This window comes from Emys orbicularis, chromosome 13, assembly GCF_028017835.1.
Source record: "Emys orbicularis isolate rEmyOrb1 chromosome 13, rEmyOrb1.hap1, whole genome shotgun sequence".
Taxonomy (NCBI): domain Eukaryota; kingdom Metazoa; phylum Chordata; order Testudines; family Emydidae; genus Emys; species Emys orbicularis.
In genome coordinates this window covers 22,231,697-22,303,090 of record NC_088695.1, presented here as the reverse complement: position 1 = coordinate 22,303,090, position 71,394 = coordinate 22,231,697, and the positions used below count along the sequence as shown (strand labels likewise).

General features: G+C 49.6%; 1 protein-coding gene and 2 pseudogenes across 1 annotated transcript; 2 read left to right on the top strand and 1 right to left on the bottom strand.

The window, feature by feature from the left end:
* LOC135887699 (E3 ubiquitin-protein ligase TRIM7-like) overlaps window positions 1–2,114 on the top strand; it is a 7,424-nt pseudogene extending 5,310 nt beyond the window's left edge.
* A 15,654-nt stretch (window positions 2,115–17,768) lies between these two features.
* On the top strand, window positions 17,769–38,167 carry LOC135887582 (myelin-oligodendrocyte glycoprotein-like). Its single transcript, XM_065415306.1, has 2 exons — window positions 17,769–17,934; window positions 38,088–38,167. The coding sequence occupies exons 1-2, from the start codon at window positions 17,769–17,771 to the stop codon at window positions 38,165–38,167; spliced, it is 246 nt and encodes an 81-aa protein (XP_065271378.1).
* A 3,052-nt stretch (window positions 38,168–41,219) lies between these two features.
* LOC135887581 (zinc finger protein 75A-like) lies at window positions 41,220–45,055 on the bottom strand (annotated as a pseudogene).
* Between the last annotated feature and the right edge of the window lie 26,339 nt (window positions 45,056–71,394).

The following is a 71,394-nucleotide window of genomic DNA, read 5'->3' as shown; positions in this document are numbered from 1 at the left end:
AAGGGTATAAAACAGAACACAGGGGGCCCTATGTTTGGCCTGTTCTCCTGCCCCCACTGGCAAGCAACAAGGACACTCAGAAGACTGAAGACTCCAACAGAGGTCCAGGTTTCAAGGGTGAAACCTGTTTACTATGAACTGCACTATCCAGTGGGGTGAGAAAAACTGCTTAAATAGATGTTGCCCAGTCTAATAGGGTGGAGAGTTTAGACTGCGTGCTTATATTTTCTTTTCTTTTGGTAACCACTCTGACTTTTTGGCCTATCACTTATAATCACTTAAAATCTATCTTTTGTAGTCAGTAAATTTGTTTAACTATTTATCTTTACCTGTGAGTTTGCCTGAAGTGTTTGCTAAATCTGCTCAGGTTTACAAAGGCTGATGTATAGCCACTTTCCATTGATGAAGTGGTGACCCAATTAATAAACTTGCACTGCTCATCTTGAGCAGCGCAAGATGGTATATTCCTGAAGTGCAAGGCTGGGAGCTGGGGGGATTCAGCTGGTGCCTTTCTCTGTGTGATTCACAAGTGGCTCTGGGAGCATTCATGCAATCTAGCTGGGTGTGGGGCTCCACATGAAGTTCTGCTGAGTGATAACAGCGCCCAGAGGGGTTTGCTGCTTGTCACTAGCAAAGCATCATGAGAGAGAGCCCAGGCTGGAGAGTTAAGGAGGCACAGCAGTCCCATAGTCCCAGGCTAAACCCAGGGGATCCCATCACAGTGAGATTGTACATGGAGATTGTTTTTAAATTTTGAGAAAATTCCAGTGAAAGCATCTTCATGAGATTGTAGGTAAAGTTACCAACCAAACCAACAGCGACCATGACACACACAGCCCTAAAAATACACACATTAAACAGTGAGGCGATCCCAAGCTGAAGTCACACAAACAATCCTGACACCAGCCTTGGTGCTGAGTTCATGCCCACGCTAATGAACATAAACACTCCCACTGAGCAGCACTTAAACAGAGCTCTCTGCCCTGAGAGCTGACACATCCCCTGCTTTACCCCGGTGGAGGGTGTCTCCCCATCGCTCTTCTCCAATATCCTACCTTCCCTTTGGTCAGGGCTGGGCTCTCCCATATTTAGAGCTGCTCACTACTTCCTGGATTGGGGAGATGCTCTCCTGCTGATGGCCCCCCTCCCCCAACTTCCTCTCTGGGCTGTAGATGGGGCTTCCCCACCCAATGCCTTCTCCTACTCTCTGATCTTAAGTGGCTCTTCCCCCATGCTGCATCTTCCTCTCTATTCCCTAATCTGGGAGTGGAGGATGCATTTAGGAAGCTTCCCTCTGGGGTTTAAAGCTGGTACCTGCCTCCTCCACTCCCTCCTCATGAAAAGCTTCTTTGCTGTTTCTCTGCCACTGGGAATGGAGCAGACCCATTGAGGCTCAAGTGAAGACTGCAAACAAATGAGAAACTAACACAGTGTCTCTCATTGCACAGAGTGAGGAACTGCAGTGAAACCTCTGCTCAGTCTCAGGTGCCCAGCCTAAACAGGGCTGCTGGGGTGTGTGAAAAATGGTCCCAGCCTCCCCTAGGGCTGAGATCTGCTCCTAATACTCTGATTCTCTCTCTCTCTCTCTCTCTCAGTGAATGTGACTCTGGATCCAGACACGGCTCATCCTGAACTCGTCCTGTCGGAGGATCAGAAAAGTGTGAGATGGGGACACACACGGCAGGATCTGCCCAACAATCCTGAGAGATTTGACTCTGAGCTCTGTCTTCTGGGATGTGAGGGATTCACCTCGGGGAGACATTGCTGGGAGGTGGAGGTGAAAGTGCAGGATGGGGGACACTGGGATGTGGGGGTGGCCAGAGAGTCTGTGAGGAGGAAGGGATGGATCCATCCTAACCCTAAGGAGGGGATCTGGGCTGTGGAGTGGTGTTGGGGTCAGTACCAGGCTCTTACATCCCCTGTGACCCCCCTGTCCATGCGCCGGGGCCTCAGCAGGATCCGGGTTTGTCTGGACTGCGAACGGGGGCAGGTGACATTTTTTCAATGCTGGTGATGAGGCCCTGATCTTCACTTTCCCGCTGGCCTCTGTCCCTGGGGAGAGAATCCGCCCCTGGCTGTGTGTGGGGGGATCCCAGCTCAGACTGTGTCCCTGAGACACGGGGGGGGGGGATATCCCACTGGGGACCCCGAAATCAGCCTCTCTAGGCTGAGGTTTCCTAGTGTCTTTGACTCTGGATGACGCCTGTCTTCCTACAAACTTTGTACCCTGCAGTCTCTATGACACTGCAGGCTCTGTGGAGTCTCTGGACTGTCAAACCATAGACAGCAGGGAGCGATGGAGCTAGAGAAGCCAACTTCATTGCCCCAAGGATTTTGTAGCCTGTTTGCCACTGTTCTGTATGGACCAGGATGACTCTGCCCATCCAGGCTCAGACAGTGTCATTGATAAATGGGCAGGGGGATGGGTAAATAAGAATGAAAAAATGGGCTTCTCTAGCTACTGTCATTCCACTCTCTGTGACCCTGGAGGAATCCCATCTACCCAGCCCCTGGCTCCTCATCTCTATGACCCCTGGAGGCTCCTCCCCCATCCCTCCCCGCAGCACCAGGGATGGGAGGGGGAGGAGAGTGAAGAACCCCTGGAGCTACAGGAGGAGCAGAGGGGCCCTGAGGAGCAGATGTGGGGGCTGGGCAGAATTAATAACCAGGCTTGGGACAGGCAGATGTGAAGGTGGCAGGGACACAGAATTGATTAATTAGCATTTGGGGCACTGGAGAGAAGCTGGAAGCTCCGCAGAAGCAGGGAGCGTTTTGTACAAATCTGTGTCATTAGATCTCAGTGGGGTCTCCCAGCCAGAGTTCCTGCTTCAGGGGCCAAAGTCACCTTCCCCTGGAAAGCTGGGAGGGTTGGCACCACTGTAATTGTCAAAGCCCCAGGGGATGGGCAGGCAGTGGACAAAAACCACAAGGTAAACCAGGATACATTTATATAACTTATTTTTGAAATCTCATGTTTTGGGGGCCAATTTCATGCCTTTCGATTCTGAATCATGATTTTTAACTTCTGGGGTTGGCAACACTGCGAGAGCTAGTAGGACAAGGTGAGTTGAACCAGAAGGAACAGAAAAAATAAAAGGAAAACAAAATATATAGAGAGTCCTGGCAGGGCCGGCTCCACCTTTTTTTGCTGCCCCAAGCAGCGAAGCGGGGGGGGGGGGGGGAAAAGGCCGTAATCGGCGGCACTTCGGTGGCAACTCTATCGCGCCGCTTCATTCTTCAGTGGCAATTCGGCAGCGGGTCCCTCAGTCCCACTCGGAGTGAAGGACCCGCCGCCGAAGACCCAGACGTGTCGCCCCTTTCCATTGGCCGCCCCAAGCACCTGCTTCCTTCGCTGGTGCCTGGAGCCGGCCCTGAGTCCTGGAGAAAGAGTGAAAAATAGATATGAAAACAATGAAAGAAAAACTCTCTGTGTAGGGGAAACAGCCAGAGGGGAAGGGATAAACACAGGGGGAAGAATGGAAAATATGATGGGGAATGATCTGTGACAGGGATCAGAGGAGAATGGAAGAGACACAGAGAAATAAACAGGGCAAACAAGTACTAGAAAAAATGGTGAGTAAAAATGAAAAGTATGGAAGAAAAGGGAATGCAAGCAGGACAGAGATAATTATAAAACATCACTGAAAGTCAAACTGTAACTCATTAATTCCATATGCTATTTCTTTCACTTTTTTGCCATTTTAGTGGCATTAAAAAATCTGTTCCCAAATTTGTGGGTCTCTTTTCCATTGTTGTGGTTATTGAAGCTGCTTCTTAGCTCCTTTCACTCTGAATGGGTATTTATAGTAAGTAAAGCATGAAAGACAATTCTGATTTGTTCCTTTTCAATTTTCCAGCTGCAATTGTTGGGAGCAGAGTCGTGGGATTTGCTTCTCTACTTGGTTGTGTTCCCCCAGCACCAACAGGGAACATATCCGCATGTCCCTATGATGAGAGCTGGGGTTTTACCATGATATGTTGTTATTCAGCCTGTGTGCTGTCTCTTGTGCTGTCTATAGCCATGTAAAACAGGAATTCCTCAGCTATGCTGTGTAGAGAGGTGGCTGAATACATGGTGCTGATGCTCCTCTTTGTTTCCAGAGGTGCTAAATTTATTCAAAGGTGGCTAAAGACACAGGAAATATGTTGTAACTGGTCAAGAAGAATTCTGTGGGGTGTTTGGGAGGGTTAACAGACACTTGGATTAGCTACACTGAGGTGAAAGCATCACTTGCCTCATCTCCCCTAGGACCCTATGATGAGATCAATGCCCCATGGACATGAGCTAAACAATGAGCTCTGAAGGGAGAAAAAGGAGACACCCCACCCTCGGCCAGGGCTGTGACTTTGTTTTCTCGGCGCTTCTAATTTAAATGACTGTGGGTGGGATACATGAGGGAACTTATGCGTTGCAATATTGAGTGTCACCTCACCTAATTTCTAGGTGCCTAGAAAATCACAAGCGCCCTGTGATCCATAAAGCCCCACTTAGGCACCTAGGCTCCCTATACGATGAACAGAGACAGGAAGGGGTTACTCATTTTCTAGGTGGATGTTCCAACCTCTGAGCGATGGTACAGTCTGACAGTGGAATTCTTCAGTCTCCCCCATTGCAGCTGGTTCACTGTGGGTAAATAATGGAGTGACTGGAGCTGGGGGACTGGCCTCAGAAGCTCCCACCTCCCTAACCACAGGACCCCAGAGTCATTCTCACTCTCTGGCCAGTGACTATGTAAGTGTTTATCTATAGTGGAACAATCACTGGGCCAGAATGAGGGAGAGATCATGTCTGTGTCGTGCAGTGGTTGGGGCATCCACCTAAGTGGGGGGAGACCCATGATCCAATCACTCTGTTCCCATCACTCTGTCATTATTTATCCAAAGTGGAACACCTTTAACAGGAGAGGCTGAAGGATCCCAACATCAGACTACCTGTAGCTCAGTGGTTAGCGTGCCCTTCTGAGCAGTGAGAGAGACATGGCTGAAATACTTTCTCCCCCTCTGGCAGAGAGGTGGGATTGAACTGGGGTTCCCCACATTCCAGCTGACTGCTTTAACCACTGGGCTAGAAGTTATAAGGTGGGCACCACCACCTCCTCCTCTGGACAGATGTTTGAATGGGCCCACTCTGGTAGGTGTGCTGTCAGGATCAGGCCCTACTTGCAAGATCGCCAGCTGAATGCCGATCTTCCCCCCGGTCCATGAATCACTCTGGGGCTTAGGTGGGAGATAGGAACCTACATGCCTAGAATGGCTGGCAGCAGTGTGCCTGGCCAGAGGCAGAAACATGGGTGCCAGGGGAACTTTCAGCCTGAAAACAGGCACTGAATCAATTAAGGAGCCTATGGGGCTTGGAAGGAGTTTTGTGGATCACAGTGGAACCAAAATTGGGACTTAGGTATCTAAGTAACTTTGTGGATGGAGGCCTAGGACATGGCAGCAGGCTGCTGGGGATCATCTAGGCCTGGGGAAGCTAATTGTGCAGGAAATAGCCAGCTCCTGCTACACAGCTGCAACTAGCAACAGAGAATCCTGTGGCACCTTTAAGACTAACAGATGTATTGGAGCATAAGCTTTCATTGGTGAGTACCCACTTCGTCAGACGCATGCAACGGTGTGTTGAAAAGTGTATAAACAGTATCATTTTTTTTATAATGGGGGGTGAATGTCTGTGTAAAATATTTCACTGAATCCAGTCTCCTTTGGCAGCTCAATCTGTCAGTTCAGCTAGAGAAGAGCTGTTGTGTCTGGGCATTGGGCTGTGCTGGGCCTTTAACTGAGGAGGTGCTGGAGGGGAGGGTGGGTGGAGGCTGAGATGGACCATCCAGCCAGGAACATTAGAGATTAATGGAGATATCCCATCTCCTAGAACTGGAAGGGACCTTGAAAGGCTGGCTCATGAAAAGCCCCACAGGGGTCACAGAAACAGGGATGTTACTCTGGCAGGAGCTCAGGCCTTCCCCAGCCTGTGCCAAGGTCTGCACCAGCCCCTGCAGCCACTGAATAGGGGAGTCACAAACTCCCTCTCCTCTATCCCTTTGCCAGCACAAGAGTGAATCTGGCCTATTGAGCGAACCAGCTCCTGCCTCAGTTTCCACTTCTATCAAATAATTTTATTTCTATTCATATTTCAGTCAGTGGAGAATGAGGGCCCCATTGTGCTGAGCTCTGCACTGACCCTGAGTAAAAAGAACTTACAGTGTAGAGCCTTGATCCTACCAAGAGTCTACATTTCAATTATGTTAAAAGATCCAATGTGTGTAAAGCCACTTTGCACTGGAGTCTTGGCAGGATCTGGATCTAGGTTAGGGGAAGTTGCAAGAGGAGAATGAGGGAAACAAACTGCGGAGTGGAGGGGGGTGGATGAGGTAACAGGAAATCTCTCTTACAGACAGTATTTCTGAAGATGGCTGTGAGGTTTAGTGGCTGTTGATTCGGCAGCTTTGAAATGCCTGAATGAAAGAGGAAATAGAAATGCAAGGGTTCAGATTAATTTTTATCAGGCCTCTTAAGAAGATCTGTGTGCATGTATCCCTTTGTCATAATTAGAACATTATTATGTCAGTTAAAAGTGGTGATACCATTGTAAACGTCACAGAATAAAATCTCACTTATCCTTTTATTCCCTCCAGACACTCTGCCATGTGAAATGGAGAACAGTGGGAGATCTCTGGCATCTTATATGAAGGGTGACGTTTCAGGGAGTGTTTATATTTAAATTAAGAGAAAATTCCCAATGAAACATCTTTATTAAAAAAACATGAACAGACACTCAAGTCACACTAATAATCAAAAACATGTTACTGACCAGCACCCAAAGACGTTATCTCAGCCCATATAAGTCACAGATTTTTATTAAAGATCTCTCTGTGTGTCAGTCCCTCTTTGTCATAATAAAACACCGTTATATCAGTTAAAATTTTCAAGGATATTTAAAACTGAATCCAATCATCACCTCCACCAGCACTGGCTTGGTTTTGGCAGCTTTCTTAGTATGGACATATTATGAGGCTGGGAGCTCAAGGAATTCCCAAGCAAGTTACCACAGAATGCTGCTGCATGGCCAGCGATCATGTGGTTGCCAAAAGCTTCTGCGGTGTGATAAGATCACCACTGATCACACAGACCTGGTGAGACCAGGGCGGCTCTATGTATTTTGCTGCCCCAAGCACAGCAGTCAGGCAGCCTTCGGCGGCACGCCTGCGAGAGGTGTGCTGGTAACGCAGATTCGGCGGCATGCCTGCAGGAAGTCCACTGGTCCCGCGCCTTCGGCATACCTGCTGTCGAATTGCCGCCGAAACCGCAGGACCGGCGGACCTCCTGCAGGCACGCCGCCAAAGGCAGCCTGACTGCCACCCTCACCGCGACCGGCAGGCCGCCCCCCGCGGCTTGCCGCCCCAGGCACGTGCTTGGTGCGCTGGTGCCTGGAACTGCCCCTGGGTGAGACTCCTGGGGGAGATTTTATACATATTAAGAGAAATTTTCCATGGAAACATTGTAATGAACATGTAGATAAAGTAACAAGTCAAACACCCCCCCCCAACAATAAACACGGCATGCACTGAAGAGATCCCAAGCTGAAGTCACACAAACAATCCTGACACCAGCCTCATTGCTTTCCTAGTTCATGCTCACAACAAGGAACAGAAACATTTTCACTGTCCAACATCCAGACACCCTTAAATGGGGCTCTGTGAGGCTTTCACATGCCTGTTGTGTATTAAATCCAGAGGAATGAGTGGAGTGAGGGAGCCTGCCCCATGATTCTTCTCCAGCATCCCCCCTTTCCATTGGGCTTGGCCTTTCCCTTCATGCTGCTCACCTCTTCATGGGTTGTGGAATGTTTTTTTCTGCAGTGCTGCCTGGGCCTCCCTTCTCTCTGGGCTGGGGGAGGGGCTACCTCACGCACTGCCGCCACCTCCTCCTTCTTACTTCCTGGTCTGGAGTGGCTCCTCCCCAATGCCATGTATTTCCCTCTTCTCCCAGGACAAGGCAGGGAGGACCAGTGGGCAGGGCTGCCCCGGGGAGGGGGGGCAAGTGGGGCAATTTTCCCCAGGCCCCCACAAGAATATGGTATTCTATAGTATTGCAACTTTTTTTTATGGAAGGGGCCCCCAAAATTGCTTTGCCCCAGCCCCCCTGAATCCTCTGGGCAGCCTTGCCGGTGGGGGTGGGGAGGGGGGGCAAGGGAGACTCCCCAGGGGGGTAAATCTGTTTCCAGCCTCCTCTCAACTCCCCTGCCTGCAGCTTCAGTCTCGTTCTTTCATCTCTCTCTACTGATCTGTTTCTGGGAGTGAAACTGAGGAATCAGTCAGGTGTCCAGGAGCTCCCTGGGATCCAGGACTGTCCCAGCCAGGATGGGATTTCTGGGGAGTGTGAGAAATGGTCCCAGCCTCCCCTAGGGCTGAGCTCTGCCTCTAATGCTCTGATTCTTTCTGTCCCCAGCAAATGTGTCTCTGGATCCAGACACGGCTCATCCCATCCTCATTGTGTCTGAGGATCGGAAAAGTGTGAGATGGGCAGACTTATTTCAGGACCTACCTGAAAATCCAGGAGATTTGACACACATCACTATGTGCTGAGCTGTGAGGGTTTCACCTCATAGAGACATTACTGGGAGGTGCAGGTGAGGAATGGCGTATCCTGGGCTGTGGGGTCACCAGAGAGTCAGTGAGGAGGAAGGGACAGAACAGCCCTAACCCTGCAGAGGGAATCTGGGCAGTGGGGCAGTGCGGGGTCAGTTCTGGGGTCATCATAGACCATCTTACACAGCCTCTACCTCTCCCATGGCCTGGCTAACTCAGTAACCTGTGTTCTTCTCCAGGCTTACCCAGAGCCGGGCTCGAGAGCTGCGTGTTAGGGAGAGAGATTGGGGGGCACAGAGGGACGGCAAACACTAGCAAGTTTGTTTGTTCATTTCCCTGGGGGAAGGATTTTAAAATATTATGATTGAGAAACCTGAGAAACAGACTTTTAAATTTAATCTGCCCCCTTGTATTGTTGTGAACAGCATTGACCTGCCAGGGAATGGCTGACACAGGGTGAAGCTGATTTGCAACAATATGTCTAGTTCACACTACACCAGTGCACCAATGTATCCACTCACAAAATGGTTCAATGGCTGCATTCATTGTGTCTAGTTCAAAGAGCAGCCCAGGTCTCCACAGCAGCATCTGTAATCTCCAACTTTCACTAAGCTGAATTTCCTCTTTAGGCTCCAGGGGGCTTCTCCTCAGATTTTCACAAGCCACCGCCTCTTTGCTGGAAAGGGCCAAGCCAGGGCAGAGACCAAGCATTAGCTGAGGGAAGCAATGGAGACCAGGGGGTAGAATGAGGCAGCCAGTCTGCAAGGAAAGCCAGCGAATGCCGCTAGAAATCCAGCATCTGCCTAATAGAGGTTTGAGCAGCCCGTGATCCAGGTCAAGCTCTGGTCTGCTCTGGCCACCACTGAGAGCAGATCAGACAAGACCTACCTGAAGGAAGGAGGTAGCTCAGTCTCACTCACCCTGTGCCCAAGACCTGGGCCAGCACACAGCCACCCAGAGGAGTTCTTCCTCATTCTGGCTGTGGGACAGGGAGTTTGGTTCTTACATATGACATTGCCAGCAGCACCCCCATAACTTCCCTCAGCTGAACTCTGCACCTGCTGAGACGCTGGCCATTGTCTTGAATGATTGTGGTGGCAGGATCCTAAATTTCAAGCTATCTATCTATCTATCTATCTATCTATCTATCTATTGTAAGACAGTTCTAGGCAGATCCTCAGCTGGTGTACATTTTCATAGTTCCACAGTGCTGCTGAGATCTGCCCCAGCAAGTTTCCAGGGAATTGAATGTCTCCTCTTCCCCAACAGAACTACATGAATGAAGCCAAGCACAAGGGCTAGAACTGCATAAGGAGGAGCTACAACTTCAGAGGAAGGATTGTCCAGTGGTCAGGGGGTGAACCTGAGATTGGAGACCCAAGTTATATTCTCTGTTCTGCTAAACTTTCTGTGTGGCCTCAGGCATTTCTCTGTACCTCATCCCCCATCTGTGAAAAGCAGGGGCGGCTCTATGTATTTTGCCGCCCCAAGCACGGCAGTCAGGCAGCCTTTGGCAGCATGCCTGCGGGAGGTCCAGCTGGTAACGCGGATTCGGCAGCATGTCTGCGGGAGGTCCGCCGGTCCCGCGCCTTCGGTGTACCCGCCGCCGAATTGCTGCTGAAACCGCGGGACCGGCGGACCTTCCGCAGGCATGCCATCGATGGCAGACTGACTGCTGCCCTCACGGCGACCGGCAGGCCGCCCCCCATGGCTTGCCGCCCCAGGCACGCGTTTGGTGCGCTGGTGCCTGGAGCCGCCCCTGGTGAAAAGAAGTGAGAATGTTTCCCTGTTTCACATGGCTGGTATGAGCATAAATACTTAGAAGATTTTTATATCACTCAGCTCTTATGAGCCTGGAGGTCATAAAAGGACCTAAGGTAGCTAGAGGGGAAACGGACATCCAGAGCTACCTCCTCTGCTACACTCAGTTGGGGTCCAATCAGTTGCTCCAGTTACCCATCAGTAGCACATCTCAAGCTCCTTCATCTGTTCTGCCTCAGCTCAGTATTTCACACTTGGCAGTGCCCCTGAGAAGGGAAACCAGAACCCCACCCCCCTCCCCAGCACAACACAACAATCAAGGCAAATGGAGCAAACCAAACCAGGACAAATATTTTTCCTTAGGTTAAAATACCAAGTGGGAAGGAAAATTCATTACAAACGGAAACCATTCCTGCTTAACTGGCTTCCTTCAGTTCCTACAGGGAATGTGTCCTTCAGTGGCATGGAAGGGGGAGAGGGAGGGGGAAGAGGTGTGTGTGTGGGGGGGGAGTAATTGATGGTGAGAGGCAGGAAGTTCACAAAGAAAAAACTTCCCCCAAATATTTTTTCTCAAGTTAGTTAAATATATGTATATGATTGTCCTAAATCCTGTGATGTTGGTCACACCCCTGTGGCATCTCATGGTGTGCCCAAGTCCATCCCTGGCACAGGCTTGTGGGCAGTGCTGTGGGGGGGAAGGGGAGGAAATAGGAAGCACAGTATGGTGCTGTGGGGCCAGGCTGTTGTGGGAGGGTCTCGCTTCTACATTGAAAATGCCACCAACCAGGCTGGTGCCAGAGTCCTGGCTGGGCTGGGTCAGTTCTTTGTGAGGCTAGACTGGCTGGACTCTTGCCCAGCGGCATCAGGCAGGCTGGCTCAGCTTGGCATGGGGTGCTGGGACGGGCACGCTGGGGGCATGGCACACACACACCGAGCTCAGACTGACATGGTGCTGAGGGGCAAATGTGGGGGCTGGACAGGGGGTAGAATTAATTGCCAGGCTAGGGACAGAAGATGGAAGCTCGGACTGTAGTAGCAGGGAACATTTTGTAAATCCAGTCTGCTAGACAGTAAAACTCAAGGACTGAACAGACACACTGGATTTATGGCTCATTACAACAAAGCTGCAACCCACTACCCCCCTCTTTTTGTCCTATGACTGCAGAGGTGTTAACAGGCCACTCTACCTTGAATGGTCCTTTACAATATGGCCTAACTATTTATGCTAAACAATCTGTTCCATCTTGTATTTTGCTGTGGTGCTGGAAGTACCTTTCCCAGCCCTGAAGAAGAGATCTGTGTGGCTCGAAAGCTTGTCTCTCTCACCAACAGAAGTTGGTCCAATAAAAGAGGTTATCTCACCTACCTTGTCTGTCTAATAACTATATCAATACAGTCACAGCTTCCTTGCTGTTTCAGATCTTGTTCATGTGATGGCAAACCAGTACATGTACCTCTAAAAAATTGCACTGTGATTGTCTTGGTCTGACCCCATTAATTCACTGCCCACTTTTGAAGGAACAGCAAGAACATGGAGGATTGTGATTCAGTTCTGCAGAAAAGGACTTAGGGGTTACAGTGGACGAGAAGCTGGATATGAGTCAACAATGTGCCCTTGTTGCCAAGAAGGCTAACGGAATTTTGGGCTGTATAAGTAGGAGCATTGCCAGCAGATCGAGGGACGTGATCATTCCCCTCTATTCGACATTGGTGAGGCCTCATCTAGAGTACTGTGTCCAGTTTTGGGCCCTGTAGCGAGGCGGCCTGGCTCCCAGCCGCCCCTGTGAGGGACGAGCCAGAACGGCCGCCAGAGTGGGCGGAGTCACTGCCGCCTGTCACCGCCCCCCGGAAGTCAAGGGGCGGGACAGGAAGTATAAAGGCCAAAGCCACAGCACTCAGTTGCTGGCCAGCCGTGGGAGAGGACAGACGCTGGTGCCCGAGCTCCCGCTGGGCTGAGCCTGCCCAGAGCCCGGTATCCTGAGGAGGACTGGCCGAGCCTGCCCAGAGCCCGGTATCCTGAGGAGGACTGGCCGAGCCTGCCCAGAGCCCGGTATCCTGAGGAGCGGCCTGAGCTTCCCCCTGCCGAGGGTCCGGAGGAACCGACCAACCTACACAGCGCTCGGTGCCCGGAGGAGCCCATGGTCTGGGACACGGCAGACGAGGCTCAGGATGTGCAGGTACCCATGGAGGAGGAGATGGGAAGTGGCCCGGGGATAGCAGACCCCGAACCCATGTCAGTGTGTTGCGGTCAGGATCCCCACTGACCCAGCAGCAGACAGACTGCTGCTGATAGAGCCCCAGGCTGGAACACAGTGGAGTGGGTGGGCCTGTGTTCCCCCCTGCCACCCCACGCCGGGTGGCAGTCTCTCCTCCTCCCTGCCTGAGGGCCTGAGCCCCTAGTCTTACTGTTTGTTTGCTCAGCCCCTGCCTGAGGGTCTGAGCCCCTGAACTTACTGTTTGTTTGCTCAGCCCCTGCCTAAGGGCCTGAGCCCTGTACTACGGTTGGCTGCCCGCCTGACCTAGGCCTGGGCGTGCAAGACTGAACTGCTTCCCAGCCTCGTGTAGCGAGGCGGCCTGGCTCCCAGCCGCCCCTGTGAGGGACGAGCCCCACCCCAGAACGTCTACAGACCCCACACTACAAGAAGGATGTGGAAAAATTGGAAAGAGTCCAGCAGAGGGCAACAAATGATTAGGGGGCTGGAACACATGACTTATGAGGAGAGGCTGGGGGAACTGGGATTGTTTAGTCTGCAGAAGAGAAGAATGAGGGGGGATTTGATAGCTGCTTTCAACTACCTGAAAGGGGGTTCCAAAGAGCATGGATCTAGACTGTTTTCAGTAGTAGAAGATGACAGAACAAGGAGTAATGGTCTCAAGTTGCAGTGGGGGAGGTTTAGGTTGGATATTAGGAAAAACTTTTTCACTAGGAGGGGGTGAAGCACTGGAATGGGTTACCTAGGGAGGTGGTGGAATCTCCATCCTTAGAGGTTTTTAAGGTCAGGCTTGACAAAGCCCTGGCTGTGATGATTTAGTTGGGAATTGGTCCTGCTTTGAGCAGGGGGTTGGACTAGATGACCTCCTGAGGTCCCTTCCAACCCTGATATTCTATGATTCTATGATTAATCTGTGGTGATGATTTAGACAGACCATGTCTGCTGACCAATCAGAACTTAGACTCAACTAATGCTGTTTGATCCCAGTTAGACTCCTACCTGAGAACAGAGATGGGTTGGGCTTTAACCTTCAGACCTTACAGCAATAAAGACACTGGCTTCACCATAAACTCCAGTATGCAGTACAAAGGTTGCTTAGTTATTACTTAAGTAATTAAAAGGGGAGTTTCCATTTGGAGCATTAGATGAAAGATATAATAATGATTATTATGACTGTATTTAGCAGTTCTTGCCTTCAGCCAAATCGGGGCACTCAGAAATCGGAGTCTGCTGGACCCTAGGAGGGCTTCTTTGAGAGAGGATCCTTATCTCCAAACCATAATGAGGGTGTGATAGGGTGGAGCATTACAGTTCCTTTTTTACTTTTGCTGCTCTCTTGGAAAAGGCATGAAGAGAGACACATTTCCCTTCAAAAACAATGAGTACTTGTGGCACCTTATGGACTAACAAATTTATTTGGGCATAAGCTTTCATGGGCTAAAACCGACTTCATCAGATGCATGGAGTGGAAAATACAGTAGGTAATTATATATAGCAGTACATGAAAAGATGGGAGTTGCTTTACCCAGTGGGGGGTCGAGACAAATCAATTAAAGTGGGCTATTATCAACAGGATGAAAAATCACTTTTGTAGTGGTCATCAGGGTGGTTCATTTCAAACAGTTCACAAGAAGGTGTGAGTAGCAGTAAGGGCAAATTAGCATGGGGAAATTAGTTTTTTTTTTTTTTTTTTTTTTTTTAGTTCTTGTAGTGACCCATCCACTCCCAGTTAATTCAGGCCTAATTTGATGGTGTCCAGTTTGCAAATTAATTCCAGTTCTGCAGTTTCTTGTTGGAGTCTGTTTTTGAAGTTTTTGTTGTTGAAGAATTGCCACTTTTTTGTCTGTTATTGAGTGTCCAGGGAGGTGAAAGTGTTCTCCGACTGGTTTTTGAATGTTATAATTCTTGATGTCTGATTTGTGTCCATTTATTCTTTTGCATAGAGACTGTCTGGTTTGGCCAATGTACATGGCAGAGGGGCATTGCTGGCATATGATGCATATATCACATTGGTAGATGTGCAGGTGAACGAGACCCTGATGGTGTGGCTGATGTGGTTAGGTCCTATGATGGTGTCACTTGAATAGATATGTGGACACAGTTGGCAACAGGGTTTGTTGCAGGGATAGGTTCCTGGGTTAGTGTTTTTATTGTGTGGTGTGTAGTTGCTGGTGAGTATTTGCTTCAGCTTCTGGGGGTGTCTGTAAGTGAGGACTGGCCTGTCTCCCAAGGTCTGTGAGAGTGAGGGATCATCCTTCAGGATAGGTTGTAGATCCTTGATGATCCCAACTAAAACCTCTCCAGCGCATCATCAAGGATCTACAACCTATCCTGAAGGATGATCCCTTACTCTCACAGACCTCACAAGTACTCCTCATTGCTTTTGCTGATACAGACTAACACGGCTACCACTCTGAAACATTTCCCTTCAGTGTCCCACAAAGGAGAAACACCATTTTGGCAGAAATATGGAAGCAGAGACTGGGATTCAGCTCTGTCTCTGTAATTTTTTACTAAGAATTAATTTTGCAGCCTTGTAACTGAAATAGTCACTGACAATGTAAACTAATTAGAGGAGAATGTTAGAAAACCTGGGAACACCAAGGAGATCTCAAAACTGTTCCAAAGCTTATTTCCAGGATTTATCAGGTAGGTGAGCTTCTCTCACTTGAATACCATCTCCATTGCTCTTTTGTATTTCCTAGTGTTTAATCCTGACCTGCGGTAAATTATTAACTGCAAAATGATCCAATAATCCCAGATAAATGTGTCTTACTCTGAATATCAGGGCTGCCCAGAGGATTCAGGGGGCCCGGGGCAAAGCAATTTCAGGGGCCCCTTCCATAAAAAAAAGTTACAATACTATAGAATACTATATTCTCATGGGGGCCCCTGTGGGGCCCGGGGCCTGGGGCAAATTGCCCCACTTGCCCCCCCCGGCGGCCCTGCTGAATATAAACTTTGCTTTTTAACTATGTATTCAAAATGATATATGAGCTATTTTCCTCTCCTTTCATTTCAATTTAACACCAGACTATTGTGGTTATTTTATTTAAGAATTTATTTATTTGCTCTTATATTTTACTCAAGAAAACTGGACCTGATCCTGCTCTCAATGCATTCAAAGAGAGATTTGATATGAATTAACTTATTGTGTATTTCTGTTTTGTAAAGTAAGTTACAAACTCATGTAAATCCAACTTTATAGGGGAGTATCTTTCTCTGTTGTGCCTGTTATTTAATAGCTCTGGTTGTGGGACTGAATCGTTTTGTCTGTGATGTGTTGAAAGAAAAGAAATGGGTAAAAAAAATCAAGAATGTCTCTCTCTCTCACACACACACACACACTGAAACACCCTCTTTCTCATTCCTTAAAACTTTTTTCTCCATAGATGGAATTACTACCAACTTTGACACTGATCTTTTTTTTTTAATGTAGATTTTGTAGAGATGGGACAAAATCAGATTCATAAAGGAAACACGTTTTCAACTTTAATTGAATGGCTGTTCTAACTCCATAATATGAAAGAGTTCACTTAACAATGTATTTATTCCTTTTTTTATTTAATGTGTCTCCTTAATGTCTGACTTTAATGATTTAATGTTAATCAGTGTTATGCTCACTATGATGAGTTTTTTCCCCTCGTTCTTCCTGTTGTCTAGATCAAGTCACAGTGAAGATGAAGATTCTCTCATTTTGCCACAGCTCCAGAGCCAGCTCCCCTCTGCCTGGTTTTATTTTCTTCCCTATTTGTTATGTTCACAAGATGGAATCAGGTAGGAATCAGCACTGTGTGTGCTGTTTCTTAGAGGATGTATTTAGGCCCCTGAAGTGTCTTCACAACATGCTTAACTCAAAATCAATGGAACTACTCACAGCATGTAAACTTAACCACACTGCAAGATCAGCACCTTCATTATTCATTGTTTGCTCTGATTGTGTTGCTGATGGCATATTTTATTTGCTCCTGGGACATTATACAGGTCTGTTTCTTCATGCAAGTATTTTTAAAAGATTGTCAAGCATTGGATGGACACTTATTGAAGAGTTTAATAAAATAATAATAATAATAATAAATTTACTTACTAGGTTTCAATATAAAAAAGATCAGAGCCATAGTTTGAGACTCCATGTGCACAAAAACATAATAAGAACCAGAATATATTGATGTCATGTGACTTTTTTTTATTGAGCCTGTTAGCTAATACATATATTTTAGGTGTAGTATACACCATATTATTAGGTATTATATGCACAGTAGTTGTATAATATACATATATATAATGTATGTATAAAGTATTGGGAAGCTAACTGCATGTATTATGCTCTTCCCACAATTCTGTTCATCAATATCAAATATCCCACAAAATTATGCAAAGCTGAAGTTAGCATTCAGAATAGAAAATAGGAAATCAGTCAAAGCCAAGATACATGAATGGTGTGTCCTAGCACTGGTTGGGATGTACCTCTACACCCACCTGTTTTGGAATGTGGTGTTCAAAACAGAGATAAGGAAGGTACAGAACAGCAAGTTAAGGAACTGGTGGGTTGGATCTTAGGTGATGTATAAAGTGCTTTTTCACTTGTAAGCAGCATGATATAAATATAAGTGGGCTTGGGGGTATATTTTTGAAGCACACCTTCTGTGTAAGGTGAGCACCCTGCAAGATAAGACTTGCTTCCTGGAAGGAGAGTATGTGTCTCCTTTTCATGGTGTACAGTTTTGTCTTTAGGCGTTAAGTTTGGTTATTTGGTCTCTTGATCATGTGAAGTATTGAACCATAATAGTCAAACAATTAGCTAAAGCAATAGGCCTATATCTCAGGAGCGCCTTGGTGAAAGAACATCAAATATGGCCCACCAACCCTTCCCTTACTCCTATTGAGGCCCAGCAAATTACATGGCAATGTCAGTAAGCATGTAAATTTGAGAGCACTTAGAAAAATGAGTTGTTGAATAATAAGCTTGTCTCAACTATACACCTAGCATGTTGTTGTTGTTGTTGTTGTCCTGGTGCATTTTCCAGCAAAGTTCACAGTGATTGGACCCCATGACCCTATCCTTGACATCCTGGGTCAGGAAACTGTATTACCCTGTCACCTGTTCCCCAGGATGAGCGCTGTAAACATCAAGGTGAGATGGTTCTGATCTCAGTTTTTATCCTTTGTGCACCTGTACCATGATGGGAAGGATCAGTATGAAAAGCAAATGCCAGACTATCAGGGAAGGACAGAACTTTCGAAAGCTGGACTCACAGATGGAAATGTTCCCTTGAGGATTCTCAATATCAGACACTCTGATGAAGGACAATATTGCTGTTTTGTTCAAGATGACACTTTTTATGAAGAAACTGTATTGAAACTGCGGGTAGCAGGTCAGTTCTTTGTGTCAATTTTATCTTTGTGTGCGCTGCAGGCTTTATTTTTTTCTATTACTGTAACTTTGACTCTCTGCTTGTGAATTATTTTACAATAACACAGGGCTCTTTCCCAATATGTTATTAAAAACATTTTCAGGATGGTCAAGGCACTTTCTTGCCCAAAAGAAATTCTTGATTGACTTCAAAAGGGGTCCTTAGTTAGGAGGGGAAAACTTCTGGACACAGATGGCCTTCCAATTGCTCTGCAGTCATTTCTAGGATGTGTGACTACAGTGGGACTGCCAGACTTTTATGGCTTTCTGATTGGTTCACTGTTGGTTGTTACTTAGGGGTGTAGTCAAAATCAAATGCAGCCTTCTTATTTGTTGAGATTGTATAATGGTGGTGGGGAGGGGAAATGATGTTTTTACCAATCTTAGATGAGACTGAGCATTTCTCCACTGATGCTTTGACACTGTAACCATGATACCAGTTAGATTTTTTTTTAAAATAACTATATCTATCCAGTGCACTAATGATCATATTTTGAAAAAGTTCAGATCCTATTCAGGTATCTAAATGAAGTGGTCATGTCTCCAAAGGTGCTTAGCACTCAGTTGCTCCTGTGTTGATAGGACAATATTTTCCACTGACTCAGTGAAATTATTTTAAATATTTGTTCAGACATTCCAGTATTCATTTATCCCTTCCACTGACTACCCACATGAATTAGTGCTTTCTAATGTGAGTAAGGGATCCACAAACTGTCCCTCATCCCTTATGCTTTATAAATTAATTCATGGAATTAACACCTTTGTGTATTTTCCCCTTAGGTTTGGGCTCTGCTCCTCTCATCTCTGTTGAGGGTCACCAGGATGGAGGGATCTGGGTGGTTTGTCAATCAGCTGGTTGGTACTTAGAGCCTGAGGTTCTGTGGAAAGATCTCAATGGCCAACATTTACCATCACTCTCCGAAACAAAATCCCGAGGGGATAACAACCTCTTTAAAACACAAACTGCTATGGTTGTGAAAAAACAGGATTACTATTATTATTAATTAATTATTATTATTATTTTGGGGGGCATGGGGGTCTCTTTTTTAATGTAACTTTATAAAATGTGGGGAAAAACTAACTGGATGAATTTTAGACCAATCGCTAACTTGAAAAATTGATAAACTATAGAATCATAGGTTTCTCAACACAGGATTAAATAAAGACTGGGAATGGCTGAGCCATTACAAACATTGAATCTATCTCCCCTTGTAAGTATTTTCACACTTGCTTCTTATCAAACTGTCTGTACTGAGCCATCTTGATTATCACTTCAAAAGTTTTTTTTCTCTTACTTAATTGGCCTCTCAGAGTTGGTAAGACAACTCCCACCTGTTCATGCTCTCTGTATGTGTGTGTATATATATCTCCTCAATATATGGTTCACTCTATATGCATCCGAAGAAGTGGGTTGTAGCCCACGAAAGCTTATGCTCTAATAAATTTGTTAGTCTCTAAGGTGCCACAAGTACTCCTGTTCTTTTTATAGAATCATAGAGTCACATAGAATCTATGATTAGAGTCTATAGAATCTATAGAATCATAGAGTTTAAGACCAGAAGGGATGACCAGATCCTCTAGTCCAGTGGTTCTCAACTAGGGGTTTGGGGCCCCATGGGGGTCTGTGAACAAGTTTCAAGGAGTCCGCCAAGCATGGCTGGTATTAGACTCACTAGGGTCCAGGGCAGAAAGCCAAAGCCCCACCACACAGGACTACAGCTCGGGGCTACAAGCCCTACCACCTGAGGCTGAAGCCGAAGCCCGAGCAACTTAGCTTTGTGGTGCCCTCTGTGGCATGGGCCCCTAGGCAGTTGCCCTGCTTGCTACCCCTTAATGCCAGCCCTGGCTTTTATATTCAGAAAAACAGTTTGGCCATGAGTTTTTATACCATGTTGGGGTGGGGGGAGCTCAGAAAGAAAAAGGTTGAGAACCCCTGCTCTAGTCTGATCTCCTTAAGAGGTAAAATAATTCTCTCTCAGCCTTAACTGTCATATTGATCATAAAAGGAGATAAAACATAAGAAAAGGGAAACGCCTAACAAACAATACGTGTATTTCTGTTTAATTTTAGGCAAACAAGATATAGAAATTGGTAAGTGTCATTAACCTTCCTCTGACAAGAAATTTTTATACCAAATTGAATCCCCATGTGAGAGCTTGTTTAATTGTTGTGGAGTTGTTCACTGTTAAATTTAACTTTTAGAATTTTGTTGCAATATGAAACCTCCTTTTGTTTGTTTACTGACTGTTTATTATGATTCTTTTATTTTGTGGTGGGGGGTTATTGTAACATTATAAAATGTGGGAAAAGACTAAACTGGATAAATTTCCCACCAAAAGCTAATTTGACAAACTAATAAGCATTAGAGTCCTAGAGTTTAAGACCAGAAGGGACTACCGGATCCTCTAGTCTGACATTTTGAGGACATGTTTGATGTCTCAGCCTTCACCGTCATATTGATGATAAAGAGAAATAAAACATAAGGAAAGGGAAACACCTAACTAAAATATAATAATTTTTAGGCAAAGGATATATAGAAATTGGTGTCATTATCCTTCCTCTCACAGGAAATATTTTGTACAATATTGGATCCTCATGTGGGAATTTGTTTAATCGTTGTGGAGTTGTTTACTTTTAAATTTTTCTTCTTTCTTATTCTTCTTTGGACTTTGGGGGTTGTTTTATTAATATAACTTTATAAAATTTGGGAAAAGACTAAACTGGATTAATTTAACACCAAAATCTAATTTGAAAAATTGATAATTTTGAGTCACAGAGTTTAATAGCCAAAGGGATGACTGGATCCTCTAGTCTGACCTCCTGAAGAGGAGGTTTAATAGAAATAATCTCTCATCCTTAATATGATATTGAAGATAAAGTGAAAATAAAGGGATAAATACAGTTTATTAACAGGGTCACAATATATCTGCTACAGAACTTCTGCATCATAGCACTGTTGCTGATCTTTGCTTAGTTGGAAATGCAACTTTAATGCATCCCACTGATCTAGAATGCACACACAACAATCATAACCAGTGAATACTGAGTCTCGCCAATGTCTTTGATGAGGTCAGAGAACATGCAGGGAGGAATAACATTTTGTTAATTAATGCTGTGCATTTTGTGCGATGCAGACTTACATCTCTCTTGAAAGCTAATCCGACAAGTTCCCCAAGGTTAGGGTGACCAGATGTCCCGATTTTATAGGTACAGTCCCAATTTCTTATATAGGTTCCTATTACCCCCCCCACCCCCACCCCCACCCCCGTCCCAATTTTTAATACTTGCTGTCCGGTCACCTACCCAAGCTGATCCACGGAACTAACCACTGAGTGCCAGGCAATGTAGCAGGCCCATTTTAGCTCCACTTGGTGCACTGTGGTTGAAGGTTTTGATACTGTAAAACCAACATCTGTCAGGTGCATAGAAGAAAATGGTGTTGCATTTCTTATGTTTGTTAGTCCCTGCATGTTGCACAAGATCTGCATGATGTGCACAAACCAGGGCTACGAAATTTGCATGGTGCTTTACTGTCATCAACAACCACAGGCACAGGCCTTAACCCATCTTTCAATTCCTTTTCTTTTCCCCATGCCTTTCTATATTTTTTCCCCATACTTTGCCCATTTTCTTGGCAACATACTGGTCTTTCATTGGCTGAGCCTCAAAATGGCGTCCAAGCGTGCCTACATTGGAGCATGATAGGATGCGTCAAGTGGGTTGGCCAAAAAGTTCACAAATTTCCCCCCATCCACTGTCACGGAGTCACCGGGTGATGCTCCAGAACTACTCCATACGAAGCCAGTCAGGACTCTGGGGGAGCATGCCTCCTCTCTCTGAGTATACTGTCTCCAGGGCAAGAAGCTTACACAGCTTCAACCTTCCTGGGTCTGACCCTGGAGCATCAGCATCCCCCTTTCACACCGTGGGCTTCCCACAGCAAGTCTGCACAGGCGGGGCTCCTGGGGAAGCCAGAGGGCCCTCAACCCCAACTCCGCAGTCAGACGTGACTCTCAGCCAGCATAAAACAAAAGGTTTCTCCATCAACAGGACCACAGCGTAGAACAGAGCTTGCTATTACAGACATCAGTGACTTTCAGCCAAGTCCATCTTGGGAATGCTGGCCTAGACGCCCTGGATTCCCCCTCTTCCAGTCCCCTCACGCAGACTGCCAGGCTCCATCCACCCGACCTTCGACACCCCCCCCTTCATTCCCCTCCTCCTTCTCTTTGTCTCGCTTCCCAGGGCAAAGGTGTCACCTGGTTGCACCCCCCTCCTGGGTCTCAGATTACATAGGTGCAAATAGCTGGGCAGTCTCACCTGCCCTGAGGGCCTCAGCAAAATCACACACCCAATTCCCACCACCTAAGTACTGGTGCAGTACACAGGGTAACTAAGGTACACACAGTATTAGTATAGGACAGTAAGACTCACATGCAACATAACAAGATGAATAAAACCCCACTTCATCACATCTCTCCCCCCTCTGAGACTGAACTGAGCAGGGCCACTTTAGCCAGTGGCTTGGGGAAGTTCCGGCCCCCCTCTCTGGGACAAAGCATCAGCTATAACATTGGCACTCCCCTTAACATGGACCACCTCCATGTCATAATCCTGAAGCTGGAGACTCCACCTCAGGAGCTTGGCATTGGCCCCTTTCATCTGGTGTAGCCACGTCAGGGGCGAATGTTCGGTGTACACGGTGAAGTGCCGCCCAAATAGATATGGCTGCAGCTTTTTAAGGGCCTATATCATGGCCAGACATTCCTTTTCTATGGCTGCATAATTCTGCTCCCGGGGCAGCAGCTTCCTGCTCAGGTACACGATGGGGTGTCTCTCCCCCTTTCTGTTAACCTGCATTAGCACCGCACCCAGACCTGTGTTTGAGGCGTCACTGAACACCATAAAGGGCTTGTCAAAGACCGGGTTTACCAGCACCGGGCCCTTGACCAGAGCCTCCTTCAGAGCACAGAGAGCCCTCTGGCACTGCTCGGTCCAGACCACCTTATCTGAATTACTCTTCTTACATAGCTCAGTGATGAGTGTGGCTATGGAGCTAAACTGGGGCACGAACCTCCGGTAGTAGCCCACCAGCCCAATGAAAGCCTGGACCTGCTTCTTAGTCTGGGGAGTGGGCCAATCTCTGATCACCTCCACCTTGGCTGGCTATGGCTTTAGGCAGCCGCCCCCCACTTTGTGGCCCAGGTATATCACTTCTGACATCCCTGTTACCAGATTTGCCCCTTACTTTGGAGTATGCTCATTTATTTGAGTTACTTTTCTGGGGAAGGGGATTCTGTAATCCTATCAATGTACTGCTTGTGTCACTTGTGTTTTCATATGGAGCTCTACTTCTCTTCTGCAAGTCCCCTCCCAATGGAGCTATCCTGTAGGACCTAGGTTCCCTAGGGCTGGGTTACTCCAGCCCCAGAACCGAATGAACATCCACACACCCACACATACATTAACAGAGCAAGTCTGAGCAGACCGGGTCAATCAGCACTGTCAAGCTGACCCCTTATATGTCTCTGGACTCACTGGGCTGGAGGAAGCAGCACTTTCAAGCTGTCTCTCCTTATATGCCCCTGGACTCCATGGACTGGGTCAAGCAGCACTTTCAAGCTGTTACCCTTATGCGTCCCAGATTCAGTACGTCCCTATCCCCACTCTCACAACACAATTGTACTGGCAGTAACCTACTTGATGAGCAAACCCCACAGTATTTTGGGCGCTGCAGGGATCTTTAGCTTAGGTAAAAGAAACGTTGCTGTAGAGTGAATGGGGGAAGCTAAAAACACAAAAGAGTAAAGTTCATCAAGAAAAAGAGAAGCAACCAACTTAACCATAAAAGTTATTTATTGAATAATAGCGATAACTACACAAGGAGAGCTAAACCAACATAACATACATTATTAAAGGTTAATACCTAAGGTAGAAAGGAAAACAGAGAGAAAGAGGGGGGTGGAATCTCACCCACTCCATGAGGCTTGAACTGGTCGGGGTTCCCAGGTGATGGTGGTAGCGGAGAGTCCTGAGTGCTGGAAACAGACAGAGCCCCCAACACAATCAGTCAGGAGAAGATGGGTTCCAGTGGAACTGATGCCTAGTTTGGATCTAAGCATCAGAACCCTGACTAGAGGGTGAGTAGGGATTTTTGTAGAGAAATTACAATTGTTCAAGGGAGAACACTAGATTTGTTTATAGGTAAGCTGATGACTCAAGGGTTTTCTTTAGGCTAGACAATAGGAGCTGATCACTCTTGGCTATGGGTGGTATTTTCTTCCAGGGAGCTCACAATGCAACTAGGCTGCTTCAGTATTTGGATATCAATTAAGGATTCATTACTAGAATTGGTCTGTTAATTGCTGAGCTGGGTGTGTGCAGACATAGGTTCATTAGCATCTGGAGCAGAGATTCCCATGATGCAGTGCTTCCCTGATTTTTCTGGTCCCAGAATTCAGTGTGGTTCTCTGTTCTCCATTCTGTATGTAAATTGAGATGTCTTCCTGTCCCATCTTTCATGCAGATGAAGCTAGGGGAGTTGTCTCTGCTCTCCATTCTGTATGCTAATGGAGATGTCTTAATCTTGTCACCCTTGTCAGGAGGGGTTTAGGTGTGTCTCCCAACGCCCTTCACTGCTCTCTGCAAGTTTTTTCCTCTGATGGGTTTTGGTTTAAGCAGAGGCTGGGGGGGGGGTGTCTTTCATGAGTCAGGCTGGATACTGCACCCTGGTTCCCCAAGAACACAGAGGTGTCTGGTATCATCCCTGGTACCCAAAATTGGGCCAGCTAGTAAGCTTAAGGAGGACTAATGACCCACCAGAGTTTGGCAGAAAGCAGCATGTTTATTATACTGATAGCTAAGCTCAAAAGAAGGGGGGGGGGTCACACTCACACTCGCATACTCACAACAGGCACAGCACTGGAGATGTCAGGATCCTTCAAGCTAAGTGTCCCACAGCACAGTGATGGACAGTGTGATGAAGGTAAGTCTTCCCGAGGCACGATGAAATACAACGGAGCGAACCACGGCCAGGCAGTCCGGGCGAAGGGCCTTCATGGGAGGTACAAGCTTGAGAGTGCACTCCTGAGCACATGGCCCCTTCCCCTTTTAAGGATCTGCTCCTCATGGCCTGCGACTAGAGATGACTTGGCCGCATCTGGTTGGTCACACTCCACCTCGGCCAGTGTCCATGCATTGGGTGTGTGATCACTGCCTAATTAGAGTCCCAGACACCTTGTCTACCTGGGAGCTCTTCTGATCTTCCAGCTGTTCAACCAGCCCATTCATCCCACAAGCATTCCAGGAGGGAAGGGGAGGGGGAAAGCCACTTCACAGGTATTCAAAAAGGGAGAGGAGACAAAAGGGGGGGGAGTGTAACAGACCTTTTGAGCATACAGGTTATACATAGCATAGTCATACAGAGCATACAGATCACTGCTGCTCCTACAACAATCCCCACCTTGCACTTCCCAGCTTTTATAGTCAGACCTGCATCCCTGAGCCGGTCCAGCACTTGTTTAACCTGGGACACATGGTCCTCCCAGGTCTGGCTAAAAACACAGATATCAGCAATATACACCAGGGCAAGATTCTCCATCCCCTTGAGTAACTGGTCCACCAGGAGCTGGAAGATGACAGGTGCCTCCTTTAGGCCAAAAGGTAGGACCAGGAACTCGTATAACCCCAGAGGGGTGATGAAAGCAGATTTCAGTCGGGCATCCAGATCCAAAGGTACTTGCCAGTAGCTCTTGGTGAGATCCATAGTAGTAAGATAACGAGCCGCCCCTAGCTTGTCTAGAAGCTTGTCAGGCCTAGGCATAGGGTAGGCATCAAACTTGGTGATGGCATTAAGCCTCCGGTAATCCACACACAACCGGATTGACCCGTCCTTCTTGGGGATCAACACCACAGGAGCATAGGCGATGAGTTATATTCCCACGTGGTGCCCGGGCACCAGCAATATTCAGAGCCCAGGAGCCCAGCTCCACCAATATTTGGGGCCGGGTGTCCCCCCTGGCCCCACCTGCCACCGCCCCCCTCGCGCCTCCTCCAAGTGTCCCCCGGCCCCCGCTCGCCTTTCCGGGGCCCCGGAGCAAAGAGTCACTGTCTCTTCCATGCAGCTCCATGCTGCCTCCCTGCAGCAACTGCTGCCACAGGGTCCTAGTGCCCCCCATCTCGACTGGCAGGGCAGACTGACTCTGAGCCTGCCTTTCCACCTCAGACCCTTTCCTTTTCCGGTGGGACCCTCCACCAGCACAGGGGACCCCCCCGCCCGCAGTCACCACTCCTGCCCGATGCTGGGCAAGGAGGCAGCCCCATCCCTCACCCCCAGTGAGGCTACAGTCAGGGGCAACAGCAGGGGAGGAGGCGCATGCAGCAGCTCCCGGCACCCACCACAGGGGAGGCGAGGAAGATTCCTGGACCTGAGAGGGGCCCTAGGAGCACATGTAGTGACAGTGGTGAGGGTGAGTGTGCTGCTGGGGGGGCGGGAAAGGGGGGCTCCTCCCCCAGAGCTTGCTGCTGCTGGCAGGGAAAGGGCTGGGGGGAGTCCTCCTCTCTGGCCCCTGTCCCAGAGCAGCCTGCCTGCGCCCCAAACTCATCCCCAGCCCTGCCCCACCCCAGAGCCCACACCCCCAGCCAGAGCTTTCACCCCCCCACCGCACCCTCAACCCTCTACCCTAGCCCTGAGCCCCCCCAAACCCCTCATCTCCAGTCCCAGCCAGAGCCCTCATCCCCCTGCACTCCAACCTTCTGCCCCAGCCCTGAGCCTCTCTAACACCCCAACCCCCCCAGCCCCAGACAGAGCCCTCACCCCTCACACTCCTACTCTCACCCTGAGCCCCACCCACACCCCAAACCCCTCATTCCCATCCCCAGACAGAGCCCTCACCCCCTACACCTCTACTCTCACCCTGAGCCCCTCCCACACCCCAAACCCCTCATCTGCAGCCACACCCCACAGCCCTTACCCCACAGCCCTCACCCCTGCACCCCCTCCCTCTGCACCCCCTCCCATCCCCAAACTCCCTCCCAGAGCCTGCACCCTGCACCCCAATCCCCTGCCCCAGCCTAGGTCCTGCATCCCAGACCTCCTCCCCCACCCAAACTCCCCCCAGAGCCTTAGGCAGGTGGGGGGTGGAGTTTTGGAGGGTGGAGTTTGGGCGGGGGCGGGTTCTGGGCACCACCAAAATTTCTACAAACCTGCCATCCCTGCACAGGAGAGGCCCAAGGGCTGGAAGACTGTTGGATCACCCATAAAGCCAGCATGTCCTTGACCTTTCTCTCCAGGTTCTGGGCTGTTTTCCCAGTGACCCGGCATGGGGAGCATCTTACAGGAGGGTGGGTTTTGTCTCCACCTGGTGGACAGCCAGGTTAGTGAGCCCAGGCTGGTTGGAGAAGAGCTGATGGCAGGAACCCAGCACCTCTTGGATTTCTGCCTACTGGCAGTGGCGTAGCCAGGTTCTAAGAGCATGGGGAGTGAACATATAAAAACAGGCGCCACCCGCTGCAAAGCAGCGAAGAAAAAAAAGAAAAACTCAAGTCTTGCCGCCGAAGACTGAAGAACCCACCACGCCGAATTACTCACCGCCGAATTGGTGCCAAAGACCCAAAGCAACTGAAGCACCTGCCGCCGAATTGCCGCCGACCCGGAGCTGCCTGTGGGAAACCTGTGCTGGATTAGTCCTCAGCCAAGCAAGATAGCAGGCGCCCCCCCAGCGGGTACAGGGGGGAGTGTCACCCGGCCGCCACAAAACGAGTGGGGGGGAGCAGGAGAAGCACCAGCCGCAGGAGCCGCCGCCGCAAGATGCACGCAGCGGAGCCCGAAGTGAGTGCTGCCGAAGACCTGGACGTGCTGGGAAGTGCCGAGTGAGTGCTCAGGGGAGCAGCCACTCCCCCTGCTCCTCCCCTAGCTGCGCTACTGCTTGCTGGGCAGGGGTTAGCTGGTCTGAGAGGGGAATTGATTCCAGTGAAGGGCCGGCCCGTCTCAGGGAATAGATCCACCAGGGGGTCATCTCCCTGTTCCTCCCACTGGCCACACGGCCAGTACCAAATTCTCCCTGTCAAAGTACAGCTTGATACCCTTTAGATATGTGTCTACGTCCAATTAGCAGCCTTCTTCTTGCCAACTTTTGTGAGCAGGGCCTGCCTCTGGCTGAGAGCTTAACTTTGCTTTATGTTAGCGAAGTCTTGACCATTCCTTTGGTTCAGGCCTCAGGCCTCATACCAGGCCTCTGATACCAAGGGTTTATGTTTCAGGGCCTCATCTTACTACAGAGGGCCCTCTTGCTTCCCCAGGAGCCCCACCTGTGTGGACTCGCTGCGGGAAGCGCACGGTGTGGAAGGGGATGCTGAATGCTCTGAGGTCAGATCCAGGAAGGTTGAAGCTGTGTAAGCTTCTTGCCCTGGAGACAGTATGCTCAGAGAGAGGAGGCTTCCCCAGAGTCCTGACTGGCTTCATATGGAGTAGTTCCAGAGCATCGCCTGGTGACTCCGTGACATGTGGTGGGATCAAATTGCACCCCATGGACAGAGAATCGTGCAGTAAGTGACTGGGGAGCAGTAAAACAAAGGGGGATTAGTGAGAGATGGGCGTGCTGGAGGCTCCAAGAGGTGCGGTTCCAGGAAGCGGAGGAGCCTACAGCTTAACCCCGAGAGACAGTGGACCCCTGAGAAGGGCTGTGGTACTGAAGGGGTTCCTCCCAGGGATTGTGGGGAGCTGAGAGAACACAGGCCTGTGAGTCTGTGACCACTTGGGAACAGCTGGGAACAGCGTGAAGATGGCCTATAACCATCTCCTTAAGAAGAACATTGTAGAGCTGTGCAGAGAGAGAGGGCTGCGCTTTGGAAGATTCACCAAGGCAGACAGGGTCAAAAGGATAATATGATGGGTAGACTTGTTTGTTCGACCAACATGTACCAGGAGAGAAGCAGCACCCCAACACGCAGCGGGGTTGTACCTGGTGGTGAGCTGGAGCCAGTTCGCACCGGTTAGCAAGAACCGGTTGCTAAATTTAGAAGCCGGTGTAGAACCGGTTCCTAAAGGGGCGGGCGGGTGGGCAAACTCCGGTCTGCGGGCCACATCCGGCCCGCGGGACCGTCCTGTCTGGCCCACCTGAGCTCCCAGCTGGGGAGGCCAAGGCTCCCCCGGCCCCTCCCCTGCTTCCCCCCCCTCTCGCAGAGCCGCCGGAGCCCTGGGGGAAGCGGCGGGCTCCAGCGGCTATTTAAAGGACCAGAGTGGCAGAGGCAGCTGGAGCCCCGGCCCTTTAAATAGCCCCTGGAGCCCCCCGCTACCCCAGGGCTCCAGCAGTGGGGCTCTGGTGGCAATTTAAAGGGCCTGGGGCTCCAGCCCCTGCTGGGAGCCCCAGGCCCTTTAAATTGCCCCCCTGGGGAAGCCGGGCCACCCCAGTACGGTGCACCGGCTCTTGCCGGTACGCCGTACGGGGGCATACCGGCTTACTTTCACCTCTGGGCAAGGGGGTGGGGCTGCAAGCTCCAGCGGCTGCGTGGCATCCTTACACAGCAGCATGGTAACGGGGCCAGCCGGGGCTGGGAGGAGGGATTGGATAAGGGGTAGGGAGTGGTTGGAGGGGGCGGAGGTTATGGGGAGGCAGTCAGGGGATGGAGAACGGGGGGGGTTGGATAGGCATGGGAGTCCCGGGGATCTGTCGGGGTGGTGGTGGATGGGGTTGGGGCAGTCGGGACAGGGAGTGGGGCGAGTTAAGTAGGGGGTGGGGTCCTGGGGGGCAGTTAGGGTGGGGGTCTTGGGAGGGGGTGGTCAGGGGACAAGGGGGGGTTGATGGGTTGCGGGTTCTGAGGGGGGCAGTCAGGGGCAGAATGTGGGTTGGGGTCGGATGGGTGAGTGGCGGGGGGGAGATAGGCACGTGGGGTTTGTACTCACCACGCGGTTCCCTACCGGGTCTTTGGCGGCACTTTGGCGGCGGATCCATCACTCACTCCGGGTGAAGGACCTGCCACCGAAAACCTGGAGTGAGTGAAGACCCACCTGCCGCCGAAGTGCCGCCGAGGACCCAGTAGGGAACTGGTTCTTAGGATTTTGGGAGCTCATCACTGGTTGTACCTCGATGTGTCAGGAGTGATGTGTAACTTGTTTGTACCTGTGTATAAGAATGTATCCCTAAGTGGATGTCTTTGTCCAGCCTAGGGGCAGTGGAGAGTCCTACCACTGACTGAGCTGCGTCCATTGTCAGGGAGCACATATGTACTAGCACAGGGGTCAGCAACCTGCGGCACGCGTGCCAAAGACGGCACGCGAGCCGATTTTTAATGGCACACTGCTACCTGCCCCCTGCCGGAGTCCCAACCCCACTCAGCCCCCCTGCCCACAGCTCTCTCCTACGGGGGCAGGAGGCAGAAGCTTGGTCCTGCCAGCAGCCAAGCTCCCCCCTCCCCCGCTTCTTCCCCCAGCGTGCTGCTTTCCTGCCCCTCCTCCTCCTTTCCTTCCCTGCGCTGATCAGCTGATCGCCCTTGCGAGGGGGAGGGGGAGAAGTGGAGCCGCAGCGTGCTCACTGCTCCAGGGAGGAGGCAGAGGTGGGGACGGGGCCCTGGGGAAAGGGGTGGGGACGGGGCATAACCCCTCCAGCCCCCTGCCGTGAGCACCCCCACGAGCTGAGCACCCCAGCCCTCTGCCCTACCCCTGAACCCCCCAACACACACCCAGCCCTCTGCCCTGACCCCTGAACCCCCCCACACACCCAGCCCTCTACCCTGACCCCTGAACCCCCCCACACACACCCAGCCCTCTACCCTGACCCCTGAACCCCCCCACATCCAGCCCTCTGCCCTGACCCCTGAACCCCCCCACACAGCCCTCTGCCCTGACTCCTGAACCCCCCCCACACACACCCAGTCCTCTGCCCTGACCCCTGAACCCCCTCCACACACCCAGCCTTCTGCCCTGACCCCTGCAGCCCCCCACACACCCAGCCCTCTGCCCTGACTCCTGCACCCCCTCCACACACCCAGCCCTCTGCCCAGGCCCTGCACCCCCCACAACCCCAGCCCTGACTTCTGCACCCCACACACATACCCAGCCACCCCACACCCTGACTCCTGCACCCCCTCACACACCTCCAGCCCCCGTTCTGATTCCTGCACCCCCACACATACCCAGCCCCCCCACACCCCATGTCCTGACTCTTGCACCGCCCCCCACATCCCCACCCCCACCCTGAGCACCAAATGGGAGCTCCTGCACCCTCCCCCCCCCACATTCCCACCTGCACTCCCAGTCTGGGGTCCTGGCTGCCGGCCCTGCTCAGCCCGCTGCCAGTCAGGGGTCCTGGCTTCCGGCCCCTTGCCAGCTAGGGTCCCGCAGGCCCCGCTCAGCCCGCTGCCGCACTAGGTGAACGGAACCCCAGGCCGGCAGTGGGCTGAGTGGGCCGGCGGCGTAAGATCAGCATTTTAATTTAATTTTAAATTAAGCTTCTTAAACATTTTGAAAACCTTGTTTACTTTACATACAACAATAGTTTAGTTATATAATATAGACTTATAGAGAGAGACCTTCTAAAAAACGTTAAAATGTGTTACCGGCACGTGAAACCTTAAGTTAAAGTGAATAAGTGAAGACTCGGCACACCACTTCTGAAAGGTTGCCGACCCCTGTACTAGCAGAACCATAGACCTCTGATCCGGGGAGCTAGAGACTGTGTTTCATTGGGAAATAAACCTGGCCGGGTGCCTTCGTACCTTATTGGAGTCTGTGGTCATTGGGGGTTCTCTCGGGGTCTGCTGTGTCAGCTATCTGCGCAGAGCCGGGGCAGCACACAGAGGAAACACACACACACAGCCGACTGTTATCATCATTGAACAGAGCAGAGCACCACACCGGTGGCGTCTTACAACACCCTGCACCCCAACTCCATAGTCAGACGTGACTCTCAGCCAGCATAAAACAGAAGGTTTCTCCGTCAACAGGACCACAGCGTGGAACAGAGCTTGCTATTACAGACATCAGTGACTTTCAGCCAAGTCCATCTTGGGAATCCTGGGCCAGACGCCCTGGATTCCCCCTCTTCCAGTCCCCCCACGCAGACTGCTGGCCTCCAGCCACCCGACCTCCAACACCCCCCCCTTCATTCCCCTCCTCCTTCTCTTTGTCTCGCTTCCCAGGGCAAAGGTGTCACCTGGTCACACCCCCCTCCTGGGTCTCAGATTACATAGGTGCAAATAGCTGGGCAGTCTCACCTGCCCTGAGGGCCTCAGCAAAATCACACACCCAATTCCCACCATCTAAGTATTGGTGCAGTACACAGGGTAACTAAGGTACACACAGTATTAGTATAGGACAGTAAGACTCACATGCAACATAACAAGATGAATAAAACCCCACTTTGTCACACTCAGAAAGGAACTTGGGGTAGGGGGGTGGGACTTGCATGCAGCATCTGGCCCGCTCCCCCCTCCGCCACCCAGCAAGTAGTGCGGGGGGCGGGGGGCATAGAGGAGTGGGAATGCATCTGGCCCCTTCCCCCCACCCAACCAGCAAGAAGCTGGGGGGGAAGAGGGGATGGGAATGGGACTTGCATGCAGCATCTGACCCCTTCCCCCACACACTCACCCACCCAACAAGGAGCTCAGGGTAGTGGAGTGGGACTTGCATGCAGCATCTGGCCCCCTCCCCCCCCACACCCAGCAAGGAGCTCAGGGCGGGGGACATAGGGGAGTGGGACTTGAATGCAGCATCTGGCCCCCTCTACCCACCCATCCAACAAGGAGCTCTGGGAAGGGGAGTGGGACTTGCATGCAACATCTGACTCACTTCCCTCCACCCAGCAAAGAACTCGTGGGGGGTAGGGGATTGGGACTTGCATGCAGCATCTGGCCCCCTCTCCCCACCCACCCAGCATGGAGTTCGGGGTAGGGAAGTGGGACTTGCTGTACCTCATACTGGCCATTGTAATGTGAGATTCAGTTCTCCCAGCTGCAGCCAGGGCTCCGGGGTCCCCACCAGCAGCCACCTGGGTTCGGGGATCTTGCAAGGAGCATGGGCTCCCCACAGCACCCCAGAGTCACTGCAGTGAGTGTGATTCACATCCTGCTGCCAGGACTGAGTGACCCCAGCCATCGCTCCCAGCGCCGCATCCCAGCTGTTCCTGGGTTCTAGCGACCAACTGATTCCACTGCAGTCACCTGCCCCAGACCCTGCCTCCTGGGGGCCCCACGGCCCCTGGGCAGGGGCAGCTTCTCACAGCATTAAGGGGCATTGTGCATAGAAGCCACTGTGTCAATGGGCAGAAAGGAGATGTGCAGATCCCCGGGAAGGAGGAGAAGGGAGGTTTCTATGGAGACTGGGGATTGTTCCGGAGAGTCCCCAGTATCAACCGGGACACATGGGTGATGGGTCCAGGTCCTAGAGAGGCTGCCCAGGACCAGGAGCTGCAGGTGACATGTTTCTTGGTGACACTGACTTAGTGTGTGATTCATTCTGATAACAGAAGGGCACAAGGAGCAGTTTGTCAGAGACAGTCTCTTGTCTCCACACCAGGCTCACTGGCTACTAGCCCTGGGACAGAATTACAAGCTCTTCTCCCCTAACTCGGGCCCTGCAGCTGTCAGCGCTTTGCCATCAGGTTCCTCTAATTATTCGTAGGGCTGGATTAACCCATTCCTGGGCAGAAGGTAAAAACTCCTCCTGTGTGCCCCTCTGCCCCCCCTGTGTGGGCATTGACAGCAGCTCCCCATGCTGTGCCTGGATGTCAGCGGTGAAGCACCAGCTGGTCTGGTTCCAGGACTGATGCTCTGAGCACTCTGGATAGGCCTGAATGTCCCACCGCAGTTATGATGGAGGAAGGGAGGGGAGGCTCTGGGGCCAAAATTGAGTGAGAGGCATTTTGCCTCAGTGTCCCTCCCCCCCCCCCGACATAGGGCAAGGGCCTGGGATAAACTTGAGTGGGCAGTGGGGCAGCCCCATGCGAGGTAGGCCAGGGAACACTTAGCGTGAGGAGCGTGCTGGAGCTTGTGTGCCTAGCCTGAGGCAGCTGGGAGCATGCCCAGTACCAGATTTGTAGGCACTTGGAGGATTTAAATGACAGAAATTTAGGTGCATAGGCTCTTTCAACACCTTCAGAGTTAAGCAACAGCTAAGGGGGGGGGGGGAGGGGTTGAGGATCAGTGGCATCTAAATATCAGAATCAGGTACCAAAGCGAAAGTAGCAGCTAGGCACCTAAATTAGCCCCTGGTGTCTAACCTGCTTTGATAACCCCACTAGTCCCCTATCTGCATCCTCAAGTGCCTAATACCTTTAAAAATCCAACCCTAAGTCATTTTGGAAAAGATGGTTTTGAAAAACTTACCCCAAATCTAATGTGCTTTAAAAATCAGTTTAATATAATCAGGGCCCACAAGCACTAAAATACTTTAATCAGAACAGTATGGGGGTTTGAATGGTATCACTCCATGGAGGCTGGCACAACTGATTAAGAGTGTTTTAAACTAGGAATTGGGGGGAGATGGTTGGGAGATGTCCAGGTAATCTCCACGCTGGATTTTAACACTGAGAGGGAAGAAAATGAATCAAGAAAGGATACTGTCGTGAGTAGGAGAATGGACGTATGGAGGAAGGGTACTGTAGATACAATTCTAATAGGTGATACTGGCGGTAGAATGTCTGGGCCTAATCGGGTAAAGAATGTAAGTGAAGCCAAACAGCAAGAATTAAGATGTTTGTACACCAATGCGAGGAGCCTAGGTAACAAAATGGAGGAACTAGAGTTACTGGTGCAGGAAGTGAAACTGGATATTATAGAGATAACAGAAACATGGTGGAATAGTAGTCATGACTGGAGTACAGGTATTGAAGGGTATGTGTTGTTTAGGAAAGACAGAAATAAAGGCAAAGGTGGTGGAGTAGCATTGTAGATCAATGATGAGGTAGACTGTAAAGAAATAAGAAGGGATGGAATGGATAAGACAGAGTCTGTCTGGGCAAAAATCACATTGGAGAAGAAAGCTACTAGAGCCTCCCCTGGGATACTGCTTGGGGTGTGCTACAGACCGCCGGGATCTGCTTTAGATATGGATGGAGACCTTTTTAATGTTTTTAATGAAGTAAATACTAATGGGAATTATGTGATCATGGGAAACTTTAACTTCCCAGATATAGACCGGAGGACAAGTGCTAGTAATAATAAGAGGGCTCAGATTTTCCTAGATGCGATAGCTGATGGATTCCTTCACCAAGTAGTTGCTGAACCAACAAGAGGGGATGCCATTTTAGATTTGGTTTTGGTGAGTAGTGAGGACCTCATAGAAGAAATGGTTGTAGGGGACAACCTTGGTTCGAGCAATCAGGAGCTAATTCAGTTTAAACTAAATGGAAGGATAAACAAAAATAGATCTGTGACTAGGGTTTTTGATTTCAAAAGGGCTAACTTTAAAGAATTAAGGAAATTAGTTAGGGAAGTGGATTGGACTGAAGAACTTGTGGATCTAAAGGCAGAGGAGGCCTGGAATTACTTCAAGTTAAAGTTGCAGAAACTATCAGAAGCCTGCATCCCAAGAAAGGGGAAAAAATTCATAGGCAGGAGTTGTAGACCAAGCTGGATGAGCAAGCATCTCAGAGAGGTGATTAAGAAAAAGCAGAAAGCCTACAAGGAGTGGAAGATGCGAGGGATTAGCAAGGAAAGATACCTTATTGAGGTCAGAACATGTAGGGATAAAGTGAGAAAGGCCAAAAGCCATGTAGAGTTGGATCTTGCAAAGGGAATTAAAACCAATAGTAAAAGGTTCTATAGCCATATAAAATAAGAAGAAAACAAAGAAAGAAGAAGTGGGACCACTAAACACTGAGGATGGAGTGGAGGTTAAGGATAATCTAGGCATGGCCCAATATCTAAACAAATATTTTGCCTCAGTCTTTAATGAGGCTAATGAGGAGCTTAGGGATAATGGCAGGATGACAAATGGGAATGAGGATATGGAGGTAGATATTACCACATCCGAGGTAGAAGCCAAACTCGAACAGCTTAATAGGATGAAATCAGGGGGCCCAGATAATCTTCATCCAAGAATATTAAAGGAACTGGCACATGAAATTGCAAGCCCATTAGCATTTTTAATGAATCTGTAAACTCAGGGGTTGTACCGTATGACTGGAGAATTGCTAACATAGTTCCTATCTTTAAGAAAGGGGAAAAAAGTGATCCGGGCAACTACAAGCCTGTCAGTTTGACATCTGTAGTATGCAAGGTCTTGGAAAAAATTTTGAAGGAAAAAGTAGGTCAATGGTAATTGGGACAAAATACAACATGGTTTTACAAAAGGTAGATGGTGCCAAACCAACCTGATCTCCTTCTTTGAGAAGGTAACCGATTTTTTAGACAAAGGAAATGCAGTGAATCTAATTTACCTCGATTTCAGTAAGGCATTTGATACGGTTCCACATGGGGAATTATTAGCTAAATTGGAAAAGATGGGGATCAATGTGAAAATTGAAAGGTGGATAAGGAACTAGTTAAAGGGGAGACTACAACGGGTCGTACTGAAAGGTGAATTGTCAGACTGGAGGGAGATTACTAGTGGAGTTCCTCAGGGATCGGTTTTGGGATCAATCTTATTTAATCTTTTTATTACTGACCTTGGCACAAAAAGTGGGAATGTGCTAATAAAGTTTGCAGATGACACAAAGCTGGGAGGTATTGCCAATACAAAGAAGGACCGGGATATCATACAGGAAGAAATGGATGACCTTGTAAACTGGAGTAAAAGTAATAGGATGAAATTTAATAGTGAAAAGTGCAAGGTCATGCATTTAGGGATTAATAACAAGAACTATTGTTATAAGCTGGGGAGGCATCAGTTGGAAGTAACAGAGGAGGAGAAGGACCTCGGAGTATTGGTTGATCACAGGATGACTATGAGTCGCCAATGTGATATGGCCGTGAAAAAAGCTAATGTGGTCTTGGGATGCATCAGGTGAGGTATTTCCAGTAGAGATAAGGAGGTGTTAGTACCGTTATACAAGGCACTGGTGAGACCTCATCTGGAATACTTTGTGCAGTTCTGGTCTCCCATGTTTAAGAAGGATGAATTCAAACTGGAACAGGTTCAGAGAAGGGCTACTAGGATGATCCGAGGAATGGAAAACTTGTCTTATGAAAGCAGACTCAAAGAGCTTGGCTTGTTTAGCCTAAGCAAAAGAAGGCTGAGGGGAGATATGATTGCTATCTATAAATATATCAGAGGAATAAATACCGGGGAGGGAGACGAATTATTTAAGCTCAGTACCAATGTGGACACAAGAACAAATGGATATAAACTAGACATTAGGAAGTTTAGACTTGAAATTAGATGAAGGTTTCTAACCATCAGAGGAGTGAAGTTCTGGAACAGCCTTCCAAGGGGAGTAGTGGGGGCAAAAGACATATCTGGCTTCAAGACTAAGCTTGATAAGTTTATGGAGGGGATGGTATAATTCGTCTTTGACTACTAGCGGTAAATATGCCCAATGGCTTGTGATGGGATGTTAGATGGGGTGGGATCTGAGTTACTACAGAGAATTCTTTCCTGGGTGTCTGGCTGATGAGTTTTGCCCACATGCTCAGGGTTTAGCTGATCGCCATATTTGGTATCGGGAAGGAATTTTCCTCCAGGGCAGATTGGCAGAAGCCCTGGAGGTTTTTCGCCTTCCTCTGCAGCGTGGGGCATGGGTCACTTGCTGGAAGATTCTCTGCATCTTGAAGTCTTTAAACCATGATTTGAGGACTTCAGTGGCTCAGACACAGGTTTGACACGAGTGGGTGGGTGAGATTCTGTGGCCTGCATTGTACAGGAGGTCAGACTAGATCCTGCCATGCAGGCAGGGGACTGGACTCGATGACCTCTCGAGGTCCCTTCCAGTCCTAGAATCTATGAATCTATGAATCATAATGGTCCCTTCTGACCTTAAAGTCTATGATTCTATGGTTGGGTCTGACAGTCGGTGCTAAATGTCTGAACAGACCCATTGTTAATGATTATTGCTAAAGCCAGTAGCAGGTTTACTTTTCTCAGAAAATGTATCCTGCGCTCTAGGAGTAAGTACAGTAATTGTGGGGAAGAACAATCTGTATTTGTCAATAACAGAAGTTGAATACCTGCTTCAAGGGCAGAGCCTCGTTCTCTCAGCAATCTGGAGGTGCTGCCCCTTCTCCTCATCATTCCTCTTGGGGCATCACTTGTAGCCCTTTAGATTACATAGTCACCCCTGACATTTACAAAATCATTAAGTTGGTTGTTCTGCATATTGAAACTGTAAACTCTTTCTCTTAGGAGCTGTCTCTCATGATGTGTATATACAGCACCTAGCACAATATGGCCTTAGTCTTCTGTGGAGCCTCTGGCTGCTGCTGTATTACAAATATTCATGGTATTAACTCAGACGTGATTATTTTGTAGCCAGACAAGAATGAATTTGGGGAAAGTTGTGGTATGTGGAACAGGCCGAGTATCAACAGAGAGAGACTCCCAAACCTACCACTCTAAACTTCCTGTCCTGCTAAACCTCATTCACATGTTCAATTTTACTACTGCCAATAGCCCCATTGATTTAAATGGGTCTGAGCTAGAATTAGGTAGGTGGTAAGGTTGAGAGAGCAGGAGTCTTGGGTTGAAACATACACACATACACACATTGTATGGGTGACCTCGCTGTGCAGTTCTGTACCAGACCATGTTTGCATTGCTTTTATGGTTAACCTCCACTATGACTCTGCTGGGTATTTAATGTAAAACAAACTACACTTGGAGTGTGAGAAACTAATTTCTACTTCCAAAGGAGGAACAAAGACAGACTCCTCTCCCCACACCCATCCCAGCTCCGTACTTTACATGCCCAGCACACTGCTGTGCCCAAATCCCCCATGCACCAGCAACAGAGCAACATTTACAAATTGATAGAAAAGCGCAGAGATGCTGGGACCCAGTCAAAAAGCAAACACTCCGAGGGCAGGGAATTCAAGAAGCTGAGATTAGAGGGATGCAGTGTGGGGTGAGTTGGGCAGAGTGAGTCTCTGTTGTCCCCACACAGGACAGGGTGGTAGATGGGTGGGTGGGGGAGGGACCAGCTGGGCTGTCAGACTGGTCATCTTCCTCTGGCCTCAATGCGGGGAGTCAGCCTGGCTTCAAGGCTGGACCAGGTGTGTTGGCTTCCCCAGCTTCCTACTTGTCTCTGCCCAGGCTCATCCTCTCAGTAATCGGGAGACGCTGCCCCCTCGCCTCATCATTCCTCTTGGGGTATCATTTGTAGCCCTTTAGATTTCAGGGATGGCTTCACCCGGCACTCATAGGGCAATACTTGTCTCTCTGGCATTGGTGCAGCAAGTTCACAGTTCTCAGCCTCAGCTGTCTGTCTCTCAATAGACAAGACTGCAGTTTCCCAGCTCTCTCTCCCCACCCTCTCCCCATCTTGACTGTATCTCATATCTCTGAAGGGGTCAGGGAGTAACTCCATGCCCTGATCAGTCTCGGCCTCTCGGAGTATGAATCTAGCACTCAAGCTAGGTATTTGTGCAGAGACATTGATAATTTTCATTGTTCAAACAACACAAATATCTCAAGACAAAGGATAAAGAACGGTTAAAATAAAATAAAAAGGACTCTTCTGGAAAATGATAATTTGTCTCATAAAGTTCTCAATAAACTTGTGCTACATCCTGTCAAACTAAACTAATATCAAAGTATGTGACCAAACAGCCTTGAGGAAGAGAGGAAAACCAACAGTACAAGGTGGGCTACAAAACACTCAGGTTCATAAAGTGAAATCCCACACAATCATAACTCCCAAAAGAAGAAAAAGCAAATGTATCCATTTGCTTCTGAACTGGCTAAACCTGCTTTACTCAGCACCCCCTCGTTACTTGATTGTGTCATTTACAAAAGTTTTACCATTGTCCTAATGCCAAAAAAGGAAAAAAGAAACAAACAAACCAAATCCAAAATCTGCTCATCTATAAATGTTCTGGACTTGGCTGGAAAAAGCCCAGAAGTTACTTTACCAAGAGATGGAAATAGTGATTTAAGCTCAAACAAAGTTTGGGGTTCATTTGAATTCCCCCCTCCAGGTCTGGGACACTTTCATCTCTAGCCCTCAGAGTCTGAGTCAGGAGCAAATAAATCAAAGTGTGATGCCTAAGCATGGAGAGCAAAGAACATTGTTGGAAGTGCCATGCTGGGAGGTGGGGGGTAGAATGGGGAGAGGATAAACTCTCCATGGCTCAGACAGGGGCTGCTGTGTCAGGGTGGAGTGTGACAGTGAAGGGGGGAGAAGGGAATCCCTCCTACTCACCCTATCACCCTTAAATAACACAGAGCCCAAAATACATTTTCCTACCCCTTCTCCAGAACTTTTAGAATCTATTTAATTCTGGTCTTTAAGGGAGTCAATATATATAAAAAATGTTTTTTGGCATAACGTGGAGCAATGTGACACTATGTGAGAATGGGACACTCTCTCCCCAAAAAGGGAACTCAGTAACTCTAACAATCACTCTGCTAATGGGGGAGGGGGGGGAGCGGAAGGGGGAAGGGTGAAATCAATATATACAAGAAAGTTGGGGTCAGTCTAGACTAGGAAAAGTGGAGGAGGGTCAGGGGAGATTTGCTAGCTAATCCCAACCACTTTTCCCACCACAGACAGCCCCTCGGAGGCTGATGCTATGGAGGCAGAGGTGGGATCCCGAGGCCTTTAGACCTCCCACAAAAGAGACTATGGAAATCAGTCCCTCTCAATGGTGCTTTCTGAATGCAGAGAAGGCGGGGAAAAGGGGCTGAGGACGTGACTGATAAGAGGAAGCACCTCTCTTTCCCATACCCTCCTCTCTTACCCCATGATCCCTAACATTTTATTTCCCCTGCACCCAGCACCCTCTGCTTCCCACATCCACCAGACCCAACCATTCAATCCCCCAGTTTCCTCCCCAAAACCCATCTCTCCTGGTCCCTTCATATTTGATCCCCCGGAACCCAGCACCTCAGGGGATTTAGAGAGGGGAAGTGTTGCCAGCCCCAGGGACACTCTCCCTGCAGGGACCAGCTCCAGGTAAGTGGGGGAGCCCAGCCCAGGAATATTGCTGGAAGATGGGGGGTGGGGACAGGTGTCCAGAGTGAATGTGGGCCTGACCCAAGTATCCCTCTCCTAGTCTCCATGGAAGAGGAATCATGCCTGGGAAGGGAAGGGAAGGGTGGAACTTCATCCAGCCAGAGGGAGCTTCTGGAGGAGTTTCTCTCTCCCTTCCCCCAGCAGGTTAGCAGGAGGCAGGAAGGCCCTGCACTTCAGCAGCCAGGGCTGCAGCAGGGGCTGATCGGGACTTCTCCTCCTCTTCCTGGGCTTTGCTTAGGTCCCTGATCAGCTCAGGGTCAGCTGCTGCTGGAACCTGCCCCCAGACATGGGCAGCTGGATACCTGGGAGCCAAATGCCACTCTGTGTGGGAATTAGGAAATGGAGTTTTTACTATGGCCAGCCTCTTCTGTGTGGAGGAGTCTCTGGTGTCCACTGTGGTGTCAGCTCCAACTGAAGCATTTTCCATGCTAAGGACATCTGACAGGCCTCTTCCTTGTGTAGATTTGCTGATGCTGGATGCTATGTGAGCACCAAATGAACGTACCCACACATTCAAGCTCTTTCTTCTGTGAATTAGCCAATGGGGAATAATGTGTGAGCTCAGACTGAATCTTTTCCTGAAGTTATTGAAGCTTTTCCCACAATCCAAGTTTTTATGGGTTCTCTGTCTTGTGTAGATTGTCAGATGTGAAGCGAGGTTTGAACTTCGAATTGAACATTTTCCACAGCTGAGGCATTTATAGATTCTGTCCCATGTGAATTCTCCAACGTTTAGAAAGGTATGACGTTGGATTGAAGCTTTTCCCATCATCCAAGCATTTATGGGGTTTCTCTGTTGTCTGAATTGTCTGATGTCTACTAAGGTGTGAATTCTGACTGAAACTTTTCTCACAGTGGAGGCATTTTCACAGTTTCTTCCCCTTGTGGATTCTCCCATGCTTAATATGGCTTGCGTGCTGACTGAAGCTTTTCCCACAATCCAAACAGTTATAGGGTCTCTCTCCCGTGTGCAGTCTCTCATGGGCAATAAGATTTGAGCTCCAACTGAAGCTTTTACCACAGTCCAAGCATTTATAGGGTCTCTCTCCTGTGTGGGTTCTCTGATGTGTAATAAGGGCTGATGCTGCAATAAAACTTTTCCCACACTCAAGGCATTTATATGGCCTCTCTCCCATGTGAATTCTTACATGGCTAATAAGATGTGAGCTCTGACAGAAACTTTTCCCACAGTCCAAGCAATTATAGGGTTTCTCTCCTGTGTGGGTTCTCTGATGTACAATAAGGGCTGATGGTGCACTGAAACTTTTCCCACACTCAAGGCATTTATATGGTCTCTCTCCCGTATGCAGTCTCCGATGGGTAATAAGATTTGAGCTCCGACTGAAGCTTGCACCACACTCCAAGCATTTATAGGGTTTCTCTCCCGTGTGGATTCTCTCATGTGTAATAAGGGCTGATGCTGCAATAAAACTTTTCCCACACTCAAGGCATTTATATGGCCTCTCTCTCAAGTGGATTCTTGCATGGCTAATAAGATGTGAGCTCTGACGGAAACTTTTCCCGCAGTCCAAGCATTTAAAGGGTTTCTCTCCTGTGTGGGTTCTCTGATGTACAATAAGGGCTGAGCGTGCACGGAAACTTTTCCCACACTCAAGACATTTATAGGGTTTCTCTCCCGTGTGGGTTCTCTGATGAATAATAAGGGCTGATGATACAGTGAAACTCTTCCCACACTGAAGGCATTGATATGGTCTCTCTCCCATGTGGATTCTGCTATGGCCAAAAAGGCCTGAGACATTACTGAAGCTGTTCCCACACTCAAGGCATGTATAGGGTCTCTCTCCCGTGTGCAGTCTCCCATGGTTAATAAGATTTGAGCTCCCACTGAAGCTTTTACCACAGTCCAAGCATTTATAGGGTTTCTTTCCTTTGTGATTTGTCAGCTGGGCTCTGGTTTCCTTGGGATCCTTACCTCCTCTCCTACTTTCAATGGATTCATCTACTTGCTTCCTTCGGCAATTTCCCAGCTTCCTTTCTGACCTGTGCCAATTACTCCAGGCTTTTCTCTGTTCCAAGCATTGGAAAAAATTCCCATCTGCTCTTCTCAATATGCTCCCTTGCAGTTCCACTTGCTCAGGACATTCCTGTTGTGGATTCCCCTCCTCATTCTCACTCATTGTCTCATCACCTGCTGGGGGAGAGAGAGAATCCAGGCAGGAGTCATTTCCTGGGCTCGTAGAAAATACAGAAAGGGAAATAGCAGAGAGGGAAAACAATGCAATAGCTGTTGGACGACTGAGAATTTGGATTCTGCCTCCACATCCCATCCAAACACTGACAGGGAAGTGAAGTCAGGGAGAAAACTCCTGACAGCTAACAGGGGTGGGTGGGAAGCCATGAGCGATATCTGCCATGATGATATGACACCTGCTGACCACAGCCTAACCTGGGTGGGATGAGACAGAACTGAAGGGGCTCACACCAGATTTTTGGGATTTTCAGCTTTTTCCTTCTTTTGCAAGATAGTTTCTGTGTCAGTGTCACTGACTCCTCACCTGTGTGGGTACCTCTTGAGATCTTTGTTTCCTTGGAGGCCTGGAGATCTGGGACTCACGGCTCTTCCCTTGCTTCCAGCTGGTTGATCAGGTCAGGTTTGGGAATAGGGAATCCTGCTCAGGGGATGAAATCAGGCATGATCAGAGTGCTCTGAGGATTGGTGGAGTATTTGTCACAAAGGGCACATCTTGAGTTTAAACTCACCCCATGAATTGCGGGGGGTTGTGGGATCTGAATAGATGGGAACATGGTCACTGAGTCTCATTGGGAGAAGCCAATGTCTGGGGGAGGGGGGAGCTGTCACACCCTCATTAGGAGTTTTCAGGATCTGTGTGCTCTGAGGGACTTGCCGAGGCACAAACAGCTCTGGTGTTAAACCCCTGGATACATCTAAACCACCAGAGGCCAGAGCCCTCCCCACACATGGAGCTATTTCCAAGAAGGGAGGTGAACAAAGATCCTGTATATGAGTGAGAATTAATGGAGACAGGATAATACACTGCTCCTGCCCCGTGAAAGCTGGAGGGATGGGGATAAATTAGCATGTCCATTAGGTCCATGACTCCCCTACCCCACTCGGGGGATATGGAGATGAATGGCTCTCTCACACTGGAGTTGTGGACTATGAGACCCGGTCCCCTCTAATGTAACTGACTAGGGAAGAACCTGACCAGGTGCAGAAATGCAGGCCCCAGGGCTTCAAATAGCTGAGGGGACAGGAATCCTTACCCAGTGAGGTCACAGTCTCATAATTCTCCTGCATGACGTCCCTGTACAGGGCTCTCTGACCGGGGTCCAGCAGAGCCCCCTGCCCCTCGGTGAAATACACAGCCACATCCTCGAAGGTCACCGGCATCTGAAAAAACAGGTGCTTCCCACTCAGTACCTGCTGCCCCAGCCACAATCCCACTATTCATGTGGGAAGAAGCACACAAATAGGACAGCTCTGGGAGGGCCAGAGGAGCAGAATCCCACCCCCACCCTGCTCAGAATGGCCAGGAGGCTCCAGGGAACGGAGAAAAGGTGAGAGCTCCTTGTCCCTCCCAGCAGAGGGAGGACGGCAGGGTTTTCTCATTTACCACACACCTACTGCCTATAGGCTGATGTGGGAAGCAGAGCTCCGTGCAGGGAACAGGGACAGGAATCCCAGCACCCTCCCTTTGTATTTCACCACAGTCTCTGCCTAGTGCGTTCAGGCTTCAGCACTCTGGTCTGTCTTCCCAGCCCAGGGGGTTGTTTCCTGTTTCAGAAATGGTGGAATGTTCACTCTCCCCCCCCCCCCCCCCCCCCCGCTTGGCCTGTTCATAAATCAGGCCCTAGGCTGAGCATGTCCCAGCAGATTTAACACACCCTGTCCCCATCCCTGCCTGCCCCTATGTATTTCCTGCCCCTCCCTCTCCACAACAACCCTCCCCGGCAGCTCCCCCCAAAATCCCATACCTGAGCTGGCTCTACCATAGCCATTTCCCTTCCCCGTACCCTAGGAAAATGGGATGATCTGGAGCAACACGTTGTCCTTATTCTGCAGCCTGTCAGGGTGAGAAGGGGAATTTTCTGAATAGCGTTAGTCCATTTCACACCCCGATTCCCCCCAGACTCTTTCCCTGCAGACAGACACTCTAGACTCCGCCATGCAGGGCAAACCCTCAGTGACATTATTACAACACAGACCTGACCCCTTCGACGGGGACTAAACCCAGAAGATATTTTTAAACAGTCCCAGTAACAGAGTCTCTGAGCCAAGCACTAGAAAAGAGCAGAATCAAAGGAGCTACTTTGGTGATCCCCCAGACACTGTCCCCAGGAAAGCACATTCCCCCAGCAGCGCGGGGACTAGGTAGAGGCAGGAACTGGCTTTTCCTCTCTCTGCTCCTCACCTTCTTCTAATTAAAGTCAATCTGCCCAGGGGCGCTGCAGGAAATGGAGCTGGTCAGGGCTGGGAGCTGGGAACCTCCCTCCCCACTTATTGCTCTTGCTGCCCCTTCCAGTCTCTCCCCTTTCCCTTCTGCATGGAAGAACTGGTTACTGTCCTGCCATTCCTGCGAGCTTTCCTCTCTAATAGCTACTGCCAGGGCTAACAGGTGTGTGACAGGATGTATCAAGGGCAGCAGCTCTGGGACTTGCAGACAGCTGGGAGAAGAGATGGGGTGAGGAGGGTCCATTTGTTCAGAGTCACTTTCCTGTCCTTCCCCAGCACTTTACTGCAGGTCTCTCTCATCACCTGGAGTCTCCGGCAGAGCCCAGGGCTGCCCTAGGGGCTGGTTTCAGCCACAGAAGGAAGTCCTCCCTTGGCTGGGCACACAGGCGCTTTAATGTTGGTCTATCCCAGCACAGACCCTGCGGGGCAGCTGCACAGTCCAGGCTCCCAGATCACAGTGGAGGCAGCAGCATTTGCCCCAGGAAGCCCAGCTAGCTCTCGGGCTCTAGTATCCTGAACACAGAGATTGACACCGGCCTCCTCTGCCTTAGCAATTACCAGAGCCCTCTGGTGGGGGCCACTAATGACCGAGCCTCCATGTGCTGCCCCTGCAACCCCCAGGGACAATCAGGCCAGTGCTGATTTCATTTGCCCATCTGGACACTCACTGGAACCAGAGAATCAGTCCAAACTGGAATTTCGTATTGGAACCAAAACTGAACCATAGTTTTTATTTACTGACTGAATTGAACTGGAAAAAAAAAGTGGGTGGGGCAGAGGGGACCAGTTAAAATAAAGATTCAGCATAATTTTAAGCTCAATATAAAAAAAATTCAGTAATCTCATTTTAATTTTAAGAGAATAAAGTAACTAGCCAATGGTCTGGTGATGGCTCCCAGAATGGCCTGCCCCAGGATAGTGAGAAGAGAATGAGAATAGAAGAGGGCCAGCCCACAAGCACAGGGAGGGCGAGGGGAAGCTTGGGAGCTTCCTGCACACCAGAGGAACCATCTCTGAGATGCCCCCCTGGGGAGAGAAGAGGGGGGATGTTCCCTGGGCCCTGAAGTTCATAATATCTCTTCAAGCCCAAGGGCAAAGGTAATGGCTCCCCAACCTTCTCCCCTTAGACAGGCCTCCTCCCACCATCCCCAGCCCCTGGGGCAGCTCCTCCCTCCCACTTGAGGCAGGGTTCATGCTCCAAACTCCCTTCCCCACTGAAGCCACCTGCAGGGCTGGCTCCCAACCCCTTCCCTCCTTCCCCCCCCCCCACCCCGGCACTGTCTGATGCCCACCTCCACCCCCCACTATCAGAGGAGGACAAAGTCAAGGCAAAATTTCATTACACCAAAACACGGAAGAAGATGGAAAAGCTTCAGTCAGAAGTAATGATGTTATAGAATCTGTCAGAGACGTCTGAAATTGAAAGATACATTGGAACTTCTTCTGAAAGCTTTTGAAATCTCTAAAAAGGAAGTGATATCTGGACGAAGGAAAGCCCAGAAAAGGATTGGGCCAATTCTTGATTCATTCGCAGACGAGCCATTTCTCAATAAGAACAAACTACTGGGAACATCCAAAAAAAGTCTTCTCCAAGCTGAATCAACTAGCAACAAATGTACTGGCAGTTCCAGCAACACAAGTGAGTGTTGAAAGAAAATTTCCAGGCCTCAAATGTATCCTTTCACTGCAGAGGTCCAATATGGCAAAGTAAATGTTGAAAGATGTTATTTTAGGTTGTTCAGCCAAATTGTTCATTTTTAAAAAATCGTATTTATTTGACAACAAAAAAATCCAGGAAAATTCATGTAAAGTTAAAAAATAAATAAATTGTCAAAAATCAAAACAGTTTCCATTTTAAGTTGCAGCTCTCTTTTTTTAATTTACCTCCACTAAGATTGAAATAAGATTTAAACTGGTAACTGAACTTTTATTTTTGTTTCTTTGGGTGGCTAGAACCAGAAATGAAACCCAATATATTGAATGGAACTGAATCTGAACCAAACCAAAATAAATACCAGTTGGATTCCTTGTCTGCTGTCACTAACAGCGACTCTGGTTTGACCCAAAATCCTGCACAGAAATCAGAGTAGGATGCTGCTGAGTCCTGTGAACTCCAAGCATTTAACATACAGGAATCAGACCCCTAAATAATGAGACTGTCTTTAAAATATCCAAAAATAAATTGGGAGCAGGGTGTATGTGGGGGGAGCGAATTTCCCTTATAAATGCTGAGCCCTTAGGGGTAAATCCCCTCTCCACCCCCCACTGCTTGTTTAACCATTCATTTCTGGGGGGAAAGATTCCACATCAGCTGCTGGGCAGGGCAGCCCCCGACCCACCCCATGGACTAGGGGAGCTGCCATTGTATCTCTCACCATCCCTCTCCCTTCTCTGACCCTCTGCTCTTCCTTCCACAGCCAGTCTCCTCTTGCTCTCATATTCTCCCTTCAGTCTTCCCACATCCCCCTTTTCCTTCTCTTTATCCCCCCAGAGTTTCCCTCTGTTCCAGCTCTGTTCCCCCGAGCCCCAGAATTCGCCCCCTTCCCCGATTCCTGTGTGTTCCCTCAGCCTCCCTTCAGCGTCCCCACATTCCCATCCCGCCCCCTGCATCCCTGTCCCCCCCCTCCTGCCCCCTCACACATCCCTCTTCAGCCCCCTTCCTGCTCCCATGCCCCTATCCCTATTCACCTCTAAATCCCACCTGCCCACCCACCCCTGCCCCTCTTTAGCCCCCTTCTGACTCCCACACCGCTCTGTCCCCCCAGGTGTCGCTGTCCCCGGCCTCCCCACGGCGCGCGTTGGCTTCACCCGCCCTGCAAACAATGGGAGCTGGCGGCAGCTTTCCTGGGCACGGGGCAGGAATCGCAGCCAGCTCCACTGGGAGCAGCCTGGGGCCAAACTCTCCCCCTTCAGCCAGGGGGGCACCGCTCCCTGGGGGGATGGGCAGGTCTCTCTTACCTTCCCTCCAAGCGGTGCCCTCCCTGGGAGCAGGGGCTGGGGCCCGGGAAGGGGGGGTCCTGGCCAGGCTGGGGTCTCTGCACTGGGAGAGGTTCCTGGGAGCAGCGGGAATGTTACTGCTCGAGATTCACCTCTCCCGGCTGCAGCCAGGGCTCCGAGGTCCCCAGCAGCAGCCGCTGGGGCTCAGTAATCTTGCAAGGAGGGTGAGCTCCCCAGAGCGCCCCAGTCACTGCAACCAGAGCAATTCACTTCCCGGTGCCGGGACTGAGTGACCCCAGCGATCGCTCCCAGAGCCGCACCCCAGCTGCTCCTGGGTCCTAGCGAGCAAGGGATTGCACGGGAGCCCCCCTGCCCTAGTTCCTGCCTCCTGGGGCCCCACGTCCCCTGGGCACGGGCAGCTTCTTTCAGCATGAAAGGGGCGTCGTACATAGAAGCCACCATGCCCGTGAGCAGAAAGGAGACCTGCAGATCCCGGGGAGTGGGGGAAAGAGTTATTTATATGGAGACTGGGGATTGGTGCAGAGAGTCCCCAATATCATCAAGGGCAAGGGGATGTTGGATCTTCTTGGTCCTAGAGAGGTTACCTAGAGCCTGGATCAGCTGGGGACACGTTACTCAGGGCACGCCAACCTAGAGGAAGGAATGTAATTTCCCTCCCCGCCTTCCCCCGGAGTTACTGCCATAGGACTTTGAAAGACCATGAGAATGTATTTACATCTCGCTTACACAGACCCATCAAGCTAACCAGGGTTGGAGCAACCCCATCAATTGCACCAGAGGGGGCTAGAACTAAACGATTTGCAGTTTAGCAGACACAGCCATACGCGTCGACTCTGTGGGTGCGCCGGGGCTGGAGCACCCACGGGGAAAAATTAGCGGGTGCTCCGCACCCACCGGCAGCCAGGACAAGGCTGGACATTTCAGAACAACACCCCTGTGATGGTGTACACCATGAGGCTTTATGGAAATATGCTTATGAATGTATATATGACATAACTGGAATATGTTTTATGCTACATATGCCATGTAACATCTCTGTAAAGGTTATGATCTACTGATTACATTCCTCCTATTTGTATGCATGTATCATTTTTGTACTTGAAGTTATGAATATTGGCTGCATACTTGCTAGATTTCTAAGCAGCCTTAGTAGAGCATCTGATCAGCTTCTTGAGAAAGGAATGTGCAAATTAAGTGCCCAATCAAGAAACACTTAAAGGATCTTGGAAGGCTCCAATCCACATAAGAAGTCTACCTGAGGACCTTCAAGGTAGCATGTAAGCAATGGCTGCTGCTTGTAAAAACTAAGTCAGGCATGGACATGTGACTTGCCCATGTGACTCCAAAACTCCATCTTGGAGCTGGACTCTTTGCATAGGAGAGCGGAGGGGGTCTCCACCCACAAGAGAAAGTCTATTTAAGCCTGTGGGAGACCCCTCCATTTTGTCTTCAGCTGGCTAAAGAGATAGCCTCTCCACCCCCAAGGATACCTGAAAGAAACTGGAACAGAGGACAGTAACTACAGGGGGTGTGAGTGATTGCTGGACCCAGACTAGAAGGAGACTAGTCTGTAAAAGGAAGCTTACTGGAATTCCTCTAAGGGTGCGGTTTTTATCTGTACTCAGTTTTCTTACTGTATTAGACTCAGATTTGCGTGTTCTATTTTATTTTGCTTGGTAATTCACTTTGTTCTGTCTACTATTAGTTGGAACTACTTAAATCCTACTTTCTGTATTTAATAAAATCACTTTTTACTTATTAATTAACCCAGAGTATGTATTAATACCTGGGGGAGGGGGGGGGCAACCAGCTGTGCATACCTCTCTATTAGTGTTATAGAGGGCAAACAGTTTATGAGTTTATCCTGTATAAGTTTTATACAGGGTAAAATGGATGTATTTGGGGTTTGGACCCCATTGGGAGTTGGGCATCTGAGTGTTAAAGACAGGAACACTTCTTAAGCTGCTTTCAGTTTAAGCCCGCAGCTGTTAGGGGACGTGGTTCAGAGCTGGGTCTGGGTTTGCAGCAGGCTAGCGGGTCTGGCTCAAACCAGGCAGGGCACTGAAGCCCCAAGCTGCGAGGGCAAGAAAGCAGGGGCAGAAGTAGTCTTGGCACATCAGTTGGCAGCCCCAAGGGGGTTTCTGTGATCCAACCTGTCACAACCCCTTCCTGGGAACCTTCGAGGCTGGTCAGGGTGTGAAGTCTCCTCACCCATTGTTGAGGGAGGCTGGGGGAGGCGGGTGGAAGTCCAGGGCAGGGGCGGCAGGTTTGTATAATTTTTGGTGGTGCCCAGAACAGGTCCAAGTCCCACCCCCCACACCTGCCTTGTAAGCCAATATACAGTAATTCCTCACTTAAAGTCATCCCGGTTAATGTTGTTTTGTTATTACGTTGCTGATCAATTAAAGGGTTGGTTCCCAAACTTCTTTTTCACCGGACCACCTGAAAATTGCTGATGGTCTCGGCAGACCACTTAATGATCTTTCCAAATATTGTTTGTACTGTTAGCTAACTGTTGTAAAGCACTTTGGATAAAAGCGCTATGTTCTACACATAAAAGCACACAACTCATATTTTAATATCAGTAGTCTTACCTTTCTAATGCGATGGATGTGCCCTCTCTGCCCCACTGCGGCAGCCTCCGAGCTGAGGCTGGGAAGGAGGGGAGTCTCTCCCTCTCTCCCTTGCCGCAGCAGCCCCCGAGCTGGCACTGGGAAGGAGGGCCGTCTCTCCCTGGCAGCCGCAGTCCTGGAGCTGGGGAAAGTCGCCTTTCTCTGGCCGCCCGTGGCTTTCCTCTCGGCTGTATGGTGAATGTGGGGGCTGATTTCACTGCTCTACAGCCAAAATGCTTCTGAAATAAATGTAGTCAAACTTTACTAATTCTGGGTCACTGAGAACGAAAATGATGCTTAAAATTGTTGATTGGCTCTAGTTTTCAAGATATGCTATTGGGTCAGTATATACGACCCTTGACTTGGGAATGGCGGAGGATAAGTGAGTTATAAAGGGAAGGGATCTCAATTTAAACCAGAAATGACTAAAATACATCTTTGCCTGGATCTATGAATAAATCTATGACTGGGTTTGGACAGTACTTGCTTTTTAGGCAAAACAATGAATGATGCAATCTGAAGCTGGTATTGCGTCATACATGATATGAATTGCATCATGTTATTCCTAGAAGTCATGGATGATGCAATCATAACAAAGCTTACATCACTCTGCTGAACAAATTGCCCTATATCAGCTCTAGAAATCACACAGTGTCGTGCTCTCTTATTTGTCAGTGTTTGATTTTGCAAAGGGACACATTTCTGTTTAGCCAAAGTGAGCAGAGATGCCTCGTACTTGTGTGAACAGTGCAGATAACTTCTGCTATGTTTGTGGTGAAGTGACTTTTGCATCACAAAAGCGCAGTATAACCACTATGGTTAAGAAAGCCTATCACCTTTATTTTGGCTGCAAAATTGGAGATCAGGACAAGAGGTGGGCCCCACACATATGCTGCAACACTTGTGCAACAAATCTTCGCCAGTGGTTGAACAGGAAAAGGAAATCTATGCCTTTTGCAGTGCCAATGATTTGGAGAGAGCCAACAGATCATACCAGCAATTGTTACTTCTGCATGGTGCCTCCAGTTGGGAAAGGTGTGTCAAAGAAGAAAAAGTGGACTGTGCATTATCCAAACATTCCATCAGCTATACGCCCAGTACCCCACGGAGAAGGACTGCCGGTTCCTGATGCACCAGAATCATTCTCACTTGAGTCAGACGAGGAAGAGGATGAAACTTCTGGTCCTGAACCATCAATGTCACAGGACCCACATTTTCTCCCATCCTCCTCCTCTGAACCACACCTCATAACACAAGGTGAACTGAATGACCTTGTCAGGGATTTGGAACTACCCAAGAGTAAGGCAGAGCTGTTGGGCTCCAGACTACAGCAGTGGAATCTCCTGGCAGGTGATGTTAGGGTTTCCATGTTCCGTGACCGTCAAAAGGATCTTGTCCCATTCTTCTTCACGGAAGGTGATCTTGTAGCCTGCAACAACATCGATGGTGTTATGGCAGCCCTCAACATCGTTCACAATCCAGATGAGTGGAGTCTGTTCATTGATTCATCAAAGACGAGTCTTAAAGCTGTTTTACTGCATAATGGCAAGGTTTTGCCATCAATTCCAGTTGGTCATGCAGTCCATATGAAGGAAACCTATGACAACATGAAACAACTTTTGAGGTGCATAAACTATGACCAACATCAGTGGCAGCTTTGTGGCGATTTGAAGGTTGTTGCTCTCTTGCTTGGTCTGCAGACTGGATACACAAAGTACTGCTGTTTTCTCTGCGAATGGGATAATCGTGCAAGAGATTCCCACTACATCAAGAAAGATTGGCCACTCCGACAGTCATTGGAGCCTGGGAGGAAAAGTGTTCAGCATCCACCACTTGTTGAATCAAGGAAGATTTTGTTACCACCCTTACACATCAAGCTGGGTCTGATGAAGAACTTTGTCAAGGCCATTGACAAAACACAAGCAGCTTTCAAGTACCTCCGTGGAAAATTTCCAAGGTTAAGTGAAGCTAAGATAAAGGAAGGTGTCTTTGTTGGTCCTCAGATTCGTGAACTTCTTCGAGATGATGCATTTGACCATGCACTGCGTGGCAAGGAAAAGACGGCATGGAAAGCCTTCCAGTTAGTGGCAATACATTTTCTCGGAAACAACAAGGCAGACAACTACAGGTTGTTGGTGGAAAACCTCCTCAAGGCATACAAAAGCCTTGGTTGCAACATGTCACTAAAGATACATTTTTTGCACTCTCATCTAGATTTTTTTCCACCGAACTGCGGAGCAGTGAGCGACGAGCATGGCGAGCGATTTCACCAGGACATTGCAACAATGGAGAAACGCTATCAGGCCAAATGGAGCCCATCGATGCTTGCAGACTATTGCTGGACAGTGACAGGAGATGCTCCATTTAATGAATACAAGAGGCAAGCCAAGAAGCACCGAGTAGACACTGAATAGGACTAAACTATGTACATAATAGTTTTTTGCCTTTTGTTTCATAATAAATTTTATTTATATAACCCTTTTGCTGATTTTTAAAGTGTTACATAAACAGGACAGGTGAAATATTATCTTGTAAAGCAACCATAAACACATGAAAAGACCTAGGTTTACAATTTATGATTAAAACTCTACTATCTACACAATATACATAGACATAAAATGTAAAAACTTAAATATCTTAGACGCAGTAGCCAATCAGTTGTTTTAATTGTCATATTTGAATTCAGCACATCAAAATACATAATAAATAGTACATTTTATCTCTGAAGCAGACGACTTCTCAAAAATTGTAGACCAGTGTTTTCCGTCTGTGAGGTTTTTCTCGCTCTTCTTCTCATTTGCTTACTTTGATGGCATGGTCCATCTACTACTCGATGGCACCTCCTTGTTGCTCATCTGGGCAATTAGCTCAGTCAGGCTCAGGCCCCTTCCAGCGGCTACACCCCATCACCTTCTCCTCTGCAGCCCCTCTCTCGCTCTCAGGAGCTGCAGCTGTCTTGTTTGTGACTCAGCCCTCCCTCTAGGTCACTCAGCATCTCCCCCCCTTCCGGGGACAGTCCTTCAATTCTCTGTCACTACCACAGTGACCCAGGCAGTCTTCCCATTCACTGCCGCACGCCTGGTTTATGCCTCGCCCCTGGTGGCCGATGGGGGAACCCGGGCCTGCCCTCCACTCTCATTTCCAGTCCAGAGACCCTACTCCCAGCACTTCTGGGCCTCACCGCTCCTTCCTTGGATTGCTTCCTACAACTCCTCCTTTCCCTCCTTGCTTTGGGTGTACCAGCTCCAAATCCTCTTCCCAGGGAGCGACTGCGCTTTCCCAGCAACTGTGTTGCCAGCTTCCCGGTTTTATAGGCTCTGCCTGCTCCTGCTTGCAATCAGTCTCTGTTCCCTGGCTCTTCCTCCAGGTGCAGCCTGTGGAGTTATTAGGCCTACCTGGCCAACTTAACCCCCTCCAGTGCTGGGTGGGGTGGACACCCCATCACACTTAGTGTTTGGTTTGGTTCATTCTGAGGACTGATGGTTTTCAATGGGTCTCTGTGTGGCTTGTTAGTCTAGGCACATGATTCTTGCTTTGGGAGCAAGAGATCCTGGCTTCAAATCCTGTAAGAGGCCCAGCAAAGCGCAACTTCCTTATGTGCCTCGCAAGGTTTTCCCTGAGGCTTTTCTCCAAAAGTCTGCCGAGCCACAGCGGCCTTAGCATGTGAATTTGGTCCCTTGGTGGCTGATAGAGGATGGGGCTAGAGCTGCACAGGGTGAGCCTGGGTGGCTGCCTCTCCCAATGGTGGAAGGAGCGGCTTGAGCTGGTGGCACATCAGGGCTAGGGCAGGGGCCAGGTTGGCCTGGGCAGCGACCTCAGCCACTGCGATGAGAAGTGGGTTGAGGGGGTGGCCACCCTGAGAAGCAGTGGCAGGGCAGCCAGGTGGACCCATGGGACCCAATGGGTTGACCTGGTGGCTGGAATTCTTTCCGGCCGGGGTGTCCCCCAAATGTACCCCAGGGGGATAATACTCCCCGGCACAAGCCACAGAGGAAGGCTTAATAGTCGAGCTGTAGCGGAGGGTGGCGAGGCTTTCTTGTTGGTACACCCAGGAAGGGGCGAGGCTTAAGGGGTGGCCTCTGGAGGTTGAGGCTGGGAGGTCCCTGGAGCCGATCTGCCCACCGGGCAGAGGCACACGCATGCCCCCACCCCAAAGGCCAGAATGGAGTATCCAGCTCAGCCAGAAAAGAGCAGCAGGAGCTGGGGATGCCTGGACCCCATCCGTCCACCTGTCAGGGTCAGCACCCCAAGTCCAGAAGGGCGCATCCAGATCATCCAGAAAGAAGATCTCTTGCAGCTTTCTTTTGTTTTTCATCTACGCACTCTTCCCCTAAGCAGGAACAGGCAGAGCCTATAAAACCGGGATTGCAGCTGAGCTTTTACGTTTTTTGCTTCTGTTTTTCTCCAACATCCTGTGGAGGGAGAGCTGCATTAGGGTCTAAATTGGATTGGTTGGTCGAGGTGTATCATTGTCGCTTCGGGCGGGAGAGAGCACGGAGAAGACCTTGGAAAGGTGACGTCAGGGGCAGTACTTTTTCAGGTGCCTGTTGTTGTGGGGGTTTGGTTGGTTTGTGTTGGGATATGTAAGGGTTAAGTAGAGACCTGGGAAACTGCTGGTGTGCTGGTATGGTATTAGGGAGTAAATCACAGGCAGGCACCATTTCTCTGCTTGATAGATAAATGCCATCCCTTGCCCTCCCCTTCAGCTTGTTGGGGATAGATAAGCTCACAGCTGCAATAAGGAATGTGGGAATCTAAATTATACTTTTTGTGTAAAGCAGTATTTATTACTTAATCAGGGTTTTTGGGGTGTTGTAACGGATGTAGACCTTGTGACGGGTTGAATCACAGAAACCCCCTTGGGACTGCCAACTGAGGTGCCAAGACTACTTCTGCCCCTGCTTTCCCTGCCAGCTGGAGACTGTCTTGTCTTGTTGAGTGAGACACGCCCATATGCTCCAACACAGACCCAGGGTCTGAACCACGTGCCCCAAAGCTGCAGACTTAATTGAAAGCAACTTACAGAAGTGTTCCGGTCTTTAACACTCAGATGCCCAACTCCCAGTGCGGTCTAAACCCCAAATAAATCTGTTTTACCCTGTATAAAGCTTATACAAGGTAAACTCATAAATTGTTCGCCCTCTGTAACACTGATAGAGAGATAGGCACAGCTGTTTGCCCCTCCCCCGCCAGGTATTAATACATACTCTGGGTTAATAAGTAAAAAGTGATTTTATTAAATACAGAAAGTAGGATTTAAGTGGTTCCAAGTACACCTCTACCCCGATATAACGCTGTCCTCAGGAGCCAAAAAATTTTACCGCATTATAGGTGAAACCACGTTGTATTGAACTTGCTTTGATCCGCCGGAGTGAGCAGCCCTCCCCCCCCCCCCCCCCCGGAGCGCAGCTTTACCGCGTTATATCCAAATTCGTGTTATATTGGGTTGCGTTATATTGGGGGTAGAGGTGTAATAGCAGATAGAACAAAGTGAATTACCTAGCAAAATAAAATAGAACACGCAAGTCTATGTCTAAGAAAACTGAATACAGATTAAAACCTCACCCAGTAAGCTTCCTTTTACAGACTAGTCTCCTTCTAGTCTGAGTCCAGCAATAACTCACACCCCTGTAGTTACTGTCCTTTGTTCCAGTTTCTTTCAGATATCCCCGGGGGGTGGAGAGGCTATCTCTTGAGCCAGCTGAAGACAAAATGGATGGGTATCCCTGGGGTTTAAGTAGACTTTTTCTTGTGGGTGGAGACCCCCTCCTCTCTCCTCTGCAAAATCCATCTCCAAGATGGAGTTTTGGAGTCACATGAACAAGTCACATGTCCATGCATGACTGAGTTTCTTACCAGCCAAGCCACATTCCTGGGAAAGCTCTGATGTGGATTGGTGTCTTTGAGTTCATTGTTGGCTTAAGTGGTTCTTGACTGGGCACTTAATTTGCACATTCCTTTTTCAAGAAGCTGACCAAATGCTTTACTAAGGCTACTTAGAAATCAAGGAAGTATACAGCCAATATTCCTAACTTCAAGTACAAAAATGATACATGAATACAAATAGGAGGAATGTATTCAGTAGATCATAACCTTTACATAGGTATGTTACATGGCATATGAAGCATAAAACATATTCCAGTTATATCATATATACATTCATAAGCATATTCCCATGAAGCCTTATGGGGTACACCGTCACAGGCGTGTACATACCAACTTAAACAAAAAGAGTGTGCTGTAACTAATTCAGTGCGTACTGGACAATTGGGTCCAGGGGAACAAGTATCGCAATAAAGAAGCCTGTACTCATATCCGCCTCTGGGTCAACCTGCTCCTTTTTCTTCTAACATCTGGCATCACAAACAGGATCCCAGGGGAGGGTCGTGCCTGATCACAACGTCTCGCCATGGATTCAATGAGTAAGTTGAACTTGAGTGGGCCCTTTACTCCAACCCCAGTTAAGTAGTTTATTAATAAACTGGTAGGGAAATGGGAGGGTCTTTATGTGCCCCCTCCCCGCCCCAGGGATTGTCTGGGTTGGCTAGCCATCCAGGCATGGGTGGAAGCTGCCCTGGCATCCAGGTGCTCCCAGGATAAGAAAAAGGCTGGTTTGATGCTGTCTGTCTGTGAGGGTCTGTCAGGTTTTAGCTAAAAATCTGTGGACAATTTTAATCGTCTTAAGTCAAAGAACCTGGCCCAGAAGGGTCAAATAGACACCTTAAAGCAAAATACTTTTTCTCCGGCCCCTATTTACCCATCCGTCCCTTCTCATAGGTTGCCAGTAAACTTTCAAGATTAGTGCTGCTTCTGGAAAAACTGCTGAAGGGTTCTAAATCAAAGTTAGGCGTAGTTAAAAATAATTTGGCACAACAGGGTTTAAAGTCAAAAGCAAAGTTAACAAACTACCTTAAAAAAACTGGAGCTGGGACTTGGTCCTGGGGGAGTGAAAAAACGGCAGGGTTTGCAGGAGCTGGTAAAAAATCCCATTCGCCTCCCAGAGGCAGAATAAGAACCTAGGGGTAAGGGTTCCCAACTGTTTCAACCCAGGGAGCCCTACTCTTAGCTCAGAGCTAACTATATCCTTTTCTTCATTTCCTTCTTCTTTTTCTCAGTTTACTTAATTTGCTGCTGGTAGCCTGTACTTTAAACAGACCTCACAGGGTTAATTGCTTTCTTTCCACCTCTTCCTCCTCCCCCCTCCGCTTTTTCCCCACACTTTTGGTTTTCTGAAGTTTTAAAGGATGGTACTTTGGATACTTAGTGAAAAGTTTGTTTGGACAAGCATGACAGAAGTCTGCTGCATTTCATTTAAAAGTTTTTAAGTAAAAGATCCACGGGTGACCATAGGCAGGGCCATCCTTAGGCATACGCAGCATACGCAGCTGCATAGGGCACCATGAAATTTGGGGCACCAAATTGCCCCAAATTTCATGATGCCCTAGGCAGATGCATGCTGCATATGCAGCAGCACCAGCCCCGGCGACCAGCCCTATCCCTCGACCGGCCTCCCCTGCAAGGGGCAGGGCCGTTCCTAGGGGGCTGTGGGGTCCCGGATAACTCCCTCCGCCCTGCCTCTTACCCTTCTGCCCTGCTCCGCCCCCGTCCCGTCCCCATTCCACCTCTTCCCCCAGTGACCCTGCACTCACCGGCAGTGGCGGGAAGCAGAGCAACCCGGCCCCAGCCCGCTCTACTCTGCCAGCTCCCAGCCGCGGCGCTCTGCTTCCCTCCGCCGGTGAGTGCGGGGAAAGGATCGCCCCCTGCACTCACCGGCGGCGGGAAGCGGAGAGATGCAGCCCCAGCCCACTCCGCTTCCCTTGCCCCAGCCCCTGCCATGTCGCTTGGGTTGGGGAAAGGATGGCCCCCGGCTCTCATTGGCAGTGGGAAGCGGAGCGCCGCAGCTGGGAGCTGGCGGAATAGAGTAGGCTGGGGCCAGGCTGCTCCGCTTCCCACCACTGCCAGTGAGTGGGGGGGATCCCTTCCCCCAAGCCCTCTCCCCTGAGCAACACGGCTGGGGCCAGGGCGAGGGAAGCGGAGCGGGCTGCTCCCGGTCCCCCACTAATCCCCAGGGCCACTTTGGGCCTGTGGGGCCCCCAAAAGTGGCCCCCCACAACTCCTGCCTCCCAGACTCTGGAGAGGCCTGGGGCCCCACACAGCCCCCCTGTGGGGGGGCTGCGTAGGGCACCCTAATGGCTAGGAAAGGCCCTGACCATAGTAATAAATGTTTTATTGCTTTTTTAAATAATCCCAAGGTAAAGGAGGCACAGGGAAGGGCAGATGTGTTGCAGGGATTGTACTGGGTGGCTATGTCGTTACAAGCAAAATATACCACCTTAAAGAATTAAATGCACAAGTAGATAATTTAAAGTAAGTAAATAGTTACAAGTAGCTTTATAGAAATTAATATTACTAAGTTTGGTGGAAGTTTAAAGGGAAATAAACAGTTAAAAGTTGTAAAAATGTTAAAGAGTAACAGTTGTGGTGTTATAAAAAAGGAATTTATGGTTTAAAAATAAAACCCAATTATGTAAATGTAATATATGTGCAACTCGGTACAGTCACATTGGGTGACATCCTGGTAGTTAAATAAATTATCCAACGGGGTCAGGGGGCAGTGGTGGCTACTACCACCACTGTGTTTTTGACCCCAGGAGCCTTTATAGCTATTCTGAGGGGAAATGGGCCCTTTTCCCACAGAAATGGTCTGTAAAGAACTGCTGCAGGCAGCAAGCAGCCAGGTACGCTGATCTATATTATTTAACTATTGGACAAGTTAATTAAAATCACTAAAAATGTCAGGGGTTTCTATTGGAACTTAACTTGACTGTCTCTAGTTGTACAAGATGGGAGTGTAATCAGGGTACAGTTATATAAAAAATAATAAAAGCAGTACAAGGGGTGTTGAGCAAAAAAGAATTTTTGCATGTAAATCTTTTTGTATAATTTTGTAATGTTTTAAGGACCTAAACCAGCACTCATGGTTTATAAAATCCTGTTTGTAAGTTTAAAATAAATTGGTTTGGTTTTATTTTTTTTAAATAAAAAAAAACCCAATGCCACTAAAATTCCATTTCAATCTCTCATTCAAAGTTGCAACACTCTAACATACCCTTGTGCTAGACACAGGCAGATAGTGTAATGTGGCTTTGGTATTTAGCATTTAACCCTTTGGATACTTCCATGTTTTTGTAGAGTATAATATCTTTTTAAATAAAAAACAAACAAAAAAATGTGTTCCTGGCTAGGGCAGCCAGAACTGGGAGAATGGGGAGAAATTCTGGATCTTTTGTTGTTGTTGGAATAGCAGCTAAGAACTGCAGAAGAAAAACAAAAAGTTAAAAGACAGTGTACCTCTAAAGGAAAGGCAGGGGTGAAATGTACAAGGGAGCAATGTTAGAAACACTGAGCCTTGGGGTGGTTCTGGGTGATCGGACTGTCGCTTTGGTGGGGGTCCATGAGAACTCTGTGAATCATAGAATCATAGAATATCATCTAGTCCAACCCCCTGCTCAAAGCAGGACCAATCCCCAACTAAATCATCCCAGCCAGGGCTTTGTCAAGCCTGACCTTAAAAACCTCCAAGGAAGAAGATTCTACCACCTCCCTAGGTAATCCATTCCAGTGCTTCAACACCCTCCTAGTGAAAAAGTTTTTCCTAATATCCAACCTAAACCTCCCCCAATGCAACTTGAGACCATTACTCCTTGTTCTGTCATCTGCTACCACTGAGAACAATCTAGATCCATCCTCTTTGGAACCCCCTTTCAGGTAGTTGAAAGCAGCTATCAAATCCGCCCTCATTCTTCTCTTCTGCAGACTAAACAATCCCAGTTCCCTCAGCCTCTCCTCATAAGTCATGTGCTCCAGCCGCCTAATCATTTTTGTTACCCTCCGCCAGACTCTTTCCAATTTTTCCACATCCTTTTTGTAGTGTGGGGCCCAAAACTGGACACAGTACTCCAGATGAGGCCTCACCAATGCCGAATGGAGGGGAATGATCACGTCCCTCGATCTGCTGGCAATGTATAGGCGATCTACCTATACAGCCCAAAATGCCATTAGCCTTCTTGGCAACAAGGGCACACTGTTGACTCATATCCAGCTTCTCATCCACTATAACCCCTAGGTCCTTTTCTGCAGAACTGCTGCCTAGCCATTCGGTCCCTAGTCTGTAGTAGTGCATGGGATTCTTCCATCCTAAGAACAGGACTCTGCACTTGTCCTTGTTGAACCTCATCAGGTTTCTTTTGGCCCAATCCTCTAATTTGTCTAGGTCCCTCTGTATCCTATCCCTACCCTCCAGTGTATCTACCACTACTCTCAGTTTAGTGTAATCTGCAAACGTGCTGAGGGTGCAGTCCACGCCATCCTCCAGATCATCCTGTGGGCACAGGGGAGGCAGTTACACCTTATGTCAAAGTTAATGTAGCTAATATAATGTTGTACGGTTGAACTGTGGAGGGGGTGTGCATTTTCCCAGAATGTTATAGAAGGGGTAAAAGAAATGCAAACAAAACATGCTACATAATTAAAATCCTCTTAGGGCTCCAAAAGGAGCCACAATAGGTGGTGTTTTCTTTTTCAAATGGCCGTGTGTTTTAAAAGCAAGAATTAAAAATAAAAAGTAATCAGAACTCTGGTGGAAGTTAATTGTGTCCCTTTTAAAAAAGTCTCTAAGCTGCTAATAGCTTTGGATCCAAAAGGAAGCCAAAAAGCATCTGTGTGGATGCAAATTACCTAGCTGATAGGGGAAGGAAAGAACTGCCCATAAATGGCAGCACAAAAAAGCTGCAAATAATAAATAATCCCGGTCTGTTGTACAAAAGGAAAAACTGATGTACACAACCTCATGAATTTCATAAATGAACTTGGAACATGCCCTGGGATTACTGAATGGGGGGATTATTACAAGGATCTGCGCTTAGCTCAAGAGACCATTTATTGGGAAATGTTATTCTAACCTTCAAGAATATTATAAAATTTATAAGTAAATTAGTAAATAGTGTAAAAACAACTGTTTTGTGGGGGGAAAAGCATGTGGCCAGGTTCAACAAACCCTCACCAATCATCTTGTATACCTCTTGCAGGATGCCTGTCGGCCTTTATGGCCATCTGAGTTGGAAGGGACCAATATTGGCCCTTTAGAGCCACCTAGCAAACAATTTTGAGGGACTGTACATTAAGCTGCTGTACCCTTACTGTCAGGGAAGTGGCTGAAGAAGAATGGACCTCAGCCACCCTTTTACAGCCGGGGTTCAGGGGTGGTTGCAAATGAAAATGGTCCTAAAAACCTGTATGGGAAGTAGTAATAACAAATAATGACACACGGTTTCTAATGGGATCCAAGGTATACTACCCACAGATGGGTCTCGCGTGGGTGGGACAGGAAAATACCTGGAAGGGCTGGCCATAGGAACCACCACCCCTGCAGTGTTCAGAACCGGTACCCCCTCAGCATTGGGTGCAACAGGAAAATAAAATTTGCTGGGAGGGATTAGCCGTGCTTAATGGCCAGGTTCTGGAGAGTGGAAGGTGTGTGAAGCGGGTGGGATCTGGACCAGGAAACTTTTCCTTGCAACTGGAAAACTTCACTTACCAGATCCATATACCATTGGCTTAATGTAACCGGGCACTCAACAATAGCTACTAACTGGACTATGGTGGTACTGGAACCCACCTGAATGAACGGGACCATGTGATACAGCTACTCCAGGAGCTCCAGATTGAGCATCGCCGAACGCTGATTTTGGAAGCCAAGGCCCTTCGAGGAATGAATGCCTTCCAACTGGCTACTGAATTGCCTGCTGATTGGACTTGGGCTGATGTTGCCTGTGACCTTCGAACAAGCCTAATGGACACATATTCATTTCTTAGTCATATTACTCATGTTGTAAGAATGTTATTCCTATTAATTGTAGCATTGATCATATTCATGGGGTGTTTCAAATTATGTGCTGCCTTAGCCTCTCCCCGAAAGCCATATTTGTAAATTCAGTGGCTTAGCCCTTTTTAATGACCTGCCTTCTCTCTCTCCTCATAGCATGATCAGTGGACCAAGGTATCAGGCTAGCTGGAGCCAGAGCCTCCAGCCTGAATACCCCGCCGTTCAGTGTGCGAGAAGGAGGGGCACCTGGGCCCTTCTTTGAAAAAAGTGGGAGAGTGTTGGGATATGTAAGGGTTAAGCAGAGACCTGGGAAACCACTGGTGTGCTGGTATGGTATGAGGGAGTAAAGTCACAGGCAGGCACCATTTTTTCGCTTGATAGATAAGTGTTATCCCTCGCCCTCCCCTTCAGCTTGTTGGGGATAGATAAGCTCACAGCTGCATAAGGAATGTGGGAATCTAAATGATACTTTTTGTGTAAAGCAGTATTATTTCCCCCTCCCTTCCTTTCCCAGCTACATAAATGAGCCCTTGCTCATGGCCCCTTCCTGAGAATCGCTGAGAAGGGAGATTTGTGGCAACAGATTCTTGCAAATGTAACCCTTCTGCCCATCTAAGTTGGCAGCAACAAGGGCCGGGTTCTGTATCTAGGGGTTCCGTTTCAATAACGCAATGCAAAACCGGCTCGAGCCCCCACCCAGTGACCTGGGACAATTACATACCACCCCCTGAGGCAATACTTCCCCTCTCGCAAGCACGGAGTCTGAGTGTAGCAGAAAATGTTTAATAACATGAGGTAAACGACATCAGCATTAAATTGGGAAAACACCACAAACAGGATCCATGAGCAAAAGACCCACCCCAGGAAATTGGGCTGTGTCCTTTCCCTTTGGTTCTTGAATCCAGCAACCCAAAAATCACCCAGAGTCCACAAAGTCCAACACCCCCAAAGTCTCTTGGGTCCAGCAACCACCCAAAGTCCCAAAAGTCCAACAACCCCCAAAGTCTCTGTCCCTGGTCAGTGCAGTCCCAGAGTAAAAGGGGGGCATGCAGGGTGTTAAGGGACACCTTACATGATCCGAGGCCGGCCGGCCGTCTCTCCATGGGGTTCCGCCGCAGCCTTCACCACGAGCCAGTCCACTTCCTGCCGTCCCATGAACTGCTCTGCTCTACGAGCTGCTCCGCTCACCGACCTGTGAGCCGCTCCAGCCGTCTCCACAAGTGGCTCCGCTCACCGCCCTGTGAGCCGCTCCAGCCGTCCCCGCAAACAGCTCCGCTCACCAGTCCTTGGGCCGCTCCAACCATCCCTGCAAGGCTCTGCGCCGCTCGCTGCTCCTCTAGCCGTCCCCATAAACTGCTCCGCCAACCACTTAGCTATATAGCTTTAGGCTCCCCCACTAGTTATCACAGCACTCAGTGATCTCAGCTCTTAATAATTTCAGCTCTTAGTGATTTCAGCTCATAGCAGGGGAACCCAGTGCTGGTGCACCATTGGCCCAAAATGAATTCAGCTCAGCAGTCTGTAACTAGACTCCTAATGGAATCAAAGTTAACTCTTACATTCAACAGTAAAGAGAGAAGATAGTGTAATCGGTGTTTCAAGCCCTCAAAGGGGCCCATACCATCAGGTACAAATACCTGTTCTTCTCCTCTCTTAATTCACTGGGTTGTGGAACCCATGTCCCTTGTCTAGCGAGTGCTACTTAGGTGATGGTGAGACACTCTGTCATAAAACAGTTTCATTGTCCTTGATTCACATAATCAGGGTAACAACACTTTATTCCTCCTGCCCCAATAACAGAGAAACTGGGGATCCCACCCCATCCAAAGTAACCACTATCAGTTGCTGTTGTCTCATGCCAGGCGGGTGGGTGTGCCTATGCAAACAAGTTCAGCCCCTGGAGTTCTTTTCCACACTCGCCATAATTCACCAACAGATGTCAGGGTAGAGCTCATCCTGACTCTGCTTACACAAAGAAATGTATTTTCAAGGTAAAAATGGCTGTGTGATATGTGTAATACTGTTCACAATAGATAGAGGTGGGTTTACTAACAGAATGGGTGTTTTTATTACTTAATCAGGGTTTTTGGGGGTGTTGTAACGGATGTACGTGTGTACATACTAACTTAAACAAAAAGAGTGTGCTGTAATTAATTCAGTGCTTGCTGGACAATTGGGTCCAGGGGAACAAGTATCACAATAAAGAAGCCTGTACTCATATCCGCCTCTGGGTCAACTTGCTCCTTTTTCTTCTAAGAGTTTGTTTTTAGTTTTTGGAAAAATTGCGAGAAATGATGTTCACTTTCGTTCCAAAGCATGGTTTGTTGACTGTTGGGAGTCAGTGTTGCTTAGCGTGACCAGACGTCCCGATTTTATCGGGACTGTCCCGATATTTCCTTGTTTGTCCCTCGTCCCGACCGATGTGCGGTCGGGACACTGGACAAACAAGGAAATGCTCCGGAGCCCGGAAGTGCTCGTGCCCCCCCCCGCCCCGACTCCGCCCCCTCCTCCCCCCATTGGCTCCCTCCCCGAATCCCCGCCTCTTCCCCAGGCTCACCATTCCTCCTCCCTCCACAAGCTCTGGAGGGAGGCCCCGGAGACGCAGGGGAAGCGCGGGGCCGGGGTGAGTGAGAGTCCGGCCTGGCCCCAGTGCAGGCAGGACTCAGTTGGGCGGTAGGGAGAGCAGCCGCTGCTGCAGCTCCCACTGCTGCGGGGGGAGGAAGCGGCCGATGGCCAAGCTCGGCAGCTGCGGCTCTGGCGCCCGGGCCCGAACCCCCCGAGCCTGGGCCTGTTGCGGGGACCCAGCAGCGCACACGCTGCGCCCAGCCCCTGGCCAGTCGCGTCTGGGCTGCTGCCCAGCTGGTGCAATCCCGTGGCGGCCCTGGGGCGGAGGCATCGGCAGCCCAGCCCCGTTCATTCCCCTGCGGGACCCGAGCGGGACGGGGGGGCTGAGGCCTGCTGCCCCCACTCCGGGGCCACCGCGGGATTGTACCAGCTGGGCAGCAGCCCAGACGCGACTGGCCAGGGGCTGGGCGCAGCGTGCGCACTGCTGGGTGCCCGCAGCAGGCCCAGGCTTGGGGGGTTCGGGCCCGGGCGCCAGAGCCGCAGCCGCCGAGCTTGGCCATCGGCCGCTTCCTCCCCCTGCGGCAGTGGGAGATGCAGCAGCGGCTGCTCCCGAGTCCCGCTGCCCGGGGGGGAGAACAGCCACCGCCTGGCCCCGCGGGCCTCCCCCCTACTCTCCCTACCGCCAGACTGAGTCCTGCCTGCACTCGGGGCCAGGCCGGACTCTCACTCACCCTGGCCCCGCGCTTCCCCTGCGTCTCCCGGGCCTCCCTCCAGCGCTTGTGGAGGAAGGGTGGTGGTTGTTTTTTTTTTTGCCCCGCCCCACGTCACGCCCCGCCCGCCCCCCCCCCCCCCATGTCCCGATATTTGACTTGGGTGATCTGGTCACCCTAGTGTTGCTTAGGGTGCGAGAGGTCCCGGGGTCAACTCCCTGACAATCCCTCGCCAAAGGGTGTGTTTGCTGCTCTCCCTTTCTTTGTTTTCCCTACTTTTGCCTGGGTTTTTCTCCCAGATAGTGCGGCGTGAGAGCTGCATTAGGGTGTGAAGTTGGTTTGTGAAGTTTTTCTCCAACAGTCTGCCGAGCCACAGCAGCCTTAGCATCTGAATTTGGTCTCTTGGTGGCTGAAAGAGGATGGGGTTGGGTGGCTGCCTCCCCCAATGGTGGAAGGAGCAGCTTGTGCTGGTAGCCCAACGGGGCTAGGGCAGGGACCAGGCTGGCCCAGGAAGCCACATCAGCCGCTGCGGTGAGATGACTGCCCTGGGAAGCAGTGGCAGGGCGGCCAGGTGGACCCCATGGGACCCAATGGGTTGACCTGGTGGCTGGAATTCTTTCTGGCCAGGGTGTCCCCCTAAATGTACCCCAGGGCGATAATGCTGAGGAAGGCTTAATAGTTGAGCTGTAGCGGAGGGTGGCAAGGCTTTCTTGTTGGTACATCCAGGAAGGGGCGAGGCTTAAGGGGCGGCCTCTGGAGGTTGAGGCTGGGAGGTCCCTGGAGCCGATCCGCCCACCGGGCAGAGGCTTACGCATTCCCCCACCCCGAAGGCAAGAATGGAGCATACAGCTGAGCCAGAAAAGAGCAGCAGGAGCTGGGGGTGCCTGGACCCCATCCATCCACCTGTCAGGGTCAGCCCCCCAAGTCAAGAAGGGCGCACCCAGATCAGCAAGAAAGGAGAATTCTTGCAGCTTTCTTTTGGTTTTCATCTACCCACTCTTCCCCTAATTGTCGTCAGGGGCTCAAGGTATCCCTCCGTGGGAGGCAAAGACACAGGCACTGGATTCTGCCTAGCGGGAGCCAACCACACACACACACACACACACACAGACTGTTGCCTAGGGTACTGTGGCACTCTAGGAGTGCCATTTCCACATGGTTAAATTTTACAACTAGATTTGGCTGTTGGGTTTTGGCCTAAAATCCTGAGGCCTGACGATTGCAGCAATGGCCAAATGTGGCTTGTTGGTCTAGGGGGTCTGATTCTCGCTTCGGGTGCCAGAGGGCCCAGCTGCAACTCCCAGAGAAGCCCTCCCCATGGGGGTGTTTGCTGCTGTACCTTCCCATTAGCAGGCTCCTTCTGCCTGGGAGTGTGGTTGGTGGTTTGGTTTTGTGCACTCCTGTGGAATGCATCTTTCCTTAGAGTTCCAAAAGAATTTGTTGGACTAGGGCACGAGTCTCCTTTCAGGTGCAAGAGATCCAGGCTTCAAATTTCATCCAAGCCCTTGCCAAGGCAGGGCTTGCAGCTGAGCTTTTAGGTTTTTTGCTTCTGTTTTTCTCCAACATCCTGTGGAGGGAGAGCTGCATTAGGGTCTAAATTGGATTGGTTGGTCGAGGTGTATCATTCTTGCTTTGGGTGGGAGAGAGCACAGAGAAGACCTTGGAAAGGTGAAGTCAGGGGCAGTACTTTTTCAGGTGTCTGTTGTTATGGGGGTTGGGTTGGGTTGTTTTTGGGTTTTGGCAAGATTGCGAGAAATGATATTCGCTTTTGCTACAAAGATTGATTTGTTGACTGTTGGGAGTCCAAGTGTCGCTTAGGGTGCGAGAGGTCCTGGGGTCAACACCCTGACAATCCCTCACCAAAGGGTGTGTTTGCTGCTGTCCCTTTCTTTGTTGTCCCTACTTTTGCCTGGATTTTTCTCCCAAATAGTGCGGCATGAAAGCTTCATTAGGGTGTGAAGTTGGCTTGTTGCTCCAGGGTGCGACAGACCATGGAGATGACCTTGGAAAGGTGAAGTTAGGCACAATACTTTACAACTTTCTGGCTAGAGCGGCCTGTTCTTTCTGCCAAAATTCTAAGGCACACCGAATGCCTTCCTTGTGAGGGTGGCTTGTTGGTCTGGGGTAGGATTCTTGCTTTGGGTGCAAGAGATCCTGGGTTCAAATCCCAGAGAAGCCCTGCCCATGGCTTTCTCTCGGCTGTATAGTGAATGTGGGGGCTGGTTTTCCATCTGTGAGGTTTTTCTTGCTCTTCTTCTCATTTGCTTACTTTGATGGCATGGTCCATCTATTGCTGGATGGCGGCTCCTAGTGGCTCATCTGGGGAATTAGCTCGGTCAGGCTCAGGCCCCTTCCAGAGGCTACACCCCATCACCTTCTCCTCTGCAGCCCCTCTCTCGCTCTCAGGAGCTGCAGCTGTCTTGTTTGTGACTCAGCCCTCCCTCTAGGTCACTCAGCATCTCCCCCCCGTTCCGGGGACAGTCCTTCAATTCTCTGTCACTACCACAGTGACCCAGGCAGTTTTCCCATTCACTGCCGCACACCTGGTTTATGCCTCGCCCCTGGTGGCCGATGGTGGAACCCGGGCCCGCCCTCCACTCTCGTTTCCAGTCCTGAGACCCTACTCCCAGCACTTCTGGGCTTTCCCCTCCCAGCCCTCACCCCTCCTTCCCTGGACTGCTTCCTACAACTCCTCCTTTCCCTCCTTGTTTTGGGTGTACCAGCTCCAAATCCTCTTCCCAGGGAGCGACTGCACTTTCCCAGCAGCTGTGTTGCCAGCTTCCCGGTTTTATAGGCTCTGCCTGTTCCTGCTTGCAATCAGTCTCTGTTCCTTGGCTCTTCCTCCAGGTGCAGCCTGTGGAGTTATTAGGCCTACCTGGCCAACTTAACCCCCTCCAGTGCTGGGTGGGGTGGACACCCCATCACACTTAGTGTTTGGTTTGGTTCATTCTGAGGACTGATGGTTTTTGATGGGTCTGTGTGTGGCTTGTTAGTCTAGGCACATGAGTCTTGCTTTGGGAGCAAGAGATCTTGGCTTCAAATTCCGCACGAGCCCTAGCAAAGTGCAACTTTCCTGATGTGCCTCACAAGGTTTTCCCTGAGGTTTTTCTCCAAAAGTCTGCCAAACCACAGTGGCCTTAGCCTTTGAATTTGGTCCCTTGGTGGCTGATAGACAATGGGACTAGGGCTGCACAGGGCAAGCCTGGGTGGCTGCCTCTGCCAATGGTGGAAGGAGCAGCTTGAACTGGTGGCGCAACAGAGCTACAGCAGGGGCCAGGCTGGCCTGGGCAGTGACCTCAGCCACTGCGGTGAGAAGTGGGTTGAGGTGGCCGCCCTGGGAAGCAGTGGCAGGGCAGCCAGGTAGACCCCATGGGACCAAATGGGTTTTCCGGGTGGCTGGAATTCTTTCCGGCCGGGGTGTCCCCCAAATGTACCCCAGGGGGATAATGCTCCCCAGCACAAGCCACCGAGGAAGGCTTAATAGTCAAGCTGTCGCGGAGGGTGGCGAGGCTTTCTTGTTGGTACCCCCAGGAAGCTGAGCTGAAATCACTGATACCTATGTCTAAGCATTAGAGCATCTTTGGGCTAGTGGTTCTGAGTGCACCAGCACTGAGGCTCCCCTAATACCAGCTGAAATCACTGAGAGCTGTGTTAAATGGTGGGGGCCGGGGGGCTGAAGACATATTGGTGAACAGCTAGCAGGACGGCTAGCGGAGAGGCGCAACTAGCAGGACAGCTAGTGGAGAGGCGCGGCTAGCAGAACGGGTGGCGGAGAGGCGCGGCCAGCTGGGTGGCTGGCGGAGAGACTGCAGCAGAACCCCATGGAGAGGTGTGGCATTCAGCCATCGACCTGAGCAGCGGAGCATGTAAGGTGCCCACATACCTCCCTCCCCTTCCACCCGGGCTGGGAGGTCAACTCTGCAGATGAACTTCTGAACTCTGGGGCTGCACTGACCAAGGTCAGAAACTCTGGGTGGGGTGACTTTTGGGTTGCTGGACTCAAGAACCAAAGGGAAAGGACACGGCCCAATCTATTTGGAGGTGGGTCTTCTGTTGCTCATGGTTCGTGTTATGAATCCTGTTTGTGGTGTTTCCCCAACATAATGCCGCATTGTTTCCCTCCTTTATTAAAAGGCTTTTGCTACACTCAGACTCTGTGCTTGCGAGAGGGGAAGTATTGCCTCTTAGAGGTGCCCAGGGGGGAGGTATGTAATTGTCCCAGGTCACTGGGTGGGGGCTCGAGCCGGTTTTGCATTGTGTTATTGAAAAGGAACCCCTAGATACTGAACCCGGCCCTTGTTGCTGCCAACTCTGACGGGCAGAAGGGTTACAGAACAGAGGCTGTTAAATGATCAGTGAGGCTTAAATCACAGTGCCTGCAGACTGGTCTATGTCAGAGTGTTGTCTTCAAGCTGGAGAATGTCAAATTAAAAAGCTGGTGCTGTCATTGCTGATTTGTATCTTAGCATTTATTATCATTGTTGTTATTTGCATCCCAGTAGCAGACCCCAGATGAGATCTGACCTTGATTCTTCTGGAACCTGCAGGAAACAGTGTGAGGGACAATCCCTGTTTTGAACAGATTACAGGCTAATCTGAGAAGAAAAATGCAGAGTGGAAAACTGAGGTCCAGAGAGAGGAAGTTAATTGCCTGAGGCCACCCAGCAGGACAGTGGCAGGGTAGGAAATAGCACCAACGTTTCTCAAGGCCCATGCCAGTGCCTAAACCATGAGATCATGCTGCTGCTGCCCTGGCAGCACCGAGCAGCGATGCAGTCTGTTAGAAGGGAAAGACTCCTTGAGAAAGGTCCCAAGACCTGCAAGGAGATGTAGTTTCTTCTTGGGATTCTGAATTCCCATGTTGTGCCATGAGGGGTTAAACTGAGGTGCTGGTCTGCACTAGAGGAGCTCACTGTGCTAAACACGGTGTGGCCCCTGAGCACCTTGAGCTCAGGCACAAGAGGGCTCCAGGCTGCGCAGGTCCATGTCAGATCTCATTGGGATTGAACTTGATTTCAGCAAAACTAACCCCTGGGTGGTGCTGCCCTGTGTCCGTCTGAAGGACCAGCTACAATGGTTCCATTAGCCCTTACGCTGCTCTCCCACTGTGCGGCATTTTCAAATCCCTAGAACCTGCTGCTGCTGGGAGCTTTGCT

What these genes read in the sequence shown, in the direction of transcription:
- LOC135887582 (XM_065415306.1), top strand. Translation starts at nt 17,769, where the DNA reads ATGCCAGACTATCAGGGAAGGACAGAACTTTCGAAAGCTGGACTCACA. An exon ending in ATTGAAACTGCGGGTAGCAG is followed by an intron (nt 17,935 to 38,087) that starts GTCAGTTCTTTG and finishes CTTCAAGGGCAG; the next exon opens with AGCCTCGTTCTCTCAGCAAT.